Genomic DNA, 70,765 nt, shown 5'->3' on the forward strand with positions numbered 1-70,765 from the left:
TTCCAGCACGCAAGGACTATACCATATATATATATTCCCATACCCCAATCTCACACACATAGTAGCAATAGCATACATCAACAATGATAAACATGGGTAACAAGGAATACAGTAGTAAATGGCCATGCAAGCTCAGCTCAACACTCAATTTGGGGGCGTAGCGTGTCTAGCAAGCAATGCCTAATAGGTATTCAAAACATGGATGGGCGTGAACCTGGGGTCTCCTCGTAGTGCTCCTGGAAGTCGGGGTATTCGTAGCCTCCGGACTGCTCCTCGGCGTCAGGTCCTAATCGTAATTACGGGAAAGTATATGGGTCCAAGTACAAAGATGCACAAAACTCCTCAAAATAAGATCCAAAACACTAGCAACTCCTACTCTAATGCGTAGGTCATGATTTTAGAAGAATTATGAAACTGGTTTCATAATTTTCGGAGTTACGGTTGATTTATTATCAATTTTCTAAGCCTAAAAGCATTTCTGGAAATAATAAAAGGATTTCAGAAAACATAAAAGAAAATCAGTGACATGTGGCAGCCTCTGGGCGTGCCATGTGGCATGCTGACGTTAGCATGACATCATCAGGGGGCTCGGGTATGATGACGTCAAAATGGCCCATGCTGACGTCATCGTTGACCAGGTCAACGTTGACCCAGTCAACGGTCAGTGGTCGCCGGTCTCAGGGGTCCCCTGGTCAGTCAGTGGGTCTCACCGATAGGTGGGACCCGCGTGTCAGTGCCGTGCAAAAAGAAAAGGAAAAAGGGATCGCGTTTTCGGGCCGAAAGTCCTCCTGGGCTCTTCTCGTTCTTGGGCTTGCTGGGCCGGTCCCGGCCCATTCCTTCTTCTCTTCCTTTTCCTTTTTCTTCTCTTCCCGCTGCGGCTGGCACCTTGGTCCCACTTGTCGGCGTCTCCGGGATCCCGTGCGGTCTCCTCTCGATCCGGTGCGGTCACAGGCGTGTGTGTTGTGCAGGCTCGCCACGCCGCGAACACGACGGCGCGGCGTGGGCGCGGAGGCGTTCCATGGCAACGGCGGCTCGGCCTGGCGCCCGTGCGGGCAAGGGCTCGTCCCTGGGTGTTGGCACGCTCACGCGGTCACTAGGTAGGGCCAAGGGCGCGGCCTGGGCGAGTCCTGTGCGCGCGCACGCCGTCGAGGCGGCGGCGCGGCCATGGCGGGTCGGCGGCATCGACTCAAGGCGGCGGCAGCGGTCCACGGTGCCGAGGCAGGTAAAGGCCTGCCCCCGAGTTCCCGTGGTCGCGTGCACACACGGCGAACGCCAGGCAAGGCCATGACGGGTCTGTGGCGGCGGAACGGGGCGAGGCGAACGGCCTCCGCGGCGGCGCCAAGGCACGCCGGCGGTGCGGATCGGCACGGGCCCACCCAAGGCGAGCAAGGGCGTCGCCTTGGTGGCTTGGCCGTGGCTGTGCGCCCGCGCGCGGACATCTAGTTTACCCGAGCCGCGGCGTGGCCGCGCGCTAGGCACGGCGGCGCTAGGACAGGGGAACGGCGGGTTGCGGTGTGAACGGCGGCGTGGCTCGTCGGGCTCCTGCAGGTGCACAACAAGGAGAACGGGGGCTTCCTAGGGCTTCGCTACCGATGGCTCAACGGCGGCCTAAGCACGCCGGAGCAGGGATTTGGGCAAAAGGGGCGAACGGCGCTCACCCGTCGGGTCTGGGGAAGATGTGCTCGGTGCGGCGGCGATTCGGTGCAGGCGGGCCGAGGCCGTGCCGTACTGAGCTGCAACGTCGTTGCAGGGGTACAGATCACCGGCGTGGAGAAGCTCCGGCGGCGGGTCCTTCTCCTTCCTTTCTCTTCTCCCTTCCTCTCCTCCTTGACTCCTCTGTTTTCCTCTCTCTTAGCGGCGGCGGTGAAGGGGAAGTCCCCTTGGTGGCTAGGGTTTTGGCGCCGGGCCGTGGGGGTTTTATAGGCGAGGCGCTAGGGGTAGGGGTGGCCCGGACGCCGGGGAACGGCGCGGATGTGACGGGCTCGCCGGGCGGACGCGTGGCGGCATCAGGGCTCCACAGCGGCTTTCGTGCGCGAGGGGAAGGGGGAAACGCGCGCGGCAAGGAATCGGGCCGACCGCGGGGGCAGACGCGGGCGTTAGCAGGGCAGTTGGCCGGCGGGAGTTGCGCTCCGCGCGCTGTGAGGCAGGGGAGCGCGGCGGGCGTGAGGAGGAAGGGAAAGCTGACAGGCGGGGCCCGCCTGTCAGTGGCTCTCGGCGGCGAACGGGTGTGTGGGGATTAGCTGGGCCGGTGCGGGGCGGAGGTGAAGCGGCCGGGGCGGCCTCGCGGGCGTGCGCGTCCCCGTGTGGGGGCTGGGCCGCGGCACAGCTTCGGGCCGGGCGGAGCAGGCTGGTCGGGCCGGCGGGGTTAGAGGTTAGCGGGCCAGGTTGGCTAGGCTAGGTGGGTTTCGGCCCGTTTCAGCTAGAGGGTTAGGTTAGCTTTTGTATTTGATTTGAATGGTTTTAATTCAAATCAAATACCACACAATTCAAACAAAAACCTATTCAAATGAATCTGAAACAAGTAAAGGCAATGAACTCCAAATCCAAATGTAGCACACTAACATTTAGGTCCTTGCGTTAGAATTATATTTTAGATTCTAAGAATTTGGGGAAAGAATAGCATTGTCCCTTAAGTGATCCTAGCTACTAACACCTCCACACAAAAAGTTTTTGAAATTTCGTACTTTTGAAGACTATAACATTCCGTAAAATTACGGGATGTTACACGGACTGTCCAAGCCCATGTCTTCAAGTGAGACCTGGTCATCCTCCTCTGTATTGACAGATCTCTTCGCTAGCTCCGCCGTTTGTTTTTTTGTTAGCTCATCCAATTTTTTCCATAGGAAGTTGAATTTCCTTTCCTGATTCTGGCTGCATAACCGCTTGAATAACTTCATAAGGGTTTTGTTCTTGAACTGGCTATGAATGTTTTCCCCCATATGCCTTATGCACCACCTACTCTTTAGGTCCGGCCAAAGTGCAGTCCTACTACGCTCAGTAGAACCATTCTGTATGTCATCGATTGCTTGTAATATACCCTTGTGCCGATCATGAATCAAACACACGTTCTCTACATCTTTGACAATCATCTGCTTCACCCTCTACAAAAACTAATACCTAGTATCCCCTGATTCTTTCCCCACAAAGTCAATTGTCAAAGGCAACAATTGTCTGTTACCATCAGCTGCAACAGTTGTGAGGATTGTGCCTTTATATCTTCCTGTCAAAAATGTCCCATCTATACAAATGACTGGCCGGCAGTGCGGAAACGCCTCAATGCAAGCGTCCAAGGCCAAGAACGACCGTTGGAGTACCTGCTTTCCAGGCTTCTGGGCACATGGATACGTTTTCAAGTCGTAGTAGCTACCAGGATTTCTAAGACATATAGTGTGCAGCAATGCCGGCATATTGTGATACGAAGCTTCATACGTCCCCCTCCTCATCTGCAGCGCTTAAGTATATGATTGTGGAGTCTTAGAACAGAGAGGGACATGGCATGTAGTTTTGGTACATTTCAGTCATAGCCCCATGATCATTATTTACATTCAAATTTTGTATTTGATATCACATAAAGTAAGTTTCCTGACTCAAAAGTTTCCGCTTTGTTTGTTTTCTAATTTTCTATAAGTAGATAGTATAGTACACTATGGACTTCCCGTCACTATTTGGGTGAATGCAGTATTTAGTTCTGTTTATATGAACATACTAAAAAGGAGGTATTCCTGATCGGTTGCAGTATAACAAAGGCACAATCATGTATGCTGAATTGCTGATACTTATTTTGATCTCCAGATTGATTTAATCTGACTAATGGGAATACCTGTGTGCTTTTTTTGTCCTAAAATGTACCTTAGTGCATATCATGATTTCCTGAATTTCCTTATAGCTTCTATTGCCACCTTGCCTGTTAACTGAAATTTTAGACTTCTTGTTCAATCATGTTTTTATGCTAGGGAAATTCTTGTTAAATGATGTTACATGGTCTCACTGGTGGTTCATTTCTAAATGTGCTTATTAAGGTTAATACTTCGAGATGGCAACATCCACACTCTCAACTTCATGCACTCTCAGTAGCAACTTCGGCATTCAAGTCTCCACTGATGCAGTGAAGAGTCCATCTGTGAGTTTTGTCCGCCATCCCTCGGTGACCTCTGGCCTGAAAACCTTCAGGAAGCTTGGTCTTGCTGCAATGGCTGTCTACAATGTGAAGCTCGTCTCACCAGAAGGGGACGTGCATGAGTTTGAGGCTCAAGATGATACCTACATCCTGGACTCTGCTGAATCCGCTGGAGTGGAGCTGCCATACTCGTGCCGTGCTGGGGCTTGCTCTACCTGCGCTGGCGAAATTGAGGCTGGCATTGTCGATCAATCAGATGGATCATTCCTCGATGATGCGCAGCAGGCTGAGGGATATGTTCTCACCTGAGTGTCCTACCCGAGGTCCGACTGCGTGATCCATACCCACAAGGAAGGTGAACTGTACTAATCAGTCCCATGGAGACTGAGATGCGGATACAGATGCACTAGAAGTTGATAAGGAGCAACAGCCAGCAAATGCATTATGTTAGATATCCTATCATACAGAATGCAGCGATGTCCTAGGCAGCCAATTAATAGGTTGAGTTGAAACATGGTGTGCAAAGTTAGCTCATTCAGCTGTTGAAGTTTTTGGATGTCTCTGATAATATTGGTGTAGTAATAAATAAACGGAGAAAACAATGTGACTGAATGTTGCATGTTGGTATTGTACTATGCATCTTCATGGATCTTTTGGCCTTGAAAGTTCCAGCAGCCTGATCCTGCATAGTTTATGGCTCTACATATCACTGCACCTGTGCACCATCTTCTTATTTGACATTGTACCATGCAGCATCCTTGCAGTCTTTTTTTTTGTTATATCTGAGATCTGAAGAATTTAATCAGAATCTCTGGCATTGTTCCCATGACTCGGCACTGTTGAAGGAAATTCTGACGTGCTTCAGGGGGGCATCAGGACTTAGTACCAACTACAGCAGTCAGCAAACCCAATTCACCCCAATCATTCCTCAGACTCCGAGTTTATGATTTCTCTTTCTTTGATGATTAGGCTTTTTCTTAGATTTATTGGAGCTACCTAAACCCGTTTGCATCATCTATTAGGTAAGCAAACCTAAAGATGTTAGATCTAGCTACGAAGGTGATATCTCTTAACGCCATGATCGCTTGTCTAACTAGGTAACATCAGTAGGCCCTTGCATATATCTTCATGAATGTTTTCTTGGACTTGATCCTTTGAAATGGTTGATATCCCAAACACATCAAATTGCAATCATGAGAATAAACCTTACATTTAGCAATCCACTAGCCTATCAAACCGTGCTCCCGCATGGGCTAATTAGAATTAATATAAAATAAGGCTTATATCTAGTAATTATAATTATCTATCTCACGCCCTTTTTATCTATTAAAATTCTAACACATACTCTAAAATATATATTTATCATTATCTAGTTGCAGTAAAGATTTTATTTTGCATCACATCTTTATGTTTGTTTGATATATATTTGATTGAACCATTTGTTTGTGTATTCTTATCTCTTCTCTCATACATGAATACATGGTGACTCATATCTTTATGTGTGTTTGATATATATTCTAACACATTTGTTGATGTATTCTTATTTTTATAAAAATAATAGATCCAATAACTATTATGATTAGAGTTGTCGTATTGATGGTCGGATGTTTCTAATTTTTGTGAGAATTTCTCTATTTTTTTTGAGTGTTCACCTATATGATTCTATTTGGTTTTTTTTGAGTGTTCACCTATATGATTCTATTTGGTTTCACATGGAGGCTTTAAAGGAGCCTCCAATCCAATTAGTAATAGTAAGATAGCACTAGGTACATTGACCGTTATCATTAATTACAAAAACTACAATCTAAAGTTCCAAACTAGGGTCATTTTCATACAACATGTAAACCCATTTATATTCGTTATACAAGGAGTGATACTTTTTCCACCTGACAGTACAATAATTCAGAACGAGGTGTTTTTCCAACTCATATTTAACAGCGTCTGAAACGTTCACCTCATCAAACCAACCACCTTCAGCAGCGATCATCTTTGTTTTCACCTTCCCTCGATCTCGTGGCTTGCTCCGGTAATCGTCAGCAACTGGGTGAGAGGGTCGACCTCTTTCTGCCTGCTGAACTCAGGGGTGGTCGACCAGCCCCAGTAGCTGCTCGTGCTGCAGCTACTGTCCCCGCCCCTGAGCTGCGATTCAGTGATGACGGCGTAGCTTGGCTTCGCCATCTCCTCAGCCACCTCGGCTTTCCCGGTAAGCATCGCCACCACCCTCGACATCGGCGGCCGCCGGTGCGGCGAGCCCTGCGTGCACATGAGCGCGACACGGATGACTCTCAGAGCTTCCCCGGCGTCGAACTTCTCCAGCCTTGGGTCCAGGATTCGCAGTGGTTGCTCCTCTTCGTACAGGTCCCAGGCCTGTTAAGTTAACATAGGCACAGCAACATTCAGTAACAGTAAGAACTAAGAATGGGTTCATCAGCTCTCCTGGATAGATGGAAGGCAAGATCGTCGAACAGCTTACCCGCTCCAAGATATAGATGTCACTTTCCTCGAGGGAGTTACTGGTGTTGGGTTGGCCAGAAACAGCCTCCAGGGCGACCACCCCGAATGCGAAGACGTCGGCCTTTTCAGTCAGCTGGCCTCTCATTGCATACTCAGGAGCCAGATAGCCACTTGAACAATGGTGAGGTGAGGGAAGTTAAATTCAGCTGAGGTGTTGGAACGTGCAGTCATCAATTCATCATAAGAAGAGCAGTAGTGAAATTTTCTCACAATGTGCCGGCGATTCTCGTCGTGCTGACATGCGACTTGTTCTCGTCGTAGAGCTTGGCTAGTCCGAAGTCGGAGACCTTGGGGGTGAGATCGGCGTCAAGGAGCACATTGCTGGCCTTGATGTCCCTGTGCACGATGCGGATGCTGGACTCCTCATGAAGATAAGCTAGGCCTCTAGCAACGCCTAAAATGATCTCAAAGCGTGTTGACCAGTCTAGCAACAACCTACTATTTTTTCCTGTTAATGCAGAAATTAATAAGGGCTTGAAATTAAGATGATGGCAAAATGCAGAGAAGGAAATTTTTGAGAGTTGATGAAGCAATGTTTTATTAGGAGGGATGAAACAGAGGCAATTTTGAAGGTAACAGGGATGCGCAGAAGTGCACTCACCAAAGAGAGCTCGATCAAGGCTTCCATTTTCAAGGTACTCATAGACCAACAAATGTGTGTTACTGTCAATGCAGCATCCATGCAGTTTGACAAGATTCCTGTGTTGGACAGCAGAAATGGTTGCAACCTCTGCCACGAACTGTCTTTTCCCCTGATGAGATGATTCAGAGAGTTGTTTCACGGCTATTGCTCTTCCATCAGTTAGTGTACCCTGCCAAATAAAGGCCTTACTAAAGTTACATGTGTATTTTGACCAGAGGCTAACAAGGCCGCTGTAAAGTTATATTCAGCTAACATATACCAAATAAGAAAAATACTCGGTCGCTATTTCACAAGATCAAATTAAATGGGAGAAGCAAACCTTATAGACTGGCCCGTATCCGCCTTCTCCAAGAATGTTCTGAGGGCTGAAATTATCTGTAGCTAACTTGAGTTCAGCATAACTGAAGACATCAGGTTGTCCAATCAGGTCGTACAGTTCTACATTTTTCGAGGACACATGCTTGAGAAGAAAATAGTTCATCTGAGAATTATTATGTATGGGTTATGCCCTACAAATAGTGAGTTATCTGATACCTTGTTGCTGTCTTGCTAGCCTTCTTCTCCTTTTAGTGAACACAAATATTCCAAATAAGGCTGCTAATCCTAAAACTGCTGCACCGATCACTATTCCAGTAATTGCTCCAGCTTTGCTTTTCTTTTTCAGTACACCATTTCGCACAGTTGGAGTAAAATCTGGAAAAAAGCTGAGGCCTAAGGGTTTTGTTTATCTGAGAAAAGCCAATGTAATGAACTTCTTCTTTATGCTAACCTAATGATTAGGCTGGGCTTACCTGGAGTAACGCTTAATGCTGAGATCATCGGCCCATAGTAACCTTGTCTAGGGATGCAGCAAGTGCCCTTGCCAGCCCAGAAGAGATGGATCTCAAGGAAGTTTTTTGACACAGTTGCTCTCTTGCTAACTGCAGTAAAAGATTTTCCACCAGCTGTCTTCCTTATATTGAAGTTCTTTTCTCTAAGAGAACCCTATGCAAATGAAAATATTGGTACTCTCATACAAAGAATTAAACATTTAATAAAATTATATCGTGCACGCATTCGATTTATACGTACCTGGACATATATGTCAAAGACTCTCCTTCCTAGGCTTTGCCAAGTCTGTGTGTCCGGATAAGCAGTCTCTGCAAATTGAAGCATAACAGTGTAATTTCCATTCTCAAGTCCAAGGCCGTAGTATCTCAGTGACGATGCTGACATCCTTGCTGTTTGGAACAGTTCTGAATCTGCTGCATTCTGAAACTGCTCGCTGGAGCTATATATTATGTTACTTCCATTTGGGGCCTGGTTGAATTTTCCTACATTGCTGACACCCCATCTTGTTTGACCGGTAACATAATATGATGAAGCCCCAAGGTCTGTAGGATCTACATCGTACATAGTATTATCTGATCCTGTCATAGACCTATTACTGCCGCAGTCTACCGCGAAGGAATAATCTGCAGTTAAGAGGTACATAATTACTATAACCTTTTTACCAAGATCCCTGACATCCTGTTACCTGCTATGGTTGATGAAGAGTGAAAAAAATACATTGTGGTGAACCAAGGAAACAAGGAGTGTCCTGCTGGAGGCAGTTTAGTCCTGAAGGTAGAATACTGTGCACATAATTGAATTTTACAAATTGTTAGAAAGATTCTATTAAAACTCAACTCCTGCAGAAGTACAATTAGATGCCTACCTGTCGTTGGTGCTATCAAGAACGAAGTTGTTTGCCACCAAATTCCTTGTACGAAACAAAAATTTGAGTATATTCAATTCTCTCCTCTTAAGTAGGAAACACAAATTTCAGAAATGTTTAACTTACAGATGCAAATCGCTCTCAGTAGTCCAAGAAGGAAACCTTCCATTGAGCCGGTTATATGAAAAATCTCTGCAAATTAAATAAATTAACTTACATGTGAAATAACGAACGTACCATTAAATTAGTAAAATAATTTGTTCTATACAGGAAGTTTAATTCTATGCTGAATTGGTTGACATACAAATTTTTTAATAAAACACTTTTCACATCAGGCAGGCTTCCTGTAAGGCTATTGTTCCCAAGAAACCTGAAATGGGCATGGTACAAGATGACGAAGCATGGACATCAGCTTAGGTGGTGTTTGTATAATGGAAATAATTGATCGAGAATTCCTTACAGGAATTCCAGTTTGTCCAGAGTAAGGATTGATGGAGGAACTTGACCTGTGATATTATTAAAACTCAAGTCCCTGTGTGCCATTTGAGAGCAATGTTACTTGAGTGGACACTTCACATTAAATTTCAGAAAATAAAACAATAACATCATAAACTGGGACAATGGCCCGTTGATTAAAACTTACAGCAAGATTAAATTTGCAAGCTTAGAAATATTAACTGCTCCAAGATTACCAGATAATTTGCAGTTCCTCAATATCCTGTAAGAAAGACATTTAATCTCAGTAACTAGCCAATTTGTTAGCATATAAAATAAACTGTAAGGTTTACGGTTAAAGGTGTCACGAACAGGGTACTCAAAGATGTCAGACTACTGATGAAGGCCAACGAAGAGCTTCCGTTTACAATATCACCAACAATTCTGGTCATTGTATTTAGAACATCAGTTATCTTGACAACTTGACCTTCTAAACTATCACAGGAACAATGTTGCCAAAGTATGAAATACTTACAAGTTTGTCAACCTGGTTAGATTAGACAAACTTGCTGGAATCGGGCCCTCAAAATAATTTCCGTGGAGTACCCTACAAGTTCATGCTTTCAGAAAAGAAGTAATACCATACCAAATCCATCTTTGAATATAGAAAAAGCAAACTATATTGTATCCATATGTTGTGCGGATCAGTTTAATGACATGGACATGCGACCTAAACTCCTAATTCAAATGCGAAGGACATATGTAGAAAAGTTCTGCTGCATAATTTCCAGTTATCTCCTGAATAATACATGACGTGTTGTCTAATCTATTATCTTATTATTTGGCCAACAAATGGAGTTTCCACGTTCGCTCTCAAGGTCTAGAAATTCCCACATTAATCGGAGAAAAATACAAAAATAAAAATTACCCACCACTGCCATTATGATAAAAATTAGCCTAAAATATCCATGTGCCTAATTAAAAATCACCCACCAATGCCATTATGAAAAATTAAATATAAAATATCATTTAGCTATGTATCAGTTACAAACATATACTATTAATAAAAACTAAAGCTAACAACAATCAATCAATATAAAACGAAAATAAGAATAATTATATGCATAATATTATTAAAGCTCAACAAATCAAATTATCATTATAGGTAGATCATATTTGAATTGTTTTAACCAATAATAAGACATAATTTACAATAATGAATAGAGTGATGTATGGTAAAAAATAGTATACTCCCTCCGTCCCAAAATAAATACAATTCTAGAGTTCAAAATTTGTCCCACAAAAAATGTTAACTTTGACCCACCTACCACAAAAACAAGTCAGTTTCCGAAAGATTCTCACAAAAGACAACTAACACCTCATTCACTCATCACAAAAGACAAAGAGTATTTTGGTAAATTTACATCTACCATTGGTTTGTGTGTTTGGTCCTAGAATTGCATTTATTTTGTGACGGAGGGAGTAATATTTACGTAAGGATACAACGACATTCAAATTTCTGAATTTTCAGTACTAGCCGCGCAAATGCGCGGGCTATACGCCTAGTTAATAACTATTCTTACAGATCTTCCAAATTTGTCAAACTCCCAAAATAATCAGGTATTTTCCCTGTGAAATCATTATCCGATGCTCGCCTGCAAGCACAACAAAATATTTAACATTGAAAATACAGAAGCCACTGAAGCACAATAAATTATGGCACCATTGTCGACCGTACAGAATCTTCAGCTTCTTAAGTTTTGAGAACGTTGAAGGGAAGGGACCACTAAAGCCACTACTATCAATGTACCTGTCCAACAACAGAGATCTCCCAGTCATATTCTAGTACTACTAGAAGTAGTGTTTTAGCATTTAGAAAGGGGCCGTCTTACAATTGCTCAAGTTTGGACAGATTGCCCAGATCTTCAAGAAGTCCACCGCTAAAATTGTCCAAACTGATACCTCTGGAACAAAAGGAAATAGGTCAGGAGTACAGAATTCATTTGTGTGCCATGCTACTGGTGGAAAAAGGGACATGCTTTCCCTGATGAGCCTTTTGATTCAAATATTCTCCATTCGCATCTCCTCGAACAAATGAAGCACCATTTGACAATGGAAATTACACGGATGTTCTTAACATATAAGTTACTTTCTTGATGAGAAGTTATGCACATAGTTTGTGCCATATGGTTAGATATGGTTGTATAACATCAGGCTATCATTAACTATAGGACATTGCTAAAAACTATAGTTGAAAGTCGAGGACCTATATAGGCAAGAAGAGACTTCTTACAGCAAATTGAGATTCGTGAGATTCCCAAGTTCCTTTGGAAGTGGCCCAGAGAATGGATTGAATCCCAGGCTCCTTTAAAAAAAAAGAATGGAATATAGTTCAGACTTCAGAAAACACTAACAGATGGAGATTACAAGAATTTTAGAGCTTGAGGTATTATAACTCCTACAAGTGTTGCATTCCAGAAAATTGCCCAATGAATGATGGAATTGGACCCATCAAGTAATTTTGATCCAGGTTCCTGAAACAACACCAGAAACATCAAGCACATTAACAGCGAGGAATTTAAAACATGGATTTATTTGTTCATCATCAAGACAGAAAATAGGAGTTCCATAGAAATACAGGTAAGTTAGGTAGGTGAGGTTCTGCAGTTCTGAAGGTATCTGACCGACAACATTCAATGCGTATACCTTCCTGTACAAATAAAAGAAGTTGGAAAAATGATTCAGCTGGTACTAGTACAAAAGAGTAATACAGTTTCAGTTCATAAGAACTGGTTTGCGTTAGATTTTCGTTTTCGACTATCAGTTGGTTGGTCCCGTGTTGTCTCCGTCCCTGCACGGTCCCATGTTCTTGCAAGCTTCCAAGGACAAATTGGAAGAACTTAAGCTAGTACTGAAGCATTTTCGTGACGACATGGCCTCTTGGTGCCGGCGTCGAGCACCTAGTGCGCAACCTGAAACAAGCTAGACTGGGCATACGTACAGCATGGTGATGTGGCAGACGGTGTTGCTGTTGAAGGAACAGTCGCACTTGATGCCCGGGTTGAACTCGCTGTTGCCGTCGAGCCCCACGCCGTCGTCGACGGCGGCGCCGCTGCAGGGCTCGCCGCTGATGTTCCACGCCGGCGACCGCGTCGCCTTCCATCCCCATCTCCCCAGGATTGTGTTGAGCGCCGCCGCTGCACGCGTCAACATGCAAGTGAATTGAGCTAGGCAAGCATGTACACTTAATTCTCAACCATGCATAGTAAAGGAGGTAGCGCCTAGTAATGTCCAACCTTCGATCGGAGCAGTTCTTGCTGCTTGCTGAGCCTGAACCCGAGGTGCTTCGAAGCATGTGTGCACGAGCACCAGCCAAACCAGCACACCGCTGCTGCAGCGGTAGCCACGCCTCATCTCTCCGTTTGTCGAGTCTCTGCACCTCCTAGTCCTCCCTCTCTAACATGAGAAATAATGTCGGGGCTGCTAGCTTATTAATACTCCATCCTTCCTAAATTATATATCATTTTAGTTTTTCTAATTCTAATATATGCATTTGTTATTCATTTTTTTATGAAATACAGTAAAAACACAGACGCTTATAAACACATACGCACACTCATCTATATGAATAAACGCACACAACTCTACCCATATAAGCACATCCGAGAGACTGAGCCGGTAGATTCTCGAGATTGAGGAAGTCATTAGTCACCACAGATGTCTTGCTATCAAAAAATAGCGCCAGTTAAATCTTGGAATAGAACCAAAAAATGCAAGACCCGTACCAAGTTGGATGTACTTGTGGTGACTTCTCACTCAGTCTCACGATTACAAGTGCACGTCAGTGTATGTCGTCCATCTAGTTTCTGCCTTAAACCACAAAACAAAAGCATTGATCCACTGTACTTACTATGTAAGCAATTTGTCATCTCATGACTATAAACAACTTAGGCATGCATGTGAGCGTACGTGTGTCTGTGTTTTTAAAACAAAAATATTGACCATCCACTATACTACTAGGTGAGCACTTTGTCTTATCTTGCTATAAAATTAGGCTACCCTGTAGACGTGAACTATACTACAACGTGCAGCATTCCATCCTTTTATAGTATAATACATTAATACGCCCTATATACCATCAGATTTTCACAATCTAAACTTATGGCTTTAAAAGTCTACCGTACAATCTAAAGGTTGCTTACGTAGTAAAAAAACAAAAGACAGCAATCATGTCAACTAAGCGTCCTTGTCGCGCCTAGAAAATTTTGGTGCCCTTTTGAAAGAAGTGAGCTGTGTGGCCCTTTATCATCGTGACATGCATCCAACTTTAACGCATCAAAATTATCAATGAATAAAGGCGTACGCTTACATATTCCGAAGAAATATTGATCCAGAAGACCAGCAGAACCGTGACTTCTTGTAAATACATTACAGAAATGGAACCCTTATAAACCATGGCATGGCAGCAGTGAACCTAGCTTCCAACCCGTCTCATCTTCTTATTCTTCTGTTGACCATGCAGTTCCTAGCGGCACCAACCTGGCAACCAGGCTCTGCAGCTCGCTTGCTTGCTGCTCGATCGTATGAAATGAATCGGGTGCTCGTAGCCTAGGAGAGGGAGGGGGTGAATTAGTCAAACTAAAAACCTTAACCTCAAGCTCCAACTATTTGCACATAAAATAAACTAAGTCATACTATTTAGATGTGCAACTAGTGTTCTTTTAGTGTGAAAACCCTCATCCCAGAAGAGTTATGCAACCTATAGCCAATCCTATCAAGATTCTACTCTAAAAAGTAAAGGCACACAAAGATTGTAATAAGTAATGTGGAAGCTTAAAGAAGGGATGAGAGAAAGCAAACTCTTGTGACACGAGGATTTATCCCGTGGTTCGGTTAGCCACAAAGACACACCTACATCCACGTTGTTGAACCACTCACAAAGAGTATTGCTTCTCGACCACCAAGTCTCTTCCGTGAACACAATCACGGTCATCTTGGCCCCGGGTTCCACTAAGGAGCTTCTCCACCAAGAAAGGGGGTCTCCATGTCCCCCGCATAAAGCTTGTCGACGCCGCTCCACACCAAGCCGGAGGGTCGTTGATGTTGCCGGCGAGTCACCAAGACTCCAAGGATGGCCGGCTCACCGAGTACAAACTTGAGCTGCTCTCAAGCACAGCACACAAGGCACACAACCTTGCTATCACACTCACTAAGGAGCTAACCTAGCACTACCACTTACAAAAATGTGCTAAACCTAAAGGAGTTGATCACTAAGCACTTGGGTTGGCTTGGAGGTGTTCTTCAATGTGTCTAGGGTCTCTCTAAACTCCAGCAACTCTAAAATGGCCGGGGAGATGCGCTTATATAGGCCACCAACTCAGATTAGCCATTGAGTAGCCGTTATGCCTTTTTCTGCATAGGCGTCGGATAATCCGACCTGTCCATTGACCAGGGCGTCGGATCATCCGACCCCACTGCGATCTCCACAATAGCCGTTACCCTTTGCAACTTTTGCTGATGTCATTTATCCGACCTATTAGTCCAACGTGTTCTGAATCACAGGTCGGATCATCCGGTGCCACTGCCAAATTTGAATTCCAAACAACGATCACTGATCATTGCTACTGCCCATTAGTTCGACGCTCCGAAGTCACCACGTCGGATCATCCGACCCTGAAGGCAATTTTCCATCTCGACAAAACATGTTCTCTGCAGAATCACCCAAGCCTTTGTCCGACGTTTTTTTTCTCACCATCGGATAATCCGATCCCATAGGCAATTTTCAGCCCTTGAAAACATGCACTCTGCAGAATGCTACTACTCAAAATCCGACGCACATTCTCAAGGGTCGGACAATCCGAGTGCATTGGCCTGTTTATCCGACCAGGGGGTATTCGGATTATCCGAACTCACTGAGTTTTTCCTGTTTCTTTGTTGCACTTGTCCAACTTGTCGCAGCGGTCATTTGGACACTCCATATATATCTGCTTTTTCACTGCGACTTGATATCTCTACGGTGGGTTGGACACCTCGTCTCGACGGTGCATTGGACGTCTTGTCTCGATGGTGCATTGGACATCTCGTCTCGACGGTGCATTGGACGTCTTGGATATGGTTTGGACGTCATCCAAGGGACCTAAGAAATCCTACAAATATAATCTCGCAAACTCGTTAGTCCCATTGATTGCGAAGTTATAGTGCCTCTATATGTATGGAACTTACTACTAGAAAAAGAGTCATTCGTCCACCTCCATTTAGTACCGGTTGCTTTAAATCCAGTACTAATACCAATTTAGTACCGGTTCTATAGCAGAGTGCTCCCCCGAGATCATTTAGTACCGGGCTATAACACCACCCGGTACTAAATGCCATCATTTAGTACCGGTTGGTGTTATGACCCGGTACTAAATAGCTCCCGGCCCCCCCAAGCCATTTAGTACCGGGTGGTGTTATGACCCGGTACTAAATGGTCATGGCCCGGTACTAAATAGTCCGCCCTGGTTACTTCAAAAGGATAGCATCTTCAATATTCTCACATGTGTTGTGTGGGTGGGATGGTAGAGGAGACTACACGCGAGGCCACAGGTCATGAGTTCGAACCCTAGTACACGTGGATTTATTTTTTTCCAAGGGATAGTATATTTAGTACCGGACGCTACGACCGATACTAAATGGACCGTCCATTTAGTACCGGCCAGCTGGTACCGGCTGGCGCAGTCGATACTAACGGCGACTAGCGCCCGGTACTAATGAGCTTTTTTCATATAGTTATGCATTCGGTTTTGTCCTTAAAATTAGGTATGACAATATACCACCGGCTGAGATGTGGAGAAGACGTGTTAGGCAGAAGTCCATTTTGCCGCTCGGAAATAGTCGTAGAATTTAAAAAACCCTCCGCAATTCCAATATCAGGAAATACCCAATGTTTTCTTGTCAAAAAAAAAAATCTGTCCAGCTACATACTCTTTTTTTTGCGACTTGTCCAGCTACATACTCTAAGCACAATTGCAGAAGAAAAAAAGTTTCGTTAGGGTTGCCATCTGCAGAGGAAAAAGTCTCGTTAGTGTCTCTGTTTGCAATAAATGGGTGATTGGGGTAATGAATAATATGTGTGCCGTTGCCGTGACGGCACGCCCAGTAGTGTTAAATGGGTGATTGAGGCAATGAATGATCTGTGTGCAAAAAAGCTTGCAAAGACTTTTGTTGTGACCTGTTCTTTAGCATTTAACATGTAATATCCTGATGATCGTAGTAGAAGAATATGTGGTTTAAATTATACTGCAGGTCTGCAGCATTATTACATCGTTTGGCAAGATCAAGGAGGAAAACACGAGCTTGGGGATCGGGCTAGCTGCGGCTAAACATTCAATTGCAGTCCTGGTGAATTTTTTAGCCTTCGAGTGCTTGCACAGCTCTTTTCTGGTTTCGTTTTGTTTTCTTGTTCTCCTGTATAAGAAGTTTCCAAGGGCTTCCTATTGGTTTCTCCATCCTTCTTTTATTAATAGAAATGGTGCACAGTCTATGTTCGTTCCTTCAAAAAGAAATCATTTCAAAAACATTACTGTAGTGTATTGTCAAAATTCAGTATTTGACCGAACTTCTCCCTACATACCTCATCACCCAAATGGGAAATGACGGCCTGCTTTGAACTGATCGCAGTCTGTAATTTAGATCACAGTCAGTTGTGCTAAATCTGTCATAAAATCACAAATCGTTCCATACTTAGAGCTATAAAAATAGCCAAGGGACAAATATGATAATTGCTTTCTATGTTAATTGATGTCAACGTGTTAGTGATTTATCGTATTTAATTTATATTTTTTTAGAAAAAGGTGTTCCCAGCCTCGGCGACTTGAGTCCATTTAGACGGGCAAATTAATATTTATCCAATGTTCATTCAACAAAGGTTAAAAGGTAAAAGAGTCACCATACAGTCAAATTTCACACATAAGAGGAGCAGTAAAGGATTTTGATTGTATAAGTTGTGGGAAATTGACTGTACCTGCGTGGGTTCGGTGGTAATATACTAACTCTTCCATTTCTGTTCTTGGCAGCCAAGGCGCAACAGTTTTATTTTAGTGTGACTCCTCACCAATTGGTTTCATCTGAAGTATGCTGCCGGCCTAGCTCAGCATTGTAGACATATGAATCAAATAATTATCAAAAGATAGAATTTTTTGCATGATTCCTACTTTTTTATCATAACAAATTTTGGTAAACACGATAAAGCCAAACTCTAAAAAACTTTTTGGTTAGGAAAGATAAAACCAGGTATTAAAAATCAGTGTCCTATCCAAGACTACGACATATTGAAAACCATACTTACTTTTCTGCATTCCACATTATTTAAAAGATGAAGAATCCCAGATGCTATGTAACATCTCAAGAACATGTATTTTACATACCCCGTAGCTTACATAATATAACTTTAATCTCTTATTCTAACTTTAAAGAAAATATTTTTCAATATTTCTATTTCTACATATTTTTCTTATTTGATGATAAATATATGAAGCCATGACAAAGAGGATAATGGGGCCTAAAGCCTAGCAAAAGTGACATGTAGCTAGGATCAAGCATAGGGCATTTATATATATTGTGAAGTAGCTCGGCAGTCCTCCATACTTCGATTCTGAAAACCCTGTGGCGTCTTTGTTGCCGGGTCAAGAACAATACCATGTCCTCCTACAGAAAGCCTATGCTCATGGAGTCATGGTTCTACAACTTCTATTCCTTATTAGCCTCATCTCAGCGACCTTTAATAGTAGTGATGACCATTTCATGTACTCTGGATTCTCTGGTGTCGATCTTGTCATCGATGGTGCTACCACAGTAACACCAGGTGGCCTCCTTGAGCTCACCAATGGAACAGTTCAACAGAAAGGCCATGCTTTCTACCCAACTCCATTGCGCTTTGTGAGGTCTCCAGGTGGAATAGTGCACTCCTCCACTTCCTTCGTGTTTGCCATTTTGTCTGTGTACACTGACCTCAGTGCCCACGGTATGGCCTTTGTTATCACACCAAGCAAAAACTTTATATCTGCATTGCCTGGGCAGTACCTAGGCCTCGCAAACATCCAGAGCAATGGCAACGCTAGTAACCACTTGTTTGCTATTGAGTTTGACACCATCCAAAACAAGGAGTTCAGTGATATTGATGCCAACCATGTCGGTGCGAACATCAATGGCCTAAGATCATTGCGTTCCCACCACACTGCCTACTATGCTGATGAGGATGGTAACTTTCACAACATGAGCCTAATTAGCCGTGAAGCTATGCATGTATGGATAGACTATGATCACAAACTCACAGACATCAGTGTTACCATGGCCCCTCTAAAGGTCGCAAGACCTATGACGCCACTGTTCAGAGTCACCTACAACCTCACAGAAGTTCTTACAGATGTTGCATTCATTGGTTTCTCCTCTGCGACTGGTACAATCAATGTGCGACATTGCGTGCTTGGCTGGAGCTTTAGTATGAACGGCCCTGCTCCTGCCATTGACATTGCTAGAATACCAAAGCTGCCAAGAATGGGTCCAAAGCCTCCATCAAAACTATTGGACGTTGTTTTGCCAATAACAACGTCTGCATTTGTCCTCATTGTGGGTGCCATTGTATTCCTACTTATTCGGAGGCATATGAGTAGGGGTGGTAATGAGCCATGGCCCTAGTGGTCTCTTCACAGCCCAATAAGACCCTTAAAATTTTTAGTTCAAAATTACATATGATTAGAGCCCGGCCATTTTAGGGCCCGGCCCTTAGATTTTCTAGTTCAAAATGTTGGGCCCTTTACCACCCCTGCATATGAGGTATGCTGAGCTACGGGATGATTGGGAGGTGGAGTTTGGACCACACCGATTCACATACAAGGATTTGTACATCGCAACAGAAGGATTCCAGGAAAAGAACTTGTTAGGAATCGGAGGATTTGGGAGAGTATACAAAGGCATCCTTCCAGTGTCTAACCTGGAGGTTGCTGTGAAGAGAGTATCGCATGATTCAAAGCAGGGAATGAAGGAGTTCATTGCAGAGATTGTTAGCATAGGCCGCATTCAACACCGCAATCTTGTGCAACTGCATGGTTATTGCCGGCGAAGAGGCGAGTTATTTTTGGTGTATGAGTACATGGAAAATGGAAGTTTAGATAATTACTTATACTGTAAAGAAGACAAGCCCATTCTATGTTGGGGTGATAGGTGGCGTATCATAAAGGGCATTGCATCTTGCTTGCTGTACCTTCATGAAGAGTGGGAGAAAGTAATCATCCATCAGGACATCAAACCAAGTAATGTCCTTGATAGCGATATGAACGGTCGGCTTGGTGACTTTGGACTTGCAAGGTTATATGACCATGACACGGACCCGCAAACCACACATGTGGTTGGAACAATAGGATACCTAGCTCCAGAGCTAGGACATACTAGCAAGAATTGAACCAAATATATTCAGATATCAATAATACAACATTTGTATAGCATATATAATATATAATTATTGCAGCAGAATTGAACCATAAGATATTATACATTGAAATCAAATGAGAGAGTTCAAACATCATAATAAAAAATATAGAGTCCATGCATCAAGTTTAAGAATATCTAGTCCATACACCAAATATATTACAATGCTTGACAAGAACGATACGATCTAGACATTACACCTAGATTATGCTGTACTCAGATCCTGGCTTCACCACGTAGTCCACAAGCCATCCGGCTAGTTCTTCTTGAAGTGCTACTAGCTCGCCTATGAGCAATTCACCTGAATCCAACTCAGTGTTCTGAAAAAAATGACACAACAACAAGATATTAGACAAGTTAGATAATTCAAGACACAAGAACATATATCAATTAGCCATTTCATACAAACCATTTCGGCGCTTCTGCAATCGCCGGTGTAGCAGTGCATGTAATGCATAACATAGAACCCACAGTGATCGTTGCCCGGAGGCTGCTTGAGGATGTATTTAGCCTCTTCTACAGTGAAGTCTCCCCAAAAAGGTCTATGGATTTTTCTTTTCTTACGGTACTTAGGGAAGGCCCTATATATGAGCGAAATTATGAAAGAGAAATTGCATGAATAAGATACACAACATTGAAATATCGTATAAATTCACTTGCTTTACTTACTTGTTGAGGACATCAATGACGGGCTGGATTAGTGATAATGGCCTCTTTCGTGAGTCAGAAACCTCGATTCGACTATCGCTAAGGCTGATATCGAGTAGGACATGATGATAACTGTATATAAGACACAACAAAGCAAATTAATAATAACCGTGGTGAGAATAACTTTGATATGGAATTAAAAAACAAACTTACAAGCAATTGTATGAAAGAAGTATGGATCTTTTATCCTGCATGGAGAGGAAAGCTTTGTACAAGTAGTCAACGGTACTTGGTAAATTGACTGTGTTCTCATGTACGGTGCTAGGGTCCAAGAAGCCTATATTGTTAATCCCACATCGTCTACATTTGTGTGACTCCATTCTAGAAAAAAATAATGAAAAGTTAAACATGCTAATGAGTGATAAATGACGACAAATGATCAGTAGTGAGAATACTTACACAGTCCACAAGGTCATAATTGAGACGTCGAGAGCAACCTGTTGGTAGAAATGATACAAGTGCTCGAAATCAACCCACACTCTGCCTTCCCCCTTATGAAGATCTTCATCAAGATAACTTGCCCCAAACAGCTTACCTTTTTGCATCTTGTACCAAGAATGCAACTGTCGCATTCTTGTGGGTAGCTTCGGGATTTGTTCTGGGGCCACCAGATCTTTCCCCAATTCAAATTGCCAGGTAATCGGTGGTAGTGGCAATGGTTGTTTCCACCAATCTTCTTCATACTCAATTTGAAGAAGTTCTAACTCTGTCATGTTGTTTTGTTCACAAAATGCGGCCCCGTTCAGCTACATTTAACTTGTGTGCAGCTCGGGTTCCTTCATGCCACCTCTCTATATTCATAGTTCGCTCATAGTCTGAAAGCGGAGGTTGATTATTTCCAGTTTGCGGCAGTTTCATTAAGTTTAAGAAATGGTCCATTGCACCTTTGGGGACTATGAAGTCCTCTACTTTCTTTCCTTTTTCTTTGAGTAGCGTTGTTATGCTTCCACTCACCTGTTTCTTGCCCGTCCCTTCACATGGTCCCTCTGGCTTTTCTGCCGGTTCTGAATATTGCTTCTGAGATGATATTTTCTGTGTTCTCGATGATGTTCGCCTTTTTTTCGGAGGACTAGGAGGAGTTAGCTCTCTTTGAGGTGACGGCGGGCTTGATTCTCTGTTGGACTTTGGTGAAGGAGGTAAGTCCCTCTCCGGTGACTCTCGAGGACCATCATCGGATGACTCAGATTCTGATTCAAATATTATGTAGCATTTCCGCCACGCCACAAATCCTCCGATGTTATCCCCTAGCAACCTACTGTCATCACCGGAGATATCCAGCTCCACATTTTTGTATTTCCTCTTAACAAGAGAATCAACGGTAACCTTTACATAACCTTCAGGTAAAGGGCGATTATGTAGCATAACCCCTTCGCCGGTTGGCCAAGCCTGACCTACAGCCACCTTCATATCAAAGAACTTCTGATGGATGTATAGCTTGCAGATTGTTGGTTGTGTGATCTTATCCACAGGGAAGGTGACTCCAACATCCTCCTCAGGCAACGCAGTGCTTCCACAGCTACTCCGAACCAACCCTGGTGGACTTGAAAGATCTGGCGCAGCATCTCTCATTGCTTCTCCTGGTGCCAAGGGAGCACCACGGGAAAGTGATTCCACAAGCTCAGCCCGAAACTTCTCATTCGTTGCATTTACTTCTTCACGGACAGCTTGTAAAAGACTTTGCCACTCGGCCTGTTGTTGAGCATTCCTCCTCCCACGGCTCCTGTATGTGCCCAAATGTTCGGGGAAGGCAAACCTCCATGGAACATTGCCGGTCCCACGTGTGCGCCCTGGGTGCTCTTTGGATCCAAGTGCTCGAGTCAGCTCATCGTTCTCCCTGTCTGGCACAAAAGCGCCTGTGGAAGCAGCCTCGTGTGCTTCCTGAATCTTGCGTCCAAGATCCTCAGCATCACGATCACGAAAACCAAGGGAACCATTAGGATTGTAGTACGCACCCCTCGCTAGAAGATACCTCACGGCCCGAGGATCCCACCCATCTGTCTGCAGCGTAACACCACTATGGACCAGCCTCTCTGCCTGCTCCTCCCACTCGGGTATTTTTCTAATATACCCACGAGAGCCGGTCTTATGGGGCTTATCATTTTTCCTACAATTCTGTGAATTTGTGGCGCTGCTAGCTTGTGCCTCCTCTGACCTCTTGTACAAGACAAACTGTTCCCAAAAAGGTCGTTGGTTCGGAAAATCCTTCCAATCTGGCTTAGTTGCATTCTTCACATGCTTGTTCAAGGTAAATTTGAAGTATCTGAAAGAGTTGCCCATGAGAAACAGTGCTCGACGCCGTGCTAATGGCTCTGAATCCTCGGGGAAGATGAACTTTTCTTTCAACTTGCCCCAACATATTTCCTTGATTGAGTCTGGTACCACCCAAGTCTTATCCTTCGTATTCCAATACCTGTACGTGATGGGCACATTTTCCTTCACCACCACCCCAATAGCTGACTTGTATGGCCCCATCACCTTGACAGGAGCGACGGGCTCACCTAATTCATCGAGCTCGGTAATAAGAGACCGACCCTTAGGCATCTTGTTGCGACCTCGTTTGGCCCTACCGGCAGCTGATATCATGGTCTCTTCCTCAGTCTGAGCTGGCACCTGCACATATGTTGAACAGTTATTTCCTACAATTGACCAATTAGAAGAGCACACATATATGCGACACAGAATTACCTCATCATTTTGGTTGAGGTTTAAGTACTCAGAAGGGCTTCCATCCCCTCCACCCTCACTATTACTACGGGCCCCTCCATCATCATTCTCCGCATTATTCTCAGCTTCAGCTTGTTTCCCACGACAAGACTTGAATCATGAAAATCGCCCCCATTATACCTGCATATGAGTAAAGAAGCATGGTTTGCTCAAATTATATTCTCGTAACATGGCGAACATAGATTAATGGCGGGCTTCTCTCTGTGCAGCAAGACAGGTAATTGACATTCAGGGGTTGAATCAGTCATTAAGAAAGAAAAGGCAGGTACTGAATCACACAAGTTCAGATGACCAGGGGTGTCGATGCAGAACAAGTTGCAGAATGCTGTTTGATGGAAAACTGTTTTGCAGGTTTGCTAAAATTAATTGTTAAAACATGAATTTAATGCTCACAACAAAGAGGAACATGAACTGTCCTGGTATATGCTTAGAATCCTGATATGCTAAGCAAGGACACAGAAACTTTAGCAAGCCTTCACGAGTTAAGTTCACATAAGAAACAAAGTAGTAGAGCACCGCAAGTTTGGCTGTGTCAGATTGAAATAACTTTCGAATGTGCATGATAAATGAAGGAAAACACCTATTAACAGCAACCCTGAGTTGCAATTGTAGTTATTTGGAATAACAAAATTCTGATTACAAATCGGGACTAGTTGATGGTGGCTAGGGCTTAACCACCAGGGAATTGCAACATTGCAGACTCACTGGAGGACCGAGCATCACAAAAACAGGAGGTGAACCTATCAACAGCAATCCTGAGTTGACGGTTGCAGTTGTTTGCAATAACAAAATTCTGATTACCAAACGGGACTGGTTGGTGATGGCTAGGGTTTAATGACTAGGGAATTACGACATTGCGGACTCACGGGAGGATCGAACCTCCGAGCACGATTCAGAGCCACGAAGCCTTAACCACTGCTCAAAAATGAAGGCCACGTAAAACTATCCACAAGCACGATTGCAGACGAAAATTTCATGTAACTCAAGAGTTTTAAACCACACAAATTAGCTAAAATTACTTCTAGACAAGAAACGCTGGCCCAATCAACAAAGGTGGGAGTAGGGGAGGAGGGCAAGTACGCATACCAGAGACCTGTGCGAGTACGCCGTTGTGGGGGATCCGCGCCGGGAGTGCGGCCGCGTGGCGACGCCGTCGAGAGCGGCCGCGGCGGAGCTGTCGGCCCCTGCAGGGGCAGGGCCGAGGGACGGGGGCGAGCGCGGCCGCGGCGTGGATGGCCTCGGGGACAGCAGAGCCGGGGCTCAGGGACGGGGCGCCGATACTCGGGGACGGCGCTGCGTCTGGAGCCCGGGGCGGGGGACGGCGCAGGGGCGGGGGACGGGCCTCGGGGATGGCGGCGCCAGGGCTCGGGGACGGGGCGCCGGTGCTCGGGGATGGCACCGCGTCTGGAGCCCGGGGCGGGGGACGGCGCAGGGGCGGGTGACAGGCCTCGGGGACGGCGGCGCCGGTGCTCGGGGACAGGGCGCCGGTGCTCGGGGTCGGCGCCGCGTCTGGAGCCCGGGGCAGTGGACGGGGCGCCGGGGCTCAGGGACGGGGCGCTAGTGCTCGGGGACGGCGCCGGGGCGGTGGACGGCGCCGGGGATTGGGGATTGGGCGCGCCGCATCTAGAGTGGCGACTGAGATTTGGGGCGCGGGCTAGGGAAAAAAAGGGAAAACAGGGGCTCCTTATCATCAAAACTAAGAAATGCCATCTAAATTAATTAAGAAGAAGCATTTACATCTCGATCATCACAATTAATAAATATCCTATAAACTAATTAAGAAAGACCCCTTACATCCCAATCATCGCAATTATGAGAACAATCTAACCATAAAGAGCTAGTTCTTACCTTGAATCAAATATGTGAAGTCCAGTCCTCAAATTTTAATGAGCCTCCATGATGACTTCATGATGAGTGTTCATGAGAAATTATCCTAAAGTGAAGAAAAAGAGACTCTCCTCGATCAATTCATCACAAAATGAATTACTAATCCTAAGATAAAGGCTATGAATCAAATGGATTGCTAGCTACAAACCTAGCACAAGTTGGTTCACTCAAACAACAAAAAAAGAAGCCCCAATGATGAGAAATGATCCAAAAATGGAGAAAAAAGCCCTCCTTGATCAATTCATCACGAAATGCATGAATAATCCAAAGAAAATGGGTACAAAGCCAATGAATTGATGACTACTAACCTTAGAATAAGTTGGTGGAGCCAATACATCAAGAATGGTGAGGTTTAATGAGAATTTCGGCAAAATCCGGCAGCAACAGTGGAGGAGAGAAGTGTGGCCGTCGGGTTGGAGAAGAAAGGTGGTGGGAGGAAGGAGGGGTTGGGGGTTTTGTACTGTACAGGATTATCACCGCCGGTTCGAAACACGAACCGTTGGTGATGCTTAATATCACCGCCGGTCCGTGTTACAAACCGGCGGTGATATGCTCGCAGGCCATCACCAACGGTTCGTACCACGAACCGGCGGTGATAGGCAGCATCACCGCCGGTTCCAACGGCCACTACGACCACCTACTCCGGACCCGGCGGTGATACCTCATCACCGCCGGTTCATGTTAAACCAGCGGTGATAGTCCGTTGGCAATGACCAATTCTCTAGTAGTGATTTCTTAGCCACTAGGTCATTAGCATGCCCGAGGTCTGTTAATTACTGCTTGCGTCAATGCTTGTAGGTGCTTTCAATACTTATTACGAAAGTGAAATATTGCTGTCCAACTAATAAGTTAACATTGACAGGTATAAATACAGCCGTATGCACAACGCACAATAAACAACACTGAGATTGACAGTTGCCTAACGTTCAAGGCAATCTATGGAGAAATGGACATAGCATTCAATGGAGGTACACTATGCTATCAACTAGACTAGGAGGAAAATAGGACAGGATATCAATGACACAAGACCACTATTATGCATTGCCACATAGTGTGCTAGCTGCTTTCCGGACATAAAAAATTGATAAGATAGAGATGTAATTATCGAATTAGAAATGAAGAGAGACGTACGTGCAGACTCATAATTTTTTTAGAAAAGGAAACTAACATGGTACTATATTATATTCTAAGAGTACAAAGTTGCACAACTTAATCAATAAGTTGATTTTTGAGGAACTTATGTGCCACAGTAAAAATTTTGGAAGGGTGTCTCATGAGCAGATGCCACATACCATTCGCTGTAAAAAAAAGATAGATCCAATAATTGTGTAGATAATTTTACTCCAATCTTTAGTTACAACTGCAATTTATTTTCTATCTGATTGGACCTGCAAGGTCCTTATCATCTAGGTTACCTCATAGGTAATGTCAATATTGAAGAAATATATGCCAGCGCATGGCAATGACAGGAACTTCAATTCGTTTTCTCTTCATCAATCCACCTAGCTATCTGTTCACAAACCTTGACATTTTCAGAACTAGTTTCAAAGTTTGGTATTTGATGCCCGAAGGCATATGCCAACAACCATCAATTTGATAAGGAAAATTTAATTAATCCTTTGAAAAGGGTGAAGTTTTGGAATTTTTCCTGTGATTCTATCACCCCTTAACATTAGCTGATGTCATTTCTTTTTACTTCCTACACACAATGAAAAATCCACAAAAATCATGTATTTGTGCAACTCAAAAGCAGTACATCCAATTAATAAATTATTTATTGAGTAACTACGAAAGTGCTGACTTCATTCTTTGTTACAATCCATTTTGTGTAATTATCACATATATTGGCTTCAGATCATACTAACGTGTAGAAGGCGGTTATCATAGATCATTTGTGCATGCGCTCGGATATCACAATATTAATACATGATTTTCTTATAGAAATCAATTGTTTACATGGATCATTGAAAAAGGGATTCAACGATAAAAATGGATTACTCTCCTATATAAAGTTCAAGTAAGTTTAGGTACCATATATGTGATTGCTTATTACTAGTTGTGTCAGGGAAACCAATACATCATCCTTAGGGTCGCTACTATATAAAATATATAGCTGTACTGATTGACTTTATAGTTGTTGGCATGAAAAATAGAGTTAAAATGTCAAGAAATTGAGCACATAACATGCAATAACTGTAAAATTATGTCATGAATTCTCCATATAGTGATGGTCATATGGAAAATTTCCAATGTAACATGTACACTACTACAGAACCCTTAATTTTCCCTGGTTGGAAAACCCATATTGTCCTGATTTCCCAACTAGGACAAAAGGCCCATGCAGCCACTACTACAACAATATTTACTGAGGCGGGCAAAATTGATTAACTGAGGCATTTTTTGCAACCATCTCGGATCAAAGGTCACGGTAGATGACCTATTTTCCGAGGCAGATCTCTTTGTTGCCCGCCTCAGTTAATCAAATAAAAAATAAAAAAAGAAAAAGCCCATTGACGAGCACGCTGAGCGTATCGACGGGCCCCCAAGCCCATCATGCTGCTTCTTGGCCGCTGTAGCCACCGCCGCAGGCTGTTCCGCCCCTAGTAGTGAGGGAGGGAGAGGAGATGAGAGTCCCAAATTCTAACTCAGGTATATGTATGGAACCCTAGTAATGGGTCTTGAGGGCCTCTTTGGGTCTGGATATTTTCTAAGGCTGGTCTTATAGGGTGCCCATCTCAGTTAATCGATTAACCGAGACGGTCATTAAGTGTGCTCACCTCGGTAAATCCATTTTGAGAGACAGTTAAAATAACCGTCTCGGTTAAAAAAAAATGACCGCCTTAGTTAATCGATATCATTAACCGAGGCGATTGAAGTTCCTACCCGCCTTGGAGGTGTTTTAAAAAGGCCATGGTAAATCTTTTTTTAGTAGTGACCCCCCCACCTACCCGGCTAGCCGTTGGACCCAGGACTAAAGCGCTCATTGGTCCCGGGCCCAACGGCAGCCGGGACTAAAGCGTTGGAAGAAAAACCTGTTCTGTAGTAGTGGTAGCATGCAATAAAGTGTTTATAAGCATGTCAAATTTTCCAATGTGGTCCTAGTTAAGCATCCACAACAAAAAAAAAATCCAGAGGGTCGCTGGCAGAGGATTATTATTTATTAAGAGCGGTTCTTCACTGCTGTTTTGAGAGAGGGCACACGGGGACACACACTCTCTCTCACACACGCGCGCGCAGAGAGAGAGAGTCCTCAACATCCACTGCCTACTAACTCTTGAATGTTAGCCTAGTGGAAGCATTAGAATATGCTTCAGATGAAGCATATGCCATTGCTAAGCTCCATCGTTTTCCTTGTCTTCACAATTTCTGCGCTTGCAGGTAGTGAGGACCAGTTTGTTTACCATGGCTTTTCTGGTGTTAACCTAACCATGGATGGCAATGCCAAGGTAACACCAGGTGGCCTCCTTGAGCTCACGAATGACACAGTCAATCTAGTCCACACATTTTACCCAAGTCCATTGAATTTCCGCAAGTGGTTGAATGGTACTGTACAATCCTTCTCGGTCTCCTTTGTCTTTGCAATTCTTTCTGTCCATGATGATATAAGTGCCGATGGCATGGCCTTCTTTGTTTCCCCAACCAAGAACCTTTCCAACACATGGGCACAGTACATAGGCTTGCTCAACAGCGAGAATGATGGCAACACAAGCAACCACTTGTTTGCAGTAGAGCTTGATACTATGCAAAATAATGAGTTCGAAGACATCGACAACAATCATGTAGGCATCAATATCAATAGTCTACACTCTTTGGAAGCTCATCACACTGGATACTACAATGACCATAGTAAATCTTTAAAGAACTTGACACTATTTAGTGGCAAGGCGATGCAGGTATGGGTAAATTACAATGGAGATGCCTCACAGATCAATGTGACCTTGGCTCCCGTGGGAACACCCAAACCTGAGAGGCCTTTGCTTTCTGCTCCCTATAATCTCTCAGGGATTCTCAAGGATCCATCATATATTGGTTTCTCAGCCACTACTGGTGCAATCAGCACAAAAACATTGTGTCCTTGGCTGGAGCTTTGCCATGAACGGACCTGCTTCAGCCATTGATATCTCCAAACTTCCCAAGCTACCACGTATTGGCCCAAAACCACATTCCAAGGTCATGGAGATCACCTTGCCTATAGTTACTGCAGCATTTGTCCTTGTTGTTGGACTAGTCATCTCCCTACTTATTTATAGAAAATTAAGGTATTCTGAGTTGAAGGAAGATTGGGAGATAGATTTTGGGCCACACCGATTCTCCTTCAAGGACTTACTCCATGCGACGGAAGGGTTCAAGAATAAAAATCTACTTGGTGTGGGCGGGTTCGGGAAGGTGTACAAAGGGATTCTTCCAAAATCTAAACTTGAAGTAGCAGTGAAGAGGGTGTCCCATGAGTCAAGACAAGGGATGAAAGAGTTTGTTGCTGAAGTTGTTAGTATTGGCCGACTTCGACACCGCAATCTTGTGCCGTTACTTGGCTATTGCCGGAGACAAGGAGAACTACTTTTGGTGTATGACTATATGTCAAATGGTAGCCTTAATAAGTATCTGTATTGCGAAGATGGCAAACCATTATTGAATTGGTCCCAAAGATTCCACATCATCAATGGTGTTGCATTTGGTTTGTTATACCTCCATGAGAAGTGGGAGAAAGTGGTTATCCATCGAGACATTAAACCAAGTAATGTACTCCTGGATAGTGAAATGAATGGACGATTAGGTGACTTTGGTCTTTCAAGGTTGTATGATCATGGCACAGATCCACAGACCACACATATGGTTGGAACCATGGGTTATTTGTCCCCAGAGCTTGTACGCACAGGTAAAGCATCCACCTCAACAGATGTGTTCGCCTTTGGCATATTTCTTCTCGAGGTCATTTGTGCACAGAGACCGGTTAAGCAAAATCCACAACACATTGGTTGATTGGGTTTTAGACCATTGTCCATTGGCATAATGGTTTGCTTAGTGAGACTGTGGACACAAGGTTCCAAGGTGATTTCAATGCTGACGAGGCATGTTTAGTATTAAAGCTAGGACTTCTATGCTCACATCCATTTACAAGTGCAAGACCAAGCATGCAGCAGGTTGTGCAATACCTTGATGCTGGTATGCCACTCCCAGAGCTGACAGAAACACATTTCAGCTTTACTATGCAAGCCTTGGTACAAAACAAAGGATTGGAACCACGTAATATGTTGTATCCTGAGCTAACTACGAGTATTGGCACATTCTCGAGTCTTACAGGAGGAAGATGATATAAATACGTTTGGGTAAAGTTGTGAAATTATGTCGCTTATCAATTTAAAGAGAATATAGATAGCAATAGTGCTGCACTAGCTATACTTGGTATAACTTGTGATTATATATTGATACCATTTCCTTGAAAAGAAAACATATTCATACGACCATTGACGACTTAACCAGATCACGTCATCTACTTTGGTGTAGCCTGAAAAGATTTTTTACGTGTGCATATAGCATCCTAGGTATGGAATAAGGTATTCCATACCTGAGCCATCCACCGTGCATCCGACCCGAGCCAATCAGCCAGTCCGTCGCACAGGACCCCCTCCGTTTTCCGCACCGATTTCACCTATCTTTTTTTTTTGGTTCACGGCAGTAGAAAATGGCACAGGAATATGGGATGATGGATCGGTGGTTCCCCATATTTCATCGCTAGCCTCCTGGGCGCCTCATTTCCTCGCTCGGCGTCGACTTGATCTCCGGAGGATGTCACGACTGCGGCGTCCAATATCGGTGGTGACGATGAATCAAGCTCTGACCTCCCCCCTGCTGCGTGAGGTGCCCACTCAGACCCTACTCCGATTCGATCTGTCTAGATTTCCCACGCTCGCGAACGTCATCATCGTTCCAGCTTGCGCTCGCCCTTCTAGCCGGAAGTAGTGATGGGCACAAAAGCAGCCTCACTGCAGCGGCGCGGCATTGTTGAGCATGCGGAAGCAGGGAATCAGCCAGCGGTGACGACATATAGCTAGCAGCTGCGGGGGTTCCAATGGCAATGGCATCGAGCAAGCTGCTATGAGGTTTCTGGATGTGGGCAACAAGTTTCACATCACCGGATCGGTAATTGCAGCTGCGTACAGTGGTGGAATAATTCCAGGTATAATACAGATAGAAATTCTAATAATATATGTAATTCATGAAAAATAATGTCAATATTACAAACTTAAATGATAGAAACATAAAGCTAGAATTAACTGCAACTTGCTAGAGTGCTAATGCTAGTGCCAAGGCAGCAGATGCTTGCACGGGCCACGGTGCCACCGCGCCAGCCGGCCTGCGTGTACGTGAGTGCGTCAGACTACGGTCTCCGGTATCGGTGTCTGGTTGTTTGGAGAAGGAGAACACCAGGCACCAGGTCCGAGTGGGAGTAGATGAAAACAAAACGCTGAATCCCGAGTCGCGGTCGCGGTGCGAAAGTGCGGAAGTCCTGAAGATCGGGTGCTACATGGACCCCGAGTGGATATTAGGCATGATGAGCTACTTTCTTCTTAGATGAGTCAAAGTAAGAAATTAGGTTAGCCCAATATATCCGTTCATGGTAAATGTAAAACGAATTGAAACATTTTTTAACATGGAATAATCTTTTATTTTAACTTGGTAAATACTACTACCTACAACATACTAAATGTTGGGCCCCCCTCCTCCATGGGCCCCCAGCCGTCGCCCTAGCTACCCTCCCCCTTAATCCGGCCCTGCAGCTACTTCAAGTCCCGCGAGCTTCCGCGCTGGCCACCGGAGTCTTGCGGTTGTAGGCTATTTGAAGGCTCTCAGATGCGTAACTGGTCATTCCAAGCTGCATGCATGCATGCATGAATTTCCTGGTACCTCCCACTCGCAGCTAGCTTCTTCAATATTCTCCCCCCTCTCCATCTCGTAAGACGTTTAGTAATAAGATGAAATGGAGGAACGCCTTGAAAATAATAGGTATAGGCGTATAGCAGACCATTAGTATATATGGTGCTCTAGCATGTGTGCTGCTCTGGTAACTGAGTTATTTCACTCTCATGCCATCATATCTGATCCTACCAACTAAGATCATGTCACAATAATTTTCATACGGATCTGGTTGCCGTCAAAGGTAAGCAATGCAAACTTGATAGCACTGAAGAAGTACTACTATGATCATTGCTTAGAAAAATATAAAACCATTTGAAACGTGTATGCAAACTGTTGATAGTTCATTGGATTTGTGCCGGTCATCAATGACATTGGTTTTTTATATTTATAAGACAAAAAAGGTTAGCACTCTCATATATGAGTGTAGAGGTTGGAATGATTTTTCATTTATCCAGCAAGGAAAAACGCGATCCAGAAGCAAACAGTGTCTCAAAACAGCCTCGGCGAGGCAGTTTCCCGTGTTAGCAGAGAATTCTTACAGTAAGGGATTTCCTGAACACAAAAACGAGCAACTATTGAAACAAGTCATAACCCAATGATGACATATTCACCAACAATACTAATACGGCAACCACAAATTTAGAAGCATTTCCATGTTTCCATCACATACTAGTGATCCCAAGGGAGGAGGGCTTACATATGTCACAACTCGCAGGCATGCCAGTATGGTGGTTGATTCTTTTCATGCTTTGTCGAGACATGCATTGATGAAGCATTTCCAGTATCTTATACTAATGGAGATATGGGGCTGTTTTAGAGACAATGTATGCATGATGTGTGAATAGAAATGATGCATGCTTCAGGGGCAAGGAGATGACAACTTCATCAGCTGGCAAGTGAACAACTCCGGACATCTCCCATTCCCCAAATTTTCCAACTTTCATAATACAAAGTTTGCATTCTCTGTCATGAATCTTGCACCATCTGACTACTCAATAAACAATTCAAACTAAGGACCAGAACATAATTTTTCTTCATCACCTACTGGCAAATTTGCATTATTGTATTTAATTTGGACCAAACATATATGTAGTTGATATAAACCATTTGGTGAAGTTGTCCATGTGAATGTCACCTTAGTTGTTGACAGCCACACAGTAGTAAGCAAACCTATAGTTGACAAGGGTCTTACCCATGCAAATTCCTTTGCTTCCTGTAAACATATTGTGCCGTGATTGCTTTGATCTTTGACGCCATGCATTCAACAGGGCTTGCTATTTCCCCCAACAACTATGTGCTGATAAACGTCGTTAGGAGGTATTGTTTGTAGTTGGCATGCAGACTAACCAGTAGGGTTATGCTGCAGCCACAAAGTAAGTATGGTTGTGCTTCAATATCTTGGTCATGGAGTAGATATGTGTAGAAGAAAAGAACTTTATTGAACAACTAATGTTCTGTTTGCGACAAAGGAATACAAAATAGAGGAACGAAGAAAACGTAGGGATAGGAAAAGAAGGCCCTATTTGGAACGAAGGAACGAAAAATGAAGGAATGGTAGGAAACGCAGGAAAGAGGAAGAATTGACATAGCAAAATGGAGGAATGTGAAAACATAGAAAAGATACATGAAGTGGTGTTTGGAACACAGGAATGAAAATATGAGTAAAAAGAAGTTAGAAAAACACACACTATTATAACAGAACCAATTAAATTCATTGATGGGTAGGCCAACGAGAGACATGGGGCCACTGGCTAGGCACCCAAATAGCAACAATCCCCTCACTGCTCATCTTCTTCCTCTCTCGCAGGAATCATACACTACTAGAAAACAAGTCTTAGGTCCACCCCAAAAGTACGTATGAAGATGAACTAGTACCTATGCTAGGTGCCGGTTCATCTTCATACCGGTACTTTTGGGGTGGATGGAATCTATAAATGAGCCTTAGGTACCGGTTCGTATTATCAACCGGTACCTAAGGCTCTCCATAGGTATCGGTTGGTAACTTTTACATTAGTATCGGGTGGTACCACCAACCGATACCAATAGACGAGCCTTAGGTACCGGTTGGTATTAGCAACTGATACCTTAGGCTCATACATGAGTTACTTTAAAAGGAAAATATCTCCTTCTCAATCAGAACTGCTATGTAGCTGAGATGGTAAAAGAGCAATGCGTGAGGCTAGAGGTCGTGGGTTCAAATCCCAGCCAAAGAATATTTTGCGTGATTTTGGAGGCCTTAGGTACCAGTTATTTTACCCGGTACCAAAGACTCTAGTCTTTAGCACCGCTTTCGGGGTACCGGTTACCAAAGGGCACTTCCAACCGGTGCCTTAAGACATTTTTGTAGTAGTGATATATGAATGGATGTTTGGAATGCAGGAATTTGAGTGACATAGAAATTTAGGGTTAATGGTAAACATAGTTGCTTAGACTAAACAAGCAGTGAACTCTAAGTATATTCTTACAAAAAGGAACAGGTATTAGAAGCGTAAGAGACAACCCCTTGCCATTGCATTAAAAAGAAGAATTTAGATATATGGAACCCATTTCAACAGTAATTGAATCAATAAAATATTGTTCACTACTATTTAGCATGCACCTGCAATGAACTATTAGAGCTTATGGTCCCTGGGACTTCGTGAAGGAAGAGAAAACCAAGAGGCAGTACTGGATTCTTTCTTCCCCCCACCAAAACGGACACACGCTAAAACCTATAGGAATCTCACTCCTTTAGAATTCCATTGAAATTACTGTGATTCAAACAGGCCCTAAATTTCTTGATGCGTCTTAATCCTATATTTGAGTGAAAGTGAGGAATGGCAGGCTTCGTTGATATGTAAAAACCATGGTCTTATTATACAACCTTGAGTGGAAGAATTTTTGTTATATATATATATATATATATATATATATATATATATATATATATATATATATATATATATATATATATATATATATATATATATATATATATATATATAGTGCGATGGGATGAAACTCAGAGTCTAGACTTCTCTTTTTATATTCTTGTTGTCGTCAAATCATACTATTCAGGTTAACTTCCACGATTCACTTAATTACAGGGTAATGCATGGATGACCCTTAGGTGCACCTCCAACCATGCTTAGTTTATATATTTGTACTACTTCTCCAAAATAGGATCCCATTTTGGAAAATTATTACAAATATTTAAACCAAGTAGGGTTGGAGGTGTACTAAGGGTCACCCATTTGCACCCCTATCCATTATATTCCCCAGCTAATTCTGTTCCACATGTTGATGGAAAAATAGCTAGTACAACCTTAGTTGTTACAACAGTTTTGTACTAAACAAAAAAAATGACATCCTTGCTGCAAGGCAAGACCAAAGAACTATTTATTTTTCTTTGGAGAGTAGGAGTAGCTCTAAGTATGGCATATGTTGCTGGAAACCACAGTACACACAAAAAAAAATTCTAGGTTCATGACCCCTTTATTTCTAGCAGTGGAGAGAGAACTGTCAGTGTCCTGCCATCAGTGGAAATCACTGACTTCTACCAATAAAAAACTCTTACAATGGGGTATTTCTACTGGTGATTGCTATTCCCTCTAGAAAACAACCACCAGAAATGCATTTATATTGGCAGTTTTCCGCTATACTATGCCAACCTATTTTTAGTGGTGGTTGACGTCTGCTGCTAAAAAAAGTAAAAGACAGTGTCATAGAAAATCATTTACGTACTAGTGAACCTGCATTAGGAATTCAAGGATAAAGATGGCCAAATCCTTTTACCTACATGGCCTTCCTTTTAGAGAGATGGCAAAAGTCAAGTCGCCGAGTCGGCAAGAATTGGGTATTTATATACACAGAAAGTACACTGCTCTTTATTTATTGCTTGGCAACCGCACGTGCTAGCAGTTGCATTAAAAATTAGGAACATGACCTCCCGAAACAATTTAATTAGGGCCCTTTTAGTTGGTTGGAAAGTGAGGTAGGATGGGATGAATTAACACTACAAGACTTGCAAAAGACTTGGGAGAGTGTTCTGTAAGTGGCCGCCGGAAAGAACAATAATACTGAGTGCTATCATTTGTGACCATCTCTGAAGGTTATTGAGACATTGTGTAGTAGAAGAAAATCAACAACAAAGCATTCGTCGACCAACATTTATGGTTAGTAAACTGAAAGAAGAATTCTGAGTATCACTTTGGCACATAACTAGGAAAGATTCTTGCCAGGGAAAGGCTAAATTGAAACGTAAACAGACATGAAGATCAGTAATTATATCGATTCAAGGGCATTATGCTGAGCTGGAACCTCAACATGTGTCCTCCAGGCATGAAGTCTAACCAGGTACTCTGTTGAGATCACATTATGAAACCAAATAGAAGCCACAGAACAAGAATGACTACAAAGCAACTTTATAGTCAAATAAACTCATGCATGTAGCTGTTGACATTTTTTCCTTGGATCTGCACTACGCTCTTGTTGCGTTTTGCTGCAGAGAGTTCTACATAGTTTACTGAGTGAGCCAAGGCATGCTGTGAACTGTAACTCATAATATCTTACAAGGAAGAGGCCGGAGGAAATATGCACGCTAGCTCATACATAAAGTGCGATGAACATCTTCTGTCCACCATTCTACAACTTTTGATGCATCAGGGCCGTATCGGCAAATCTGGAGGCCCTGTGCGAAACTATGAACTGGGCCCTAGTGCCGTCGCTGCGGCCTGCTAGTGCCCAGTGAAGTACGGAAGGTGGAAGTGTAGACGTCACAACTCGTGTCGTGCCTGGCGAGCGGCGACGGTGGAAGCGGAAAAGATTGCATTGCGGTATACGGATTCGATCGAAAGACAAATCGAGCGACATATTTCCTCTTCTATGACATTTGAGCTATAGTTTTCTTCATATTGGGCCAAAAATAAGTAAAACAAAGCCTACTATATAACTATACCTAGTATACTCATTATATTTTAGGGGCCCCTGAAAATTGGGGGCCCTGTGCGGTCGCACGGGCCTAGATACGGCCCTGGATGCATGAACGAACGAGGAACGATACCCACTAGCTTTCACAGCAGGGATGTTATTGTTGGAGGCCAAAATTGGCAAACACCGAGGCCGACCGGTCTGACCGGTTGGGCCGACCGGTCAGACCGGTCTGGATCTGTGCAGTCCGAGTAGAGTTAGGGTTTGTATTATGGAATCCATTTGTAACTCAATTTGGAAGGGGTACGTCTTCCCCGGCCTATAAATATAAAGGCCACGGCCGATTGAGGTCCTTCTACCCAATCGAATCAATCAATTTACACTTTTGCTATTTTTCTCCAAACCCTAGGTTTTCCAATCGGCGTTCAAGGGCGTCTTGGGTGGCCTGCTAACCTCAAGATAACTCTAGATCTTCGAGCTCCGACGGGGTCCCTCCCGAGCTTGAGGTTCTAGGTCTTCGCGAAGCTTTCTGCGCCCAACCAGTCTGACTGGTTGGTGCGACCGGTCTGACCGGTCGCCGGCGAGCTTCGTTCGGTTGCGATCGTTGCGATCCTATGCGTTCTAGCGCTTGTGTGTTGACCAATTCTGCGTTAACATACTTTTTGGCGACTCCGGTGGGGAAGATCTGAGTTCATCGGGCGCATGGCCGGTGATAAGGTTGACCCCAAGGTAGATGCGACTCCCATTGACATCAAGTACGAAGACATACCTGAGGAGACGCGCAAGTAATTCGAGGCTGCATTCCAGAAGGAACAGGAGGATGCCAAGAATAGATTGCTTGCATGCTTTAGGAAGACTCAGCAAGGCGTGTTCAAGAAGGAGGAATTTCACATGCCCACATTTGCACCGCCACCGCCGAACCCATCTATTACGGCTACATCTGCTGCTTCATCTGCTTCCATTCCAAGCGAGGTAAGTTTTTCCTTCGATTCTATCAAGCAGTTTGCTGATGCCTTTCTGAGTCGATTCGAGCAGTCACAAAAGTTTACACAAGATATGCTTATCGACTTGAGTATGCAAAACAAGGGGAAGAAAACTGTTAATGATTATTCCACTTTTTCCCCTAACCCTAGTCTTTCGGCCGCACCATCAGAAAATTATCAGTATGGTATGCCGCCGAATTACTTTGCGGGACAGACACCCCCGCCGGGCTCAGTTCGGCCGTCCAGGGCCGAACCGGTCAGATCGGTCTCACCGACCGGTCAGACCGGTGCCCCTGTGGGCGGACCGGTCAGACCGGTCACTCAGACCGGTCAGACCGGTGCCATGGTGCTCGGTTCTACTTCACAACCAAAAGTCACGCTTCCTCCTGCTTCGGCTGAGTATAGCCTGGAGCGAGAATTGGCGGATTTTGTGCCGCTGTATACGACAAAGTCATACGGTGAACCACCTTTTCCTCCACCATTGCCCAAGGATGTTTGGGATGATTGGCTTAGGGCCAATCCACAATATGCCACACAAACGATGTCCACTACTGATCCTACGACACATTGTTTTGGCCAAATATCTACGGGTAACTATGAGGCCGATATTGCTAGGATGAAAGAAGATCTAGCCGATATGTTTAAAGAAAAACTTGGTTTTGTTGCGGGTAGGAGTCGGCTATATCGTAGGCCGTATGTTGATGCGTTTGATTTAATTCCTTACCCCACTGGTTGGCGTATTCCCGATTTTGTCAAGTTTAGCGGTGATGATAACTGATCCACTTGGAAGCATATTAGCCAATATATTGCTCAATTTGGAGAAGTCGGTTCTAGCAAGTCTTTGCGTGTTCGCATATTTTGTTTATCTTTGACTGGAACAGCTTTCTCGTGGTTTTCCTCGTTAACTCCTAACTCAATTCGTTCTTGGGATGAATTAGAGTAGAAATTTCATGATCATTTTTATAATGGGGATAACGAAACTAAGTTGACGGATTTGACATCGGTTAGATAGGGTAGAGATGAGTCTATCCAAGAGTACTTTAAGAAATTTAAAGATATTGAGAACTGATGCTTTAATTTGTCACTTTCTGAAAAAAAGATTTGGTTGATTTGGCTCTTGCGGGTTTATGTTCTAGCTATAGAGAAAAGCTTGATGGTTCGAGTTTTTATTCTATAAATTAGCTTCAAGCTAAAGCATTGAGTCAAAAAACTAAATTTAAAAAAGAAAAGGTTACCTACAAGTCCCATCGTTCAAACACTCACATTGTTGAATATGATTTCGATTCATCGGACGATGAGGACAAAGAGGTATATGCTGCTGAGTTTGTTTGGCCCGCCTCGGCCAAACCTTCCACTTGTACATCTCTTAAGCTGACTCAAAAGAATCGGCAAGAAGAGATGAAATTTACTTTTGATGTGTCCAAGTGCGATCGCATTTTTGATGAATTACTACGACTTGGGCATTTGAAAATTACGCATATTATACCCCCGCTTGAGGAGCTAAAGTGGCGCGCTTATTGCAAATTTCATAATTCTTCATCTCATGCGACTAATGATTGTAATGTGTTTCGTCAACAGGTGCAATCGGCCATAAATGAAGGACAATTGGCCTTTTCGGAGATGAAAATAGACAAAGATCTATTCCCAATTCACACCATTGATCTCAGCAATGCAAAAGTGCTAATTCGGCCGGATCAAGCCGAAGGAGCAAAGGGCAAGAACATGATCATTGGAGATGACAGGTCGTTGACTATTGATAACAAGATTCTGGCCAGGGAGGTGATTCAGGAGAAGACTCCTGATGGGAAGAAGAATCTGAGGATCATACTTAAGCCTCGAACGCTCGGGGGGCAAGAGGGTTCTTCTTCAGGCGATCGGTCTGCTGCTCAGTCGAGACTGGTCAGACCAGTTTCCCCGACCAGTCAGACCGGTCCTAATGGCCGGTCAGATTGCCCTGGTGGTCAGTCCCGGATATTCAAGCCGAAGCGTCCGGAAGTGGGTACATGGAAGACTAACCAGCCAAAGGTGCAGGGCAAGATTGCAAATAAAAAGCCTACCTTTGGCCAACTGTTGAACAAGTACTCAAAGGCCGCTCGAAATGATCGACCCCTAAAAAAGAGACAGTGGTCACCTTCGTATCAAGGCGCACCTTCATCTCCTAGGGGAGAATCAAGCAAGCGCAGGGGTGATGTGGTTACCTTGTTCCCTCCTCAGCAAACACAGCCGATGTACGCTACAATGCCATGGGCTCCACCGGCGTCGGATTCTCAGTTTCCCGCATGGGAGAACGGAGGATTTTGGATGCAATGCTATCCGATGCCGTATCCACCACACTTCCAGGGATAGGGAAGCTCCAGAGGACCTGTATTTGACAGGTTGAGGCAGCCGGTTCACAACCGATTGGGTCAGCACCAATCTGGTCAGGGGCAGAACCCCGAACTGGTCAAACCGGTCTACTCTGACCGGTCAGACCGGTCTCAGCAGAGGCCGGCCTAGTTTCGTCCTATGCGTCAAGAATACTGCATCAAAGAAAAGAGGGACGAATCAGTGCCAATGCAAGTTGATTCTGAGAAGGCTCCAGCTGTTAAGGTCGTGCAAGTTGAAGACGGGAAAGGAAAAGCTCAAGATGCACAAGAGGGACCGATGATCGTTGAGAAACCGGTCAATGTTTCTCAGAAGCTTGTGTTGGCCAATGATTATGAGGCCAGTAGCAGCAACCTCAAGGACCAAGACAAGGAGAAGTACTTCCAGCCTAGGTGGTGCCCATTAGTGTTGACTCACACTCAAAAGAGGAGGTTGCAGCGTCTTCGCCGCCAAGAACAGATGGAAAAGGAGGCGGAGAAGCTGAGAGATGAAATATTTGACGAGTGCAGACCAAGGTTCCCTCAAGGAAAGATGTGGCGGATCAAGGCAGTTGATCAGCCCACTGGACCGGTCGGACCGTTCCAACCGACCGGTCAGACCGGTGTACCAGACCGGTCTGACCGCTCAGAGCAACCGGTCAGACCGGTCGACCCTAGGGATGGCAACGGGTATAAACCCGTCGGGTATCACTAACCCAAACCCGTACCCGCCAGGATAAAATCGTACCCATTAAAAAACCCATACCCGTCGCGGGTATGATTTCATGCCTGTACCCGTACCCATGCGGGTTTTTTGTACCCGCGGGTTTCCCATACCCGATAGAAGAAGCAACAAAATTTAATAGAAAACATAAACAAATACACAATGCATTATAGCCAAATGAGTCTATGAATAGGTAATCATCGATGGGAATGGAAGTACATGAGCCTAAGTCTCTCTTAGCATGTGATTAGACCTTATTTTGATACAAGACCTTGTGACATTAGTATTTTAGGTTATATGTTGTCGGGTTTATTGTACCCACGGGTTTGCGGGTTTGGGTACTTGAAGAACAAACCCGCACCCGCAAACCCGACGGGTACGAAGTTTATCCCATTAAGAAACCCGCGGGTATAGAATTTAGTCTATGCCTGCACCCTAATAGAGCAAAAACCCATCGGGTTTCGGGTTTCGGGTACCCGTTGCCATCCCTAGTCGACCCTGAGCCTGAGCAGAAGGTCGAAGAAGTTGTTTCCACTTCGGCTCCTGGCGGGCAGCTCCTTCTATATCAGAGGATGAGGAGTTGGTGGATTATGAGGCTTCTCCGGAACACACAAGCATGGAGATCAATGTTGTGTGTTTTTCTGATGACTACTGGGCGATTCCGAAGGAGGAGACCGTGCATCTGGACTTTGGGCCCTGCGAAGCTATATTTCAGAAGCCCAATGATTCAGACAATCACTTGAAGGCTCTCTACATGAGGGGGCACATCAACGGGAAGCCAGTTTCTCGTATGCTCGTGGACAGTGGGGCAATTGTGAACTTGATGCCCTATTCACTCTACTAGAAGCTCGGCGGGACGGACGAAGAACTCATCAAGACGAACATGACAGTCAGCAGCGTTGGAGGAGGTGATCCCATTGGTGCCAAGGGGGTTGCTTCGATGGAGTTGACCGTTGGGAGCAAGACGGTTGCTACGGCGTTCTTAGTCTCTGAGGTGCAAGGTAACTTCAACCACATACTTGGACGTGATTGTATTCATGCCAATCAATGTGTACCATCTTCCTTGTACCAGTTTCTTATTCAGTGGATCGGCGATGAAGTTGAGGTTGTGCATGGTGATGCCTCTTCCTTCATTGATACCGCCGATTCCGAGTTCGTTGGTGCACATGATAACATCAAGTGTTTATCGGGCCTAGACTTGACCGATTATGACTTGATCAGTTGCACCAAGGAAGGTTTTGTCTCTGCAGTCCTAAAGCTGATGGAGAATCGGCTACATTTACTTCTATGATGCAGCAGGGGAACGACACAGAGCCGACCGGTCAGACCGCTTCCTCTAACCGGTCAGACCGGTTGAAGCCGACTGGTCCGACCGGTGCACCAGACCGGTCAGACCGGTCTAACGCAGACTGGCTGTAGCAGCGCATTGAGCACTATCGGGACAAGGCGAACGATATGTGCGAGGCTATTGAAGACCTGGGTGACTTAGATAAGTTAGGCCAAGGTTTAACGTTGGCTGATCCTTTAGAAAAGGTAGATATTGGAGATGGTTCTATTCCTAGGCCGACTTTTGTAAATGCAAATTTATCGGATGATTGTAAAGCTGATTTAACAAAGTTATTGAAAGAATATGTCGATTATTTTGCATGGGAATATTCTGAAATGCCTGGTTTGAGTCGCGATTTGGTTGAGCATCGGCTGCCGATCAAGGCCGGTTTTAGACTATATAAACAACCTTCTAGGCGTTTTAATCATATTATGTATGACAGAATAAAAGAAGAGATTAATCATTTGTTAGATGCTGGATTTATTCGGTCTTGTCGTTATACGGAGTGGATCTCTAATATTGCGCCCATTGAAAAGAAAGATTCGGGCAAGATTAGAGTTTGCATTGATTTTAGATCTTAATAAAGCCACTCCTAAAGATGAATATCCTATGCCTATAGCCGATATGTTGATCAATGAGGCTTCTGGACATCGTGTTATTAGTTTTCTTGATGGTAATGCGTATTACAATCAAATATTCATGGCCGAAGAAGATACGTCTAAAACGGCCTTTAGATGTCTTGGTTTTGTTGGTTTATTTGAGTAGTTTGTTATGACTTTTGGATTGAAGAATGCTGGTGCTACTTATCAAAGAGCTATGAATTTGATCTTCCATGACTTGATTGGTATTATATTGGAAGTTTATATTTATGATATTGTGATCAAATCGGCCGGCTTGAGTCATCTTTTGGCTGATTTGAGGCTTGCTCTTGAGAGATTGCGTCAGTATGGATTGAAGATGAACCCGCTCAAGTGTGCTTTTGGTGTATCGGCTGGGAAGTTCTTGGGCTTCATTATTCATGAGAAGGGCATAGAGATTGATCCAAAGAGAATTGAAGCCATGAAGAAAGTAGAGGCTCCTGCTTGCAAGAAAGACTTGCAAAAGTTTCTGAGCAAGGTGAATTATTTGAGAAGGTTTATATCTAATTTATCCGGAAAGATAGATGCTTTTACTCCTATTCTTCGGTTGAAGAACGAGGCTGAATTTACTTGGGGGGCAGAACGACAAGAGGTTTTTGAGAAGATCAAGAAGTATTTGTCTTCACCACCGGTTCTCAAGGTGCCTAAGAGAGGTATTCCTTTTAGGCTTTATGTGGCTGCAGAAGACAAAGTTATTGGTGCTGTTTTGAGTCAAGAAACCGAAGGAAAGGAGTATGTTATCACATATGTTGGCCGATGACTTATTGATGCGGAGACAATGTATACATTTATTGAGAAGTTATGCTTATCATTATATTATGCTTGTACCAAGTTGAGGCATTATCTTTTATCAAGTACTTGCATAGTTACTTGTCAAGCCGATGTTATTAAGCATATGTTACAAAAGCCGATTTTAAGTGGTAGAATCGGAAAGTGGTAGCGGATTTCATTGTTGAACATCAGATTAATGATGAGCATAATTTGGAAGTCGGATATGTTACTTGCACACCATAGAAGTTGTTCTTTGATGGATCAACTTGTGATGATGGACAAGGGATTGGTGCCATTTTAATTTCTCCGAATGGTATTATTTTTGAGTTCTCAAGTCGATTGGAAGAAGAGCGCACGAATAACCAAGTTGAGTATGAAGCACTTTTTATTTGGCTTGAAATTTTTGGAATCGATGGGTGTTAAACATGTGGAAGCTTATGGTGATTCACTTCTAGTGGTGCAGCAAGTGTCCAAGGTATGCCAATGTTATAACGGTTCTTTAAATACATATCTTGATAGATGCCTTGATATTATCTCTTGCTTTGATGAGTTTGTAATCCGACATATTCCAAGAGATAGTAATCAGAAGGCGAATGCTCTGGCTCAGTAAGCATCTGGCTACAATGTTACTAAGAAATATTTTAACATGAGAAAGCCGATGCAAGCAACAACCGAGTTACTGGTTCTGGATGAACTGGTCAGACCAGATGCTCCGACCGGTCTGACCGCCCAGACCGGTCTGACCGGTCAGACTGCTGAAAACAGCAAGTCGGTCACCACTTCCAATTCCAAAGGGAAGGCCGAGGTTGCTGATTGGAGGGTGCCTATTGTGACATATTTAAAGTACCCTGGTCATGGTGCGGAGAGAAGTATTCGGCATTTGGCATTTAAATACACTTTGATTGACGATGAGCTTTATCGTCGAACCGCCGAAGATATACTTCTCAAGTGCTTAGATTCTGATCTGGCCCGTGTTGCTATGGGGGAAGTTCATGAAGGCATTTGTGGTACACATGAATCGGCTCCTAAAATGAAGTGATTACTTAGGAGAGCCGGTTTCTATTGGCCAACTATGATGGCGGATTGTTTTAGATATTATAAAGGGTGTGAAGAATGTCAGCGATTTGATAATGTTCAGTTAGTGCCGGCTGTGTTATTACATCCTCTTATCAAGCCATGGCTGTTCAGAGGTTGGGTGTTGGATTTCATTGGTCAGATTAATCCCCCTTCTTCAAAGGGACACCGTTTCGTATTGGTTGCTACGGATTATTTTACTAAGTGGACCGAAGCAGTTCCTTTGAAGAATATGACACATCGGGAGGTAATTGAGTTTATTACAGAACATATTATCCATAGATTCGATATTCCTCAAACTTTGACAACGGATCAAGATTCACCTTTTATTTCAAAAGAGGTACGTGATTTTGCCGAATTGTTTAAGATTAAGATACTCAATTCATCTCCATATTATGCTCAGGCCAATGCTCAGGCCGAGTCTAGTAATAAAATCTTGATAAAGCTTATCAAGAAGAAGATAGAGGAGAATCCCAGGAGGTGGCATGAGGTTCTATCTGAGGCATTGTTGGCTCATCGTATATCTAGACATGGTGCTACTAAAGTTACTCCTTTTGAGCTTGTGTATGGTCCAGAGGCCATTTTGCCGGTTGAGGTGAATCTGGACGCTTATAGATTGGCTAAACAAAATGACATTTCTACTGTTGATTACTATGACTTGATGATGGACAATATTGATGAAGTAAGCGACAAGCGGATGCAAGCTTTGAAGGAAATTGAGAAGGACAAGCTTCGGGTGGCTAGAGCTTACAACAAAAAGGTAAAAGCAAAATCTTTACAGGTTGGTGAGCTGGTTTGGAAGACAATATTGCTTCTTGGGACAAAGAGCAACGAGTTCGGTAAGTGGTCGCCAAGTTGGGAAGGACCGTACAAGATTGTAAAGGTTATCTTCGCGAATCCTTATATGGTGGAAACGGTGCAAAGAGAACGTCTTCCACGGGCACTTAATGGAAGATACTTGAAGAAATACTTCCCCAGCGTATGGCAAGACGCTTGAAGACGAAGACGGCCGGTATAGAATATCGTCCTTAGCATTATTTTTTTAGCCTCGTACTTTCTTTGCAAATCTATGTAACTAGGCTAGTTTCTGGTACTTGCTTTTTTGCTTGCAAAACTCACCAAAAAGCGGGGGGAATATGTTGGAGGCCAAAATTGGCAAACACCGAGGCCGACTGGTCAGACCGGTCTGGGCCTGTGCAGTCCGAGTAGGGTTATGGTTTATATTATGGAATCCGTTTGTAACTCAATTTGGAAGGGGTACGTCTTCCCCGGCCTATAAATATAAAGGCCACGGCCGATTGAGGTCCTTCTACCCAATCGAATTAATCAATTTACACTTTTCCTATTTTTCTCCAAACCCTAACTTTTCCAACCTCGTGCTGTTCTTTGCTCATCTCTTCGGTGTTCAAGGGCGTCTTGGGTGGCCTGCCGACCTCAAGACAACCCTAGATCTTCGAGCTCCGACGGGGTCCCTCCCGAGCTTGAGGTTCTAGGTCTTCGTGAAGCTTTCTGCGCCCAACCGGTCTGACCGGTCGCCGGCGAGCTTCGTCCAGTTGCGATCGTTGCTATCCTGGGCGTTCTAGCGTTTGTGTGTTGGCCAAATCTGCGTCAACAGTTATATATCAAGAGGTAGTTTGATATCCAAGGCATATCTCGCAACCTGTCAGTATAGCCAGGCGCAACACTATTGTGTTCACTTGGATGCGGAACATCTGATACATGCCAATACGACCTAATTCTGACACTTCTGCTAAGTAGCGCAATTGTTAAATTCACTCTCCAGGGAGCACACGCTGATTATCTTTGATGGTAAGGAGCAGAACGGACAATCGCTGGAGATCCTCTAGCTGGCCACTCAATGGTATCCCGAGACCTCCCAATCCCTTGCATCTGCTCACTATTCGCTGGCTAAACAGACTAATTCAGTTCAGCAGGCGCAGCTCCAGGGATGATCGCCTTTTGCAGAACGTGATGTATAGGGATGAGTCTACATCCTACACATACACTGATCATGTTATATGTATGATGCGGACTGTGTACAGGTACAATAATCCTCATGTCATTCGATGACACAATGTTGAATGTGGCAATCAATAGTGTTGCACAGGTAGTGTACCAGTAAATTGGGGAAGTTAAATGGGTAACCCCACCTGCCTGCTTTAATGTCAAAAGTGGATAGTTTCAGCCTAATTGTAGTACTTTGGGTTCATTCATCACGGATAAAATTCTAGTTACAAACCCAGTACTGTAAAGAACACACAGAAGAAACTAATAAACATCACATTCAAGTCCTTCCGAGGATGCCTCTGCTATTCTATACGTGCAAGAAGGCTTCACTGTTGATTTGAGTTAACACATATGGTTAGGAATTTGCAGGCCTTGAACCCATTTTTTAAGAGTTAGCCCTTGAACTGTTCACTACAAACATAAATAACGATAAAACATAGGTAATCACTACTAGGATAGCGATCACTCCTGACGGCCAAAAACCGTTAGGAAACAGCTGAAAACCGTCAGGAACTTCCTGACAGGAGTCCATGGTAGTCACTCTTTCCTGTCAGTTAGCCGACAGGAACCATTTTCTGACGGCAGCTCCTTACGGTCGGCCTGCTGATGCATCCTAATTGAATTCCTGACGGTTTTACATTAAAAAACCATCAGGAAACCACATAACAAAGATAAAAAAATATAATTTGTCCATGCACATTATCATTTGTAATCACAATTTGACAACTCCATCAAATCCAATTGTAGTCCCATATACATGTCCACTAAAATTATTCATAAATAAAGATTACAAGGCATTCATCAATTTATATATGGCATAGAATAAACAAATGACAACTGCACTAAATATACACTGAGAACGAATGTGACTTGTTGTCATGCGAGCATGTCCTGTAGGTAATGACGAGTCAAGAAGTTAGCTCACATCTTCATTAACGAGTTTACATCAGCATGCTGCAACTGTAAGCATTCTCATGTGACACAAAACTTACAGTGGTGAAGTGCTATGTGGCGTGATGGATCCGCCGAATCCACCAAACAGTCCAGCGTCTGAGTGCAAGGCCACCTGGTAGAAAATCACAGACGCTATCAGCACCCAAGTACCCAGCACATTGAGTACTGTTCTTAGTAATTGCACCAGGTAATTTTTGAAATATGGGTGTGTTCGAATATGCGATAGAGGCGCCAACAAGAGAATGAGCAAGCAATCACCCATACTAAGTGATCCCTCCATTTTTAAATATATGGTGTTTATAACAAGCTAATTATAGCTAAGTCCCAAATATTTAAAACCAGATAGTGATTCTGGGTCTTTTGTCAAGTATATGAAAACACAGAAGAATAAGTTCAAGAAGGTAGAAACTAGGAAGGCACTCAGTATTTTTTGCTTCGTTTGTTGTTGTTATGACATGACAGAAGAAATCACGATAAGAAAGCAGCATCTCAGATTGTCATATATAGTTTTTTTTCATTTTTGGCACAATTAGTGGTTGCTCATCATGATAAAAATGAAGATAGCTCCATTCTTCACTGCAGCAAATTTTGTTTCACAGATTGAAATAAATTGAAAGGGACACAAGAAAAGTTTCAGTCGAAGCAATTTGTAGTTCAGTAACCACATAGTATATCATAAACAAAATTTCATGTTTTATTTCACCACCAGAAATGAAAATTTTCATGTGTACCCCGAAGTTTTTTTGAGCGGCTGAAACACGCACTGTGAAATTGCCCCTTCCATCTGGTCCCAAAATTTTCATCCATTTTTTTATCCAGGTACTCTGTTCACATTACGAACCCAAATAGAAGCCACGGAACAAGAATGACTATATACAAGCAACAATTTATAGTCAAATAATAAACTCGTGCATGTAGCTACCGGCATTTTTTTCCATGGATTTGTATTGTGCTCTTGTTGAGTTTTGCTGGACAGTTTATTTAGTGAGACAAGGACTAGACTATTTGAATGTCATGCTGTGAACAGTAACTACAATATCTTACAAGGAAGAGGACGAAATATACACGCTCACACCTAAAGCGTGGAGAACATCTTCTATCCGTTCTACAGGTTTAGATGCATGAACGAATGATACCGACTACCACTAGCTTTCGCACCACAGGGATGTCAGTTGTCAGGCACAGGAAGTTTGATATCCCACGCACTCATCCATATCGAGCAAACTGTCAGTAGCCACACACTCATCCATTACTTGAATGCTGAACATCTGCTACAGGACAATACGACCCTGCTGCTAATAAGGTGCGCGTTTGCTAAACTCTCCCTCCAGGGAGCACACCTTGGTTCTATGTGATGCAAAGCAGCAGAACGGACAATCACATTGGAGATCCTCTGGCTGGCCACTCAATTGTCACACCCCAGAAAAAAAAAGGGGGGGAAAGAAAATGAAAATCCCCGCCGGGCCCACCTGTCAGCCGCCTCCTCTCTCCCTCTCTCTGTTTCCAGCGCGCCGCCCGCACGCGTCGCCCGCCGGCGTCCATCCTCGGCTTCCGCGCCACGTGCCGGCCATCGTCGTGAGCCGTGCCGCCCTTTCACTCTCTCCTCACCCTTCTCCTTATCCGCCCCCGGCCCGTTCCCGTTCCCCGCCTCAAACCCTAGCCCCCCCCCTCCATTGCCGCGCCGCCCCTGGTCTGCTCCGCCCTGCCTCGCCGCACCGGCTTGCGCACGCCGCGCCGCGCGACGTCGTGGCCGCGCCCACGCCGCGGTCAAGGCCGCAGCCTACCTTGACCCGGCCTGGGGTGGGTCGCTGGCCCGTGGGACCCACCTGTCGGCCTCTGGCTGACGGGTGTGGCCTGATCCGGGTGTACCTAGCGAATTAGCTAGGGTTCCTTTAGGTTTTATTTTCCTGCAAGCTTGCAAAATCCATAGAAAATCATGTATAGCTCCAAAAATTATGAAACTTATTTTGTTGGATTCCTCTAGCTGAGATCTACTTAGGAAAAATATTATTTTGCATGTTACTTTGCTGTATATTGATCTATAGTTTTATCTTGCAAAAGTGAGTTTATTACTTAGTTATTTGTGTGCTGCTTGAAAAATGTCAAACCAAATTTTGTTAGACTCCTTGTGAGGTGTAGTTTTCAGTGGTGCATCTTACTCTTGTGTTTCCTTGCTGTTGGTTAGGGTTTCATTTCGATTTCGTGCTTGCTGTCCAAAAGGTGGTTTAGTATAGAACTTTTTGCTGGAAAGTGATAAAATAGCAAAACCAGTTTTGTTAGCTTTGTGTTGCTGCTTAGTTTCCAAGATAATTTTCTTGGATTTGTTTAGTTTAGTTTGCATTCCTTTTCTGTTTTATTTTGCTTAGAGTAGCTGAAAACGGTTTTATTTATGGTTAATTCTAGGAAAATGTTTTTGCTGCAAAACCAATTTTCTTGAGTTCTTTGCTTTGTTCTCTACATGCTCAAATTGTTTCGTGATTTATGCATGTTGTTAAGATCATTTCTTAATTCTTGCATCGCATTCATGCATTTTAGTGACCGGATCGTCGGAGAACGAACCCGTGGAACCCGCCGAGTCCGTGGAGCCCGAACCCGGAGTCCCGTTCGTGGTCGAGTATGAAGTTAACCCAGGCAAGCAGCTAAGCATGATTCCTTGCTCCTACTTAAGCTGAGTTAGTTATATCACCGGGTAATGTTGGGTTATTTATAGTATGTATGTATTGCATTCTTATACCTAATTTCCTGCATTATCTTCCTTGAATTGTTAACCATGTCCTTGTCACTAGTTAGTCAGTAATAACATAATCTGACTAGATGCTTAGCCCGGCTTAGAGTACTTCTTTTGCTCACTAGACAGGAATAGTCTGGAAGATCACACTTACTGGTTACCCTTGATCGCACTGGTTTGGTTTAGTGGTATGAGTTTGGTAGTATCGAGATTCGAGCGGAATAGTAGGGCCTCGAGAATGAAGTCACATGGGCATAGTCCGCTTGGATCGATTAAGGACCGAGTTGATGCCATCGGCCTTGAGCACCTTTCCGTGCTACCACATATCCAATATAATGGAACGGATGAGCCAATTACCTTCTTTGACTTGATCATTGATGTGCAGTCCTAGCTACGTGGCTACAGGCTATGCAGAGAGGCTTAGTGTGTCCCCAGGTGGACTTATGTGTAGGAAAGTTTAGAGATGTCCCTGGTGGAACTAAGTCTCTACTCGTAAGCTAGGTGTGAGGTTCAATGATCGAGCCTTGTTGGGAACGGTTGACGTGAGTACCCCCTTGCCCGGCGTGATCGGTTGGGTGAGTCGCATGGTCCTCGTGTCGTGTGGGTAAAGTAGTACACCCTTGCAAGGATTTAATCAATTCGAATTGCCGCGCTCTCGGATATGAGCAAGCTCTTGGTTCGTCGAATTCTTCATAGAGAGTTTCGGTTTTGTTGGCTTTGGTTTCATGTCATGTTGAGGATCTGTCAAGTATATTGTGTTACTCTCTTAATCAACTAAAATTGTTTGGGTTTGGGCAAGATTAATTAAGTTTGCTAGGTGATAGTCTAGGCAGCTTATGCTTATGCAATAAGTACTTAAACTTAAAGCTTTTCCTTGAGCCTTTGCATGATCCTTGTTTATTTAATCGCGTAAGTCTTGCGGAGTACCTTTTGTACTCAGGGTGCTTTCTAAACCTAGTTGCAGGTGAGCCAGAAGTGGTGTTCGGCCATTTCTACCCCGCTGATCCTAATGCGGGGGAAGAGTAGGCTGTTGCTGCTGTGGTGATGTCCTTGAGCAAGGCATCATCATCTTAAGTAAGTTTTATCGTAGCTGAGCTTCGGGAGAGCATGTACTTTCAATAAGCTCTAAATCTCTGTTTAATATGACTCGCGTGAGCCCAAGGCTTGTAAAGTGAAGCGTGAAACCCACCTATATTGAACTTGTAATATTAAGTCTCGAACTCTGGTTTTATATAACTGCTCTTTGTGGATTGTTGGCTATGTATTCGATTGTATACGGTATGTGCATATGCTGATTCTGGGCGTATGTTGGAGCACATACCGGGACTACCGGATTTGGTATTATTTTGAATAAATGTCGTGTCGGTTATTCGTGTCTCTAGATGTGGGATAATACGTGGCACGCTCTACGGCAAGCACGTGTTAACTCTCATCTGGGTGATAATGACCGGCGGTTCGTTTAAAATAGTATCAAATTGGGCGGTTCTCACAACGGGTATCAGAGCTGAGTTTCCATGAAGTGAACCTAAAATTTGCTTAGTGGGTTGAGAGTCAAATAAAATTTGATCACTTGCACTAATGTTTACTTTTGCTAAAACTTTGAATTTAAGGCTGGTTGCTACCTTTCTTCCTTGGTCTTAGAGCTATTTCTTCCTTAATGCTTCACTTGTTTAATTAAGATATGCTTAACCTCTCTTGTCTGCATGAGTAGCGGTAGCGTAGGAAAACCCTTTCACCTGCTGGAAACCTTTTGAGCCTTTTTACCGGAGTTGAGAAGGTGGGAATCACCCATTGTCCTGAGCGCTAGTAGGTGGGTTGTAGCGCTGTTGGACAATGCGGTTGTTGCGGATCGTAAGTGAGTGTTAGAACGTTAAGGCGTGCTCATGCTGTGAGGAGACGTCATGTTGCATTCATACCTCTCATGCATGCATATTTTCTTGTGGTTTTCAAACCTGCATCTAACTAATCTAGTGTGTCGTGGTCTAGTTTTCGCTGATCTCGTTCTTGCTAATCTTAGTGGACCAAATCTGCTCTATCTCTTAGAGTTGCTATTCCGGTGTTGATCATGTGTTAGATTTTTATCTACACATTGTCTTTCCACCCTGCCTTTGTGTATCATCCTCTATCTTTCATTCCTGACCGCTAACCGTTTTGTTTATTAGCAGGATGGTGTTGCGTTCGGGAAATGAAAGGGATGGTGCCAGTGGTTCGGGTGGTAATAACCACCGCAACAACGAGGATCCCCTTCCTAATCCTCCAGTTCACCCAAACCTCGCGGACGTCCTGGCCCGACAAACTGAACTCATGGCACACCTAGTCAATCAGTTGGGCAATTCCGGCAATAATGGTCCAAGAGCTGAGCCTCAAGTGAACAGGTTCGGAGATTTCTTCCGCACCAACCCGCCTATCTTCCGTGGCTCCAAAGATCCTCTGGATGCCGATTTCTGGCTCAATGTGATTGAAGAGAAGCTTGATCTTATTGAGTGTGAGCCCCATGAGAAGGTTCTCTTTGCTGCTCATCAACTTCATGATGCCCCTGGGGCTTGGTGGCGGAACTTCAAGGCATCTCACCCTGCCAACTACCGCTTCACATGGGAGGAGTTCCGCACAGCTTTTCGCTCCTTCCATATTCCCAAGGGTATCATGGACATCAAGAAGAAGGAGTTTCTGAATCTTACTCAAGGAGGTCGTGATGTGATGGCCTATGTCAATGCCTTCAACACTCTCTCCCAATATGCACCTGAAGAAGTGGCCACCGATGCTAAGAAGCAAGAACGCCTGTACGATGGGCTCTCTGCAGAGTTGCAAGACAAGCTCTCTACTACCAAGTTTGAAGACTTCAATGACTTGGTGAATATTGCCATTAGAGCCGAGCACAAGATGAAGAATCTGGAAGCAAAGAACAAGCGTCCTGCTCCTACCTCAGCAGGCGGTAGCTCCTCGCGTCCATGTCTGGGGCCTTCTCCTTTTCCACCTCGGGCGCCGGGTGCTCAAGCTCCACGTCCTATGTGGATTGTGCGTCACCCTCAACCTCCTCAAGGACAAGCTCCTAGGCCGGTCAGTGCTTATTGGAACAACCCAGGTGTGACCGCAAAGGGTCCGTGCTTCAATTGTGGTGGCTTAGGCCACATCTCTAGGGACTGCCCCTCTCCGAGGCGTGGTGGTGCCTTCAATGCACCTAGGCCCAATACTCCTCTGCCTCAAGCACAACGTCAAGAAGCTAAGCCACAACAAGCTCCTAAACGTGGCCGTCTTAACTACACCACCGCTGAAGAAATTCCGGAGAATGCTGAAGTACTCATGGGTACGCTCCTAACCAATTCCCACCCTGCTATGGTTCTTTTTGATTCTGGAGCAACTTTTTCTTTCATCAGCAAGAAATTTATGCTGCATAACAAGCTTGAGATGCAAAACCTACAAGTGCCATACCATATAGAATCACCGGGTGGGGAAATCATTGCCAAACACTTTGCTAGTGAGGTTCCAATTCTCATTGGGGGAGTTACCTTTCGAGCCAATTTTCTCATTCTAGACAAGCTAGAGTTAGATGTGATTCTTGGGATGAATTGGTTGAGTAAGCATGACGGAATTATCAAATGTGGGCCCCGTACCATTGATCTTTTGCACCCTTCTGGGAGTAGAGTTGTGTTGTCTCTTGCCAAGGTGGAACCTTGTGTATGTGCCTTGGCGAGTACCAAACCCACGGCGTTGGAAGATATTCCCGTGGTTTGTGAGTATCCGGATGTCTTTCCAGAAGAATTACCGGGTATGCCTCCTGATCGTGAGGTGGAGTTCGTCATAGAGCTCAAGCCCGGAACTGCTCCTATCTCTAGACAGCCTTACCGAATGCCTCCCAATGAGTTGAAAGAATTGAAGAAACAACTCAAGACTTTATTGGACAAGGGTTTTATTCGTCCGAGCTCCTCTCCTTGGGGATGCCCGGCTCTTTTTGTGAAGAAGAAAGATGATAGTTTGCGGATGTGTGTTGATTATCGTCCGTTAAACGAAGTCACTGTCAAGAACAAATATCCTCTTCCACGGATTGATATCTTGTTTGATCAACTCTTTGGAGCTCGTTATTTTTCTAAGATTGATTTAAGGTTGGGTTATCATCAAATCAAAATTCGAATTGAAGACATTCCGAAAACGGCTTTCTCTACTAGATATGGTCTCTATGAATTCACTGTCATGTCTTTCGGCCTCACCAATGCACCGGCTTATTTCATGTATCTGATGAATAGCATCTTCATGGAGGAACTTGATGTCTTTGTGATCATCTTCATCGATGATATTCTCATTTATTCCAAGACCAAAGAAGATCATGCTCGTCATATTCATATTGTCCTCCAAAAGCTTAGGGAGCATCGTCTTTATGCCAAACTTAGCAAATGTGAGTTTTGGCTTGAAGAAGTATCTTTTCTTGGTCATGTCCTCTCCAAGGATGGTATTGCTGTAGATCCTAGTAAGGTGCAAGATGTTCTGGATTGGAAGCAACCACAGAATGTCCATGAGGTTCGGAGTTTTCTCGGACTTGCGGGATATTACCGCCGGTTCATAGAGAACTTTTCAAAAATTGCGAAGCCTATGACCGAGTTACTGAAGAATGGGGTCAAGTTTGAGTGGTCCCCAGCCTGTGAAGAAGCCTTTCAAACCTTTAAGGATCGCCTCACTACTGCTCCAGTTCTTGCTCAGCCAGATATTTCCAAGAGTTTCGATGTTTATTGCGATGCTTCTCGCATCGGTCTTGGTTGTGTTCTTATGCAAGAAGGCCGAGTAGTGGCCTATGCTTCTCGTCAACTCAAACGGCATGAAGAAAATTATCCTACCCACGATTTAGAGCTTGCGGCTGTTGTCCATGCTCTAAAGATATGGCGTCATTATCTGCTCGGTAATCATTGCAACATCTATACTGATCACAAGAGCCTCAAGTATATTTTTACTCAATCTGATCTCAATATGAGGCAACGTCGATGGCTTGAGTTAATCAAGGATTATGACATTGAAGTACACTATCATCCTGGTAAGGCGAATGTCGTCGCCGATGCACTAAGCCGAAAGGCTCAATGCAACTGCTTGACCATAGCTCCTCCTGTGCATACTCTTTGTGATGATCTTCGGAAACTCGGAATTTCTATAGTCAAAGAAGGCTATCTTGCTACTCTTACAGTCAGATCTGATCTTTATGATCAAATTAAGGAATTCCAAAAGAAGAATAAGGGTATGGCTCGAATTCGGGAGTTAATCAATGAGGGCAAAGCTCGGTGTTTCTCTACGGATGATCAAGGAGTTCTATTCTTTGGGAAGCGAATTGTGGTGCCAAAGGATCATAAGCTCAGGCGAATTATCCTTGATGAAGCCCACAGTTCTCAATTTTCCATTCACCCAGGTAGTACAAAAATGTATCAAGATCTCAAGCAAAGATTTTGGTGGACTCGCATGAAGCGAGAAATTGCTCGGTACGTCTCTGAGTGCGATGTTTGCCAAAGGGTTAAAGCCGAACATCTTAAACCAGCTGGTACTCTTCAGCCCTTGCCTATCCCATCATGGAAGTGGGAAGAAATTGGAATGGATTTCATCACTGGATTACCCAAGTCTTCTCAAGGGTATGATTCTATATGGGTAATTGTGGATCGATTGACGAAGTCGGCTCATTTTCTTCTAGTGAAGACTACTTATCTTGTCAAGCAATATGCGGAGTTGTACCTTACCCGCATCATTTGTCTTCATGGTGTTCCTAAGAAAATTGTCTCTGATCGTGGTCCTCAGTTTGTTGCTCACTTTTGGAGAAGTCTGCATGAAGCTATGGGAACCGATCTCACTTATAGTACTGCTTATCATCCTCAAACCGACGGTCAAGCCGAGAGAGTCAATCAAGTCTTAGAAGACATGCTGCGAGCCTGTGCTCTAATCTATGAGAAGAAATGGGTTACTTGCTTGCCGTTCGCAGAATTCTCTTATAATAATAGTTATCAAGCAAGTATCAAAATGTCACCGTTTGAAGCTCTCTATGGAAGACGGTGCAGAACTCCGATCAACTGGTCCGAATCGGGAGAAAGGCCTTTCTATGGTCCAGACTTGGTAAAAGATGCTGAGGATCAAGTCAGAATTATCCGTGAGAATCTTCGCATTGCTCAATCTCGTCAGAAAACTTATGCTGATCGTCGTCGCCGAGAACTCCATCTCAAGATTGGTGATTATGTCTATCTCAAGGTTTCTCCATTTAAGGGCACTCGCCGTTTCCAAGTCAGAGGAAAATTAGCGCCACGCTATGTCGGACCTTTTCGAATCATCAAGAAAGTTGGAGCAGTGGCTTATCAATTGGAACTTCCTCAATCACTCTCCGCAGTGCACAATGTCTTTCATATCTCTCAGTTGAAGCAGTGCCATCGTGTTCCAGCTGACGCCGTCGACCTTGAGTCACTTGATCTTCAACCAGGTCTTACCTACGAAGAACACCCAATTGCCATTCTTGATCGAGATGAAAGAAAGGTGAAGCGTAGCATGGTGAAGTTTGTAAAGGTTCAATGGAGCAATCATTCCGAAGATGAAGCCACTTGGGAGCGTGAGGATCGGTTACGTCAAGAATATCCGGAATTCTTTTCTGATGAGTAAGTTTTCTCTCAATCACCCCCACCTTCTTGATGAAGTTCATAGTTCTAGATGTTATATATGTGTACACAGTCACCATCAAAAAAAAAACCCTAGGAATGTCTCACACCACATCATCCTTGCCTTGGTGCATCATCTCTTAGATGTTTACCTTGTCTAGGTGAATATGGCCTCAACCTAGTCCGAGTTTTATCCTTTCCCTTTTGTCTACCTAAATCTCGGGACGAGATTTTCTTAAGGGGGGGAGATTGTCACACCCCAGAAAAAAAAGGGGGGGAAAGAAAATGAAAATCCCCGCCGGGCCCACCTGTCAGCCGCCTCCTCTCTCCCTCTCTCTGTTTCCAGCGCGCCGCCCGCACGCGTCGCCCGCCGGCGTCCATCCTCGGCTTCCGCGCCACGTGCCGGCCATCGTCGTGAGCCGTGCCGCCCTTTCACTCTCTCCTCACCCTTCTCCTTATCCGCCCCCGGCCCGTTCCCGTTCCCCGCCTCAAACCCTAGCCCCCCCTCCATTGCCGCGCCGCCCCTGGTCTGCTCCGCCCTGCCTCGCCGCACCGGCTTGCGCACGCCGCGCCGCGCGACGTCGTGGCCGCGCCCACGCCGCGGTCAAGGCCGCAGCCTACCTTGACCCGGCCTGGGGTGGGTCGCTGGCCCGTGGGACCCACCTGTCGGCCTCTGGCTGACGGGTGTGGCCTGATCCGGGTGTACCTAGCGAATTAGCTAGGGTTCCTTTAGGTTTTATTTTCTTGCAAGCTTGCAAAATCCATAGAAAATCATGTATAGCTCCAAAAATTATGAAACTTATTTTGTTGGATTCCTCTAGCTGAGATCTACTTAGGAAAAATATTATTTTGCATGTTACTTTGCTGTATATTGATCTATAGTTTTATCTTGCAAAAGTGAGTTTATTACTTAGTTATTTGTGTGCTGCTTGAAAAATGTCAAACCAAATTTTGTTAGACTCCTTGTGAGGTGTAGTTTTCAGTGGTGCATCTTACTCTTGTGTTTCCTTGCTGTTGGTTAGGGTTTCATTTCGATTTCGTGCTTGCTGTCCAAAAGGTGGTTTAGTATAGAACTTTTTGCTGGAAAGTGATAAAATAGCAAAACCAGTTTTGTTAGCTTTGTGTTGCTGCTTAGTTTCCAAGATAATTTTCTTGGATTTGTTTAGTTTAGTTTGCATTCCTTTTCTGTTTTATTTTGCTTAGAGTAGCTGAAAACGGTTTTATTTATGGTTAATTCTAGGAAAATGTTTTTGCTGCAAAACCAATTTTCTTGAGTTCTTTGCTTTGTTCTCTACATGCTCAAATTGTTTCGTGATTTATGCATGTTGTTAAGATCATTTCTTAATTCTTGCATCGCATTCATGCATTTTAGTGACCGGATCGTCGGAGAACGAACCCGTGGAACCCGCCGAGTCCGTGGAGCCCGAACCCGGAGTCCCGTTCGTGGTCGAGTATGAAGTTAACCCAGGCAAGCAGCTAAGCATGATTCCTTGCTCCTACTTAAGCTGAGTTAGTTATATCACCGGGTAATGTTGGGTTATTTATAGTATGTATGTATTGCATTCTTATACCTAATTTCCTGCATTATCTTCCTTGAATTGTTAACCATGTCCTTGTCACTAGTTAGTCAGTAATAACATAATCTGACTAGATGCTTAGCCCGGCTTAGAGTACTTCTTTTGCTCACTAGACAGGAATAGTCTGGAAGATCACACTTACTGGTTACCCTTGATCGCACTGGTTTGGTTTAGTGGTATGAGTTTGGTAGTATCGAGATTCGAGCGGAATAGTAGGGCCTCGAGAATGAAGTCACATGGGCATAGTCCGCTTGGATCGATTAAGGACCGAGTTGATGCCATCGGCCTTGAGCACCTTTCCGTGCTACCACATATCCAATATAATGGAACGGATGAGCCAATTACCTTCTTTGACTTGATCATTGATGTGCAGTCCTAGCTACGTGGCTACAGGCTATGCAGAGAGGCTTAGTGTGTCCCCAGGTGGACTTATGTGTAGGAAAGTTTAGAGATGTCCCTGGTGGAACTAAGTCTCTACTCGTAAGCTAGGTGTGAGGTTCAATGATCGAGCCTTGTTGGGAACGGTTGACGTGAGTACCCCCTTGCCCGGCGTGATCGGTTGGGTGAGTCGCATGGTCCTCGTGTCGTGTGGGTAAAGTAGTACACCCTTGCAAGGATTTAATCAATTCGAATTGCCGCGCTCTCGGATATGAGCAAGCTCTTGGTTCGTCGAATTCTTCATAGAGAGTTTCGGTTTTGTTGGCTTTGGTTTCATGTCATGTTGAGGATCTGTCAAGTATATTGTGTTACTCTCTTAATCAACTAAAATTGTTTGGGTTTGGGCAAGATTAATTAAGTTTGCTAGGTGATAGTCTAGGCAGCTTATGCTTATGCAATAAGTACTTAAACTTAAAGCTTTTCCTTGAGCCTTTGCATGATCCTTGTTTATTTAATCGCGTAAGTCTTGCGGAGTACCTTTTGTACTCAGGGTGCTTTCTAAACCTAGTTGCAGGTGAGCCAGAAGTGGTGTTCGGCCATTTCTACCCCGCTGATCCTAATGCGGGGGAAGAGTAGGCTGTTGCTGCTGTGGTGATGTCCTTGAGCAAGGCATCATCATCTTAAGTAAGTTTTATCGTAGCTGAGCTTCGGGAGAGCATGTACTTTCAATAAGCTCTAAATCTCTGTTTAATATGACTCGCGTGAGCCCAAGGCTTGTAAAGTGAAGCGTGAAACCCACCTATATTGAACTTGTAATATTAAGTCTCGAACTCTGGTTTTATATAACTGCTCTTTGTGGATTGTTGGCTATGTATTCGATTGTATACGGTATGTGCATATGCTGATTCTGGGCGTATGTTGGAGCACATACCGGGACTACCGGATTTGGTATTATTTTGAATAAATGTCGTGTCGGTTATTCGTGTCTCTAGATGTGGGATAACACGTGGCACGCTCTACGGCAAGCACGTGTTAACTCTCATCTGGGTGATAATGACCGGCGGTTCGTTTAAAATAGTATCAAATTGGGCGGTTCTCACATCAATGATATCCTGAGATCCTTTATCTTTCTGAGAACGCGCTCAGGCGTGTACTGGAGGTTGCCGAGATCTTTTATCGCATCTGCAAGTCATAAGGAATGGTCTCTCACAAGATTGGCCTCCATGCTTGACAACCATAGTTAACCAATTGGTGTTTTTAGGATCATAAATCGTCAGATATCTCTTCCTGATGCAGCTCATTCATGAACAACGTATCTGTGATATTGTGTTACACATTATCAACCTACGGGGAAATATCAGAGAAGAACAAGTATGTCTGACATGAATGTATCGGCAAGGAATATGATACAACAAGTGGATGTAAGGAGCAACTATGGGGCTTAGAGTACATACAGCGTAAATATATTGGAGTAGGCCACAAGTAGGAGCTCTATCCGTGAGAAGGAAAGAGGACGAGGCATATTGATGGTGATGGATGCTTATCAGATGGAAGCCGAGCCTAAGTTTAAGTACTTTGACTACACGCTGCAAAAACATCACTTTCACTACTTCAGGCCTTCAGGGAATAGCTGTAAACATGTCTTGTGACACAAATGGGATACCCTAGTCATCATTCCTCAATCATTGTCATGTGAATCAAAATCACTGAGTTATTAGATACACATAATTTATGGAGATATAGATGGTGCAATGGCGGACCCATGATTTTTCTAGAGCCTGGACGAACATAGAATTTTAAAGAAAAAAGATATACCATGATAATTGTCACCATGACACTAGAATTGATTGAGCATTTGCAGACATGCAACGGTGCTTGCCTAGCGCTTTGGTAGGTCATGCTCGTGGTTTAGAGCTTTGTTGCTATGACTACGTGACTGATGCCGGCAGCAAAGGGCTGTGCCGGCTTCAAGTGTGCGTGCGCCCTCGACGCCTGTGTACATGCGGGTAGTAACAGGGTTTTCCAAAACTGTGGACATTGTGCCGCTTGAACCACTGCTTCCTCTGCAATGTCGTCCTCTGACTTTTGGGCTTGTAGCTGAAGGATGACGCCGTTGACAGATGTCTCTCGCTCTACATATTGACATACAGATTTGTGAGTTTTGTCCATTCCTGACTGTGCTTGGACTTTGTTTAGGGGGCCATGTACCATGCCAGCTCCCTAGTTCCGTCACTAGCTCCGACACTTTTCATCGCTTGACGAAGTGTCGCAAATTTCTTGTCTCTTATCTTGTGATAAGCACTCTCCATTCTTGTGATAAGAAACAACATAGGAGTACAAGAGTTCTGGTCATTGTTGTCTTCCACATGCAGCTCATTCCGATCTCCCAACTAGTGGACTCGTGCATGGCATCTAAAGCTGATGCAAATCTCTAGGTGTTGATCATGTGTGTCATTGTATAAAAAAGCTATGTATCATAAATTTCACCAACATAACAACACTACTTAGAAAACAGGCCAAAGTCCCTGGCCAAAGGTACCAGCTGCTGTTGCAGCCGGTACTGATGCGTGAGTACCGGCTGCAACAGCAGCTGGTACCTTTGGCCAGTGGCGCGCAAAGACAAGGGGTTTGGTACTGGGTTAAAAGATCACCCGGTACCAAAACCCCCGTATAGGCACCGGTTAGTGCCTCCAACCGGTGCCTAATGAGCGGACAATGGCACCGGGTTATGCCATGACCCGGTGCCGCCAGGTGTTTATCACAAAGGCACCGGTTGGTAACTTGAACCGGTGCCGATGCATAGTGTTTGGCACCGGTTGATGACCACCAACCGGTGCATTTGTGCCCCCACTATAAATACCCCGCCCCCTCCCCCTCCAAGCTGACGTGAACTCACTGTTCATGGCAGCTGAGTGAGGGGAGGGGGGCGTATTTTTTCAATTTTTTTAAAAGGTTAGTAATATTGTTTTCAATACTTTAGCAAATTAATTTTGTAGATATAGTTAGCAATTGATTTATTTTATACACATGATAAATATTTGTAGATGTATTTTGGACCCGATTTAGTTTTATGGTATTATATTATTGTTATATAAATTATTAGGCATAAGATAACTATTTATTTATATATAGTTAGGATTTGGATTATTTTATTTTTATATTAGGCATGCATAATATATCTATTTGTAGTATATAATTTTGATGACACTCCAATTTAATTTGTTTCGTAATCAATCATTGATTCATTCAATTTATTATTATTACTTCCAATGGTTTATGTTGACACTCGTTTGATGTTAATAAATGAAATGTGAACCTAGATGAGTCGGCAATGGATGTACATGACGGACCGACGTTCAATGGAGTTCATTGATGGTGTGCATGAATTCATAAAAGTTGCTAAGAACCACAAGTACGGTGGTTTCGTTCGCTGTCCATGTAAAAACTGCAAGAATGAGAAGGATTACTCATCATCAAGAACTATCCCCAGTCACTTGTTCAGTAGTGGTTTCATGTCGGACTACTATGTTTGGACCAAGCATGGAGAAAGAGGAATAATGTTGGATAATAATGAAGAAGGAGAGGACATGATTCCTGACTTTGCAGGCAATTACGGTGCCTTTTTTTATGACACTGCAATGGGTGAGCCTGAAGAAGATGCTGAAGTACACGATGTAGAAGATGATCTGGATCAGATGCTGCGCGAAGCTGAGAAAGTTTTCGAAATAGAAAAGGAATCGAGAGATCTGAAGCGTATGTTGGAGGACTACAGAACATTATTGTACCCAGATTGCAAACAAGGCCAAAAGAAGTTGGGTACCACATTGGAATTGTTGCAATGGAAGGCATCAAATGGTTTGTCTAACAAGGGATTCGAGGAGTTGCTGAAACTTATAAAAAAACTTACTCCCTGAGGGCCTTGCCGGAGACAACATACGAGGCAAAAAAAGTTGTTTGTCCTTTAGGATTAGAGTCACAGAAGATACATGCTTGTTCTAATGACTGCATCCTATATCGAGGTGAGTATGAAAAATTGGATTCATGCCCAGTATGCAACGCATGCCGGTATAAGATCCCTCGAGATGATTCAGACGACGTTGAGGGGATGCATGTCAAGAAGAGGCTGCCTGCCAAGGTGATGTGATATTTTCCTCTAATACCACGTCTGAAACATTTGTTCATGAATAAAACAAATGCTAAATTGATGCAATGGCACAAAGAAGAACGTAAGCAAGACAATATGTTGAGACACCCCGCTGATGGGTCGCAGTGGAGAAAGGTGGACAGAACATTCCCAACATTTGCAAATGATGCGCGGAATATAAGGTTCGGCTTAAGTACGAATGGCATGAATCCTTTCGGTGAGCATAGCAGTGGCCACAATACCTGGCCTGTGACACTCTGTATATACAACCTTCCTCCTTGGTTGTGTATGAAGTAGAAATTCATTATGATGCCGGTGCTTATCCCTGGTCCGAAGCAACCTGGTAACGATATAGATGTGTATCTGAAACCACTGATTAAGGATCTTCTATTGTTGTAGAAAGAGGAGGGTGTTCGTATGTGGGATGCGCACGCAGAGAAACATTTTAACCTTCGCACATTGCTTTTCGTAACTACCAATGATTGGCCAGCACTAAGCAACCTCTCCGGACATTCCAATAAGGGTTATAGGGCATGCACCCGTTGTTTAGAAGAAACCGACAGCACGTGTCGCAAGCACTGTAGGAAGATCGTGTATATGGTTCATCGTCGATTTCTTCCGATCAAGCACCAATTAAGGTGGAGGCATGCTCACTACGGTGGAAAGGCAGATCATCGTACCAAACCTAGGCACCGTTGTGGGAAAATAGTGTTTGAAATGGTCAAAGATATAAAAGTAGTATTCGGAAAAAGACCTGGTAGCAGATCAGTGCAGAGTGATGACGGACGTGCACCTATGTGGAAGACTGGAAGCGCGGCAAGATCTTCAATGTATGAAACAACGAGCCGCCTTACATCCAGAAAAAAGGGATAAAGGACGTCATTACCTAGGTCATGCGTGCTACACTCTTAGTAAGGAAGAGAAGCAAAGTATGTTTGACTGTTTGTACAGTATCAAGGTCCCATCAGGCTACTCTTCAAACATAAAGAGGCTACTGAACCAGAAAGAGAAGAAATTCACACACGTAAAGTCCCATGACTGTCACGTGTTGATGACGCAATTGATTCTAGTTGCACTTAGAGGTATTCTACCAGCTAATGTTTGCGCAATAATCATAAAGCTATGCGCATTTCTCAACACAATTTCTCAGAAGGCAATCGATCCATCGAGTCTAAGCAGGCTACAAGAGGATGTTGTCCAAAGTTTAGTTAGTCTTGAGATGATATTTTCTCCATCTTTCTTCAATATTATGACGCACCTTCTAGTTCACCTGGTCAAAGAGATTAGTATTCTCAGTATTGTTTTCCTTCGTAATATGTTCTCTTTTGAATGATACTTTGCAGTCCTAAAGAAATACGTTCGTAATCGGGCTCGTCCAGAAGAAGCATTGCGAAGGATTATGTCACATAAGAGGTCATTGAGTTTTGTGTTGACTATGTGGAAGAACTCTACCCAATTGGGATTCCAGTATCACGTCATGAGGGGCGGCTGATTGGAAAGGGCACACTTGGAAGAAAATCAGTAAATGCCACAAATCATGCCACGTTGAACAAACCACATCTCACAGTTCTGCAACAATCAGCTTTGGTGGCTCCATACATGAAGGAGCACATGCAAATTGTGCGAAACATGTACCCTTTGAAGTTTGAGACATGGATTACAAAACATCATAACGATACATTCGCCACCTAGTTGCAGAAGGAAGTCATGGCCAACGATGAAATTCACGAGCAGCTGGCTTGGCAGGCCAGGGGTCCAGCAAATTCAATCCTAATGTACCAAGGATATGAAATTAATGGTTATAAATTTTATACAAGAGCCCAAGATAATAAGAGCACCAATCAAAATAGTGGTGTTCGTATAGATGCCACTGACTAAGTGGGCAAACAAACTCATATTTTGGTTACATTGAAGAGATCTGGGAACTCGACTATGGGCCGCTGAAGATCCCTCTATTTCGATGCCAATGGGTTAAACTGACAGGAAAAGGTGTCGATATTGATGAGTACGGAATGACAACAGTAGACTTCAAAGAGCTTGGCTATCGAGATGAACCATTCGTCCTAGCTAAGGATGTCACTTAAGTTTTCTATGTGCAGGACATGTCTAGCAAACCGAAAAAGAACAAGTACACAAATAAATCAAATTTTCTAGGTGCTGGAGATGAGCCAAAGCGCCACATTGTTCTGGCAGGCAAAAAAAAATTATGGGAGTCGACGATGTCACAAATGAAGAAGAATACAACATGGTTGAAGATATAACTCCGTTCGCAGTGGAGGATGACACAAGTATTCTTTTAGCCGAAGAGGAGGCTCCCTACGCACGCCATGATCACAATAAAGGGACAATTGTAAAGCGAACCATCATTAATATTCCATTAGTTGTATGATTATGTCTTGTAATATTTTTCGTGAACATGCTATTAATGATTATGTCTGATTGTTATGGCAATTATCTGATTTATTATGCAATTATCAGATTTAGTGTGCATTTAAATGATTTATTATGCAATTATCATATTTTTATGAGGGATTCCAGGCGAGCGCCCACACGCGGTCGGCGTGGCCCGCCAGGCGGTGGGCCTTGCGTAGCTCCGTGGCCGCTGCCGCCGCGGCGCCGTCCATGGCCACGGGACGCCGGCGGTGGTGGCGCCCCCTAGGGTTTCGGGGATTGGCGGGGTGCGGCGTATGGTCACTCGAAGTAGCGGCGGGGGCGGAGAGGGTCCGGGAAGGGGAGGGAAGGCGTGGTCAAACCGTCAAAAGGTGCGAGGTGGTGGTGGGGCTGGTGGCAGCCGTCGTCGCTGTCAGCCGCGCGTGGAGGCCACATCCACAGCCAGCGATGGTGAGTTTGCCTTTTAGACTTTGATTGACTACTCGAAATACAAACATTTTTGAACAATTTGACATGAATTTTGAAAATAAGACATCAGTTGTGGAGAGGTGAAACTGCTCGAAACCTATTGTGCGGATCAGTAGTTGGGATGGGCAATTTATTTGTGTTTATAATTGAGGAGTGCTAAAATTAAATTTGTAATCTTTTGATTGGATAAGCACAGCTTAAATCCCCGGATCAGATAATTATTCCGGATGATTTTAACCATCAGTCTGAGCAGAGGATTACTGATGAATATTCGAACCAAAGTTTAAAATGGTATATATTTTATTTAAAAATATAGCCGATCGAATAGATCATATAATGATCTAACACTAGATGATTTTACATCATAATACTATATTACTTACATCTAACATTTTTTCCCGTAGCCTTTGTTAACATGGAATACCTCTGTGAAAATGATGGTTTAGTTAAGCATAACCATATGCGCACAATGCTTTCTGTTTCTTGGGGCACACATGTATCCAAGTGAAAAGAAATACAACCAAGCAAGTTACTGTTTTTTTAAAAAATCAACAAGTGAAACATACTTTAGCTGATTAAACATTTACGATGTCTCACGAAATTACGTGTAGCCGTGAAGCACGTCACAAAGAAAAACCTAAACTTTTTTTTTTATCCGGATATCCGATAGCCTTACTGGGCTGAGTCTAATAAGCAGCCCGATCGAAGAATTTGGGCTTTTACCCGGCCCGGTCCAGGCCCGCAGCATAGCAGCAGCATCACTGAGCGTGCACCACGCACGCGCTGGAAGCGGAGCCGCCTTCAAGTGGGCCCGGGCTCCCACTCGTGCGCGAGCAAACGAAAGCTAAAGGGAGACGCCACCTTTCCTCCTCCCCCTCGCCTCGAATTTTTTTATTTTTTTATTATTTTTTTCGATTTATCCAATATATATGTCGTTTTTTTTTTGCAAATATGTCACCCTGCCGCCAGTTCGTTTGGTGGTAAGGAGATACCGCCGGATGAACCGGCGGTAAGTTCCTTGGCCCACGGCCCATCAAACATACCGTTGTTTCATCCGGCGGTAGCTACCTACCGCCGGATGAACTGGCGGTAGGTGGTACCGCCGGGTTACAACGCGGCTATAGCCGGCTGTAGCCGGGCTGTAGACGCCCAGTGTCCTATCGCTGTTTGAAACGGCGGTAGGTATTCCCATATTTTTTATTATTTTATATGCTCTCACTGTAAATAATTGTTTAATTATTTTATAGGCTGTCTGAACTGTAATTATTTTCTTTACGTTTAGAGATATTTCAGAAAATAATAGAGATAGCGGAGGTAAGGGAAATATTTTAAAAAAAAATTAATACAAATTAGATTTAACTCTAACAGAATGTGAAAATATATTTTTATGAGATATTCATGAGTTTCAATTACGATTTCGATGTCCTGTCGTCTTGCATCAGATTCTTCTGCACCCCTACTATAATTAAAAATGTGGGAGGACCTACCGCCGTTCAAAACGGCGATAGACATGCATGAACTATGCCTATAGACCAAATAGCTCCATCTATAAATAGAACATCACTCCATCTCATACGAAGTCACTAACCATCCCCGCACTACCACCATATCTTTCTCTGGTTCTACCTACATTCCGTGGAATAAGATTAGAGAACATGTGCCTCAAGGAGTGCAAGTTCCAATCTACTTCTGCGATTCGTTGTGCAAGCTGATGGAGTCCAAAGTTTTGGGCGATGACTTCGGCAGGAGGTTCTTCATGTGTGAGAACTACGAGTACGATCCGCCAAAGCGCTACGACAAGGAGGTTCTTCAGTAAGTTAATTCTAACTCGGCTTGGAAATAGAGTTCACCACCTCTTTGTGATTTCATACAGTGGCTGGACACGGAGCAATCGACCGAAGCTAAGGAACACGTTGAGCACGAAGCAAGGTGGGCTGCGGAAAGGTGGCAGCGAATGCTGCAAGAGGAAAAAATAGAGGAGAAGCGCAAGAAAGATAAAGAAGAGATCCAGAAGAGGTTCGCAAATGTGGAACGTCGGCAGGCGGAGGAGCGTGAAGCTGATAGGGAGAGAAAGCGAGAGAGGGCCCGCCGTGCGAAGGAGGCGGGGCCCGAGGCTATTAGGAAGGGGAAGTATCCTCAGTGCACTCAGTAGATGACTATCATGTAATGTTCGAATTTCATATTCCCTAAGGCATGTTAGGTATAGATGGAACACGACGTTAGCGTGTTCCATGTACATGCCAGTGCAATTATTTCTGTAATTTGAATGTCTAATTAATCTGCATTGTGTACTTTCTACTACAAGTACCCATTTCATAAAACATGAGCTACAACTAGATTTTTCAGAAGCATTGCTCTACAAATAAACTTTTCAGACCAACGTGATGACAACTCCATGGGCATATATCGGCCAGTACACACAATAAAAACAAACAAAACAATCACCGTTCATACATTGAACACAAATAAAATAGTGGTCCACACAATTCAACGCACACAACACATGACATGGCATGTCAGGACCTGTTGCAAGCTATGGTAACGAGGTCCAAGACTAAACCTAACATGCCTTAGGTAATTCGAACAAACGTTATATTATTTATTCAGACGGAGCAGTACAACATCAATCATTCACGGGCAGTACCCTTATCACGTCCCGCCATGTCTGCTTTTGCACGCTCGCATTTGCGTAAATCTTCATTCACCTTCTTCAACCACTTCATATATTGCTGATCACGACAAGTGATCCACATGTCAATCCACTCATGGAAATGACACCAATGAGTATGCGTGTCATCACCAGCGTACTTTTGCAAACAAGAAACGATTCAAAATTATTAAAAAATAATAAAATCATATTTACAAATTAATCTATACCTGTGATGTTGCACCTCTTTTTTGGACTTCCTCGATATTCTTGCAACACCAATACCTCTGGCCAAAAGTCTTGTAATCATGAGATATGTTCGGAACACAACGCATTTGGCAATAGCAATCGGGTGGCTCTACACCTTTCGGCCATACCTTACAATCTGTAATACATCTATTAGGATCGTTAGGAGAGGGTCCTAAATTAGCCTCCATTTCCCGACGGAAAGCTGCCCGGGAGAATGAGGAGCTCATAGTTGTTTGTTTGGGCTAATTAAAAAAGTTGAACCTGAATTGCAAGTCTGTGCTCTCGGCAACCACAAGGTGGTTTTTTATACACGCAGGGCTGCCTGCATCGTCCAAGCACTTTGAACACAGATATTACCTCTCACAGCTCCACAGTCGTCCACGCTTCTGCACTCGCACTCTCCACAGCGCGCACTCATTGCACTTTAAACAACAACAGGACCTCTCACTGCTCCTACCTTCAGTACTCGCACGCTCCGCAGCGCTCGCTGCTACCACTTTAAACACGGACACGACCTCTCGTTCCTGACTTCTACCCTCGCACGCTCAACACCGCTCACTCATCCCACTTTAAACAATGACACGACGTCTCACTGCTCATGACTTCAGCACTTCCACGCTCCACAGCGCTCTCTGGTATCCCATCGAGCGTACTATCGCACTAACCTAATTGTCGTACTGTCACTGCATCGACCTACTCGTGATTATTGCACTGCCCCGACACATCCCATCGCCCGGAACACTACACGGCACCGGCCTAATCGTGACAATGTAAACCATAGGAATTACATCATAACACAACGTTAATGAAACACACAGCAGACATGCAGTGGCGTGGCAGAACCCGTTGCAACTACGATAAACAGATTCTGAACTAAGCTAACATGCCTTAGGTAATTTAAAAAAACACAATAAATACAACGATGCAGCATGTCACTAGCACTATGTAGTCCTAATAGCCGTACCCCCACGTAACAAACTGCGTTGAGCCTTCTCCATAGTATCCACCCATTGCAGGTGGTGCAGACGGTGGTGCCGGAGGGGCAGGGCCCTTCTTCTTGTGACAAGGGCAGTTGCGGTAAGAAATAGTGCATGGTTCATCCTGTGAAGCGGCAGCATTACTGGTATCATCATCTTCGTCGTCTTTGTTACCCTCGCTCACTTCCTCGTAATTGTTCACCTTGCACTCCAGATCAAAGATCTTTATCTGGAGGTACTCGATGAACTCCTGAACTGAATCAATTGGTGCAGGATCGACCCACCTGGTAAAACCACAGTTTTCTGGAGCATCTGAAGACTGCAAAACAAATTTCATGTAAGGTGTCTCAATGAAGATAAAGAAATAAAACAACCGAGTATTACCCATGCGTGTGGGAATTTGAAGAAACGTCGACCGCCATCCATCCCGTCGGTGCACATCTGCACTAAGCAATCCTCACCATGTCTGCATTTTGGCCACGGTTCTCTACGGTTATCGTATTGTCAAAGAGGAGTTTCATTGGTAAATTCACTCTTGTACTGTGGCGGTAACTCAAACACTAGTTCCGGAAAGGAATCAGGTCCAAGAGGCCCCTCCCATATTATGGGGTCTCCCTTTCTTCCCCCTTTTCCTTTCCCAAAACCGTAGTAATTCTTCCCGCTAGACCCACCTCCAGACATTGGGTATACAATGAGCTTTGGTGTTTGAGTGCTGCTGGGAGTTCACAAACTTCGGAGTATTTATAGGCGCACAAAGGTCTGAT

General features: G+C 44.0%; 4 protein-coding genes, 1 long non-coding RNA gene and 1 pseudogene across 12 annotated transcripts; 3 read left to right on the forward strand and 3 right to left on the reverse strand.

Moving 5' to 3' along the window:
- Positions 1-3,461: 3,461 nt before the first annotated feature.
- LOC120658001 (ferredoxin-3, chloroplastic-like) lies at positions 3,462-4,826 on the forward strand. Its single transcript, XM_039936200.1, has one exon. The coding sequence runs from the start codon at positions 4,034-4,036 to the stop codon at positions 4,424-4,426; it is 393 nt and encodes a 130-aa protein (XP_039792134.1). The 5' UTR covers positions 3,462-4,033; the 3' UTR covers positions 4,427-4,826.
- A 1,033-nt stretch (positions 4,827-5,859) lies between these two features.
- LOC120658002 (probable LRR receptor-like serine/threonine-protein kinase At1g56130) lies at positions 5,860-14,733 on the reverse strand. 4 transcript variants are annotated; one of them, XM_039936203.1, is made up of 25 exons: positions 13,775-14,733; positions 12,702-12,861; positions 12,407-12,602; positions 12,044-12,115; positions 11,868-11,939; positions 11,699-11,770; positions 11,298-11,369; positions 11,144-11,215; positions 10,989-11,060; positions 9,941-10,012; positions 9,778-9,849; positions 9,614-9,688; positions 9,431-9,502; positions 9,275-9,340; positions 9,097-9,162; positions 8,971-9,015; positions 8,823-8,887; positions 8,346-8,728; positions 8,066-8,258; positions 7,809-7,967; positions 7,594-7,712; positions 7,233-7,443; positions 6,842-7,079; positions 6,591-6,741; positions 5,860-6,484 (listed from the first exon to the last, which is right to left on the reverse strand). In XM_039936203.1, exons 1-25 carry the CDS (start codon positions 13,859-13,861, stop codon positions 6,113-6,115), a joined length of 3,234 nt encoding a protein of 1,077 aa, XP_039792137.1. In that variant the 5' UTR covers positions 13,862-14,733; the 3' UTR covers positions 5,860-6,112. The 4 variants fall into 4 exon arrangements, 3 of the variants coding, with proteins under 3 accessions (XP_039792137.1, XP_039792136.1, XP_039792135.1); XM_039936202.1 differs by lacking the exon at positions 13,775-14,733 and having other exon boundaries at positions 12,702-12,876; XR_005668471.1 differs by having other exon boundaries at positions 7,594-7,734; positions 9,941-11,215; positions 13,775-13,790.
- A 3,312-nt stretch (positions 14,734-18,045) lies between these two features.
- Positions 18,046-19,843, forward strand: LOC120662371 (L-type lectin-domain containing receptor kinase SIT2-like). Its single transcript, XM_039941532.1, has 2 exons — positions 18,046-19,043; positions 19,210-19,843. The coding sequence occupies exons 1-2, from the start codon at positions 18,118-18,120 to the stop codon at positions 19,841-19,843; spliced, it is 1,560 nt and encodes a 519-aa protein (XP_039797466.1). The 5' UTR covers positions 18,046-18,117.
- Positions 19,844-19,906: 63 nt separating this feature from the next.
- Positions 19,907-25,616, reverse strand: LOC120658005. Of its 5 annotated transcripts, none has more exons than XR_005668473.1 (8): positions 25,497-25,605; positions 25,150-25,234; positions 23,263-23,421; positions 20,977-23,187; positions 20,731-20,898; positions 20,539-20,649; positions 20,279-20,450; positions 19,907-20,189 (listed from the first exon to the last, which is right to left on the reverse strand). XR_005668473.1 is itself a non-coding variant. In XM_039936205.1 (8 exons), the coding sequence occupies exons 4-8, from the start codon at positions 21,288-21,290 to the stop codon at positions 20,070-20,072; spliced, it is 885 nt and encodes a 294-aa protein (XP_039792139.1). In that variant the 5' UTR covers positions 21,291-23,187; positions 23,263-23,421; positions 25,150-25,234; positions 25,497-25,616; the 3' UTR covers positions 19,907-20,069. The 5 variants fall into 5 exon arrangements, 2 of the variants coding, with proteins under 2 accessions (XP_039792139.1, XP_039792140.1); XM_039936205.1 differs by having other exon boundaries at positions 25,497-25,616; XR_005668474.1 differs by lacking the exons at positions 25,150-25,234; positions 25,497-25,605 and adding an exon at positions 24,388-24,760 and having other exon boundaries at positions 20,977-23,175.
- A 2,816-nt stretch (positions 25,617-28,432) lies between these two features.
- Positions 28,433-30,532, forward strand: LOC120658004 (annotated as a pseudogene).
- A 17,022-nt stretch (positions 30,533-47,554) lies between these two features.
- On the reverse strand, positions 47,555-47,988 carry LOC120658006. Its single transcript, XR_005668475.1, has 2 exons — positions 47,873-47,988; positions 47,555-47,771 (listed from the first exon to the last, which is right to left on the reverse strand). It is a non-coding gene; the product is annotated as an uncharacterized LOC120658006 (long non-coding RNA).
- Between the last annotated feature and the right edge of the window lie 22,777 nt (positions 47,989-70,765).

The sequence above is a fragment of the Panicum virgatum genome, chromosome 2N, assembly GCF_016808335.1.
Source record: "Panicum virgatum strain AP13 chromosome 2N, P.virgatum_v5, whole genome shotgun sequence".
NCBI lineage: Eukaryota > Viridiplantae > Streptophyta > Magnoliopsida > Poales > Poaceae > Panicum > Panicum virgatum.

Bases quoted from the DNA above. Each gene is read 5' to 3' on its own strand.
- LOC120658001 (XM_039936200.1), top strand. From the start codon at position 4,034: ATGGCAACATCCACACTCTCAACTTCATGCACTCTCAGTAGCAACTTC.
- LOC120658002 (XM_039936203.1), bottom strand. From the start codon at position 13,861: ATGGTTTATAAGGGTTCCATTTCTGTAATGTATTTACAAGAAGTCACG. The intron at 11,216-11,297 runs GTAAGACGGCCC...GTTGTTGGACAG, and splicing joins CTGTCCAAACTTGAGCAATT to GTACATTGATAGTAGTGGCT. The intron at 9,689-9,777 runs GTTCGTGACACC...TCTTTCTTACAG, and splicing joins CTGACATCTTTGAGTACCCT to GATATTGAGGAACTGCAAAT.
- LOC120662371 (XM_039941532.1), top strand. From the start codon at position 18,118: ATGGTTCTACAACTTCTATTCCTTATTAGCCTCATCTCAGCGACCTTT. The intron at 19,044-19,209 runs GCATATGAGTAG...TTTACCACCCCT, and splicing joins GTATTCCTACTTATTCGGAG to GCATATGAGGTATGCTGAGC.
- LOC120658005 (XM_039936205.1), bottom strand. From the start codon at position 21,290: ATGACAGAGTTAGAACTTCTTCAAATTGAGTATGAAGAAGATTGGTGG. The intron at 20,451-20,538 runs GTAAGTAAAGCA...GCTCATATATAG, and splicing joins GTCATTGATGTCCTCAACAA to GGCCTTCCCTAAGTACCGTA. The intron at 20,190-20,278 runs GTTTGTATGAAA...CATTTTTTTCAG, and splicing joins ATTGCAGAAGCGCCGAAATG to AACACTGAGTTGGATTCAGG.